This window comes from Carcharodon carcharias, chromosome 1 (assembly GCF_017639515.1).
Source record: "Carcharodon carcharias isolate sCarCar2 chromosome 1, sCarCar2.pri, whole genome shotgun sequence".
Taxonomy (NCBI): Eukaryota; Metazoa; Chordata; class Chondrichthyes; order Lamniformes; family Lamnidae; genus Carcharodon; species Carcharodon carcharias.
In genome coordinates, this window is record NC_054467.1 from 107,477,350 (window position 1) to 107,549,438 (window position 72,089).

General features: G+C 44.4%; 1 protein-coding gene across 4 annotated transcripts; it reads right to left on the reverse strand.

Moving 5' to 3' along the window:
* Positions 1-996: 996 nt before the first annotated feature.
* Positions 997-56,487, reverse strand: etnppl (ethanolamine-phosphate phospho-lyase). Of its 4 annotated transcripts, XM_041196631.1 has the most exons (14): positions 56,227-56,487; positions 44,159-44,242; positions 42,560-42,678; positions 41,652-41,811; positions 36,814-36,888; positions 35,150-35,243; positions 33,807-33,923; positions 31,252-31,334; positions 27,362-27,587; positions 14,403-14,557; positions 11,310-11,399; positions 10,518-10,648; positions 5,870-5,964; positions 997-1,391 (listed from the first exon to the last, which is right to left on the reverse strand). In XM_041196631.1, exons 3-14 carry the CDS (start codon positions 42,612-42,614, stop codon positions 1,203-1,205), a joined length of 1,470 nt encoding a protein of 489 aa, XP_041052565.1. In that variant the 5' UTR covers positions 42,615-42,678; positions 44,159-44,242; positions 56,227-56,487; the 3' UTR covers positions 997-1,202. The 4 variants fall into 4 exon arrangements, with proteins under 4 accessions (XP_041052565.1, XP_041052560.1, XP_041052572.1 ...); XM_041196626.1 differs by lacking the exon at positions 44,159-44,242; XM_041196638.1 differs by lacking the exons at positions 42,560-42,678; positions 44,159-44,242.
* Positions 56,488-72,089: the final 15,602 nt, after the last annotated feature.

Below are 72,089 nucleotides of genomic sequence, written 5' to 3' on the forward strand. Positions count from 1 at the left end.
AATTCTCCCCCTGAGGTTTTAATATCATGATTTTTTTAGTTGCAGAATTGAGCTTCAACTAGTGCTTATCCCATTGAATAATAAGTGGGGAGTCCGTGATAAAGCTGTGACTATAACATAATCTATGTAATATAGGCCCCATATATTTTTAAATTAGAAAATAGAAACTTTATTTTCATAATTAAAGTGTTTTCAAGTGCTGTGCCTTCTGATTTACAGTGAAGACATGATTGTGAGCCTTTATTCTGATAGTGTATCTGCCGAGCTTTCAAAAGCTTTCATCTTAGTGAGTTGCATAGCTGCATATAGTGGAGCCTCCGGGAACATGTATAAAGTCTGAATTCATGTTTCAACGTTTGCATACATGTTACATTGTTGGTACTAACCGATCTATTTACGCTGATTTACCCACAATTCAAGCAGCTGCCCCAAATGCGTGCTGTTTAAATCCCACAAAGGTCAGGAGCAATTAAATGATACTGCACCAGTGGCACAGGGCTTCATCAGGAATTCAGTGTGGAGGTCAACAGTGCCCATACAGAACTTTCTAACCATTGTGGGTGAATTCATAAAATCCACCCATGTAAGTACAATAGAGGATCGCAATGCCTGTAAATTGAGGCTGCAGGTTAAAAAACTTGGTGCACTCATGATGCTTACTGGCCTTGGGGGGACGTGGGGTGGGGGGTGGGAGCATGGAGGAAAAGAGCTGTCTGAGACTTGCAACAAATTCACAGAACTTAGGACAGCCAGTCTTGCACAGGAACAATGATTTCAGCACATTTACCAGCAGCATTACTAATAGTCTCGACAAAATGGTTCTGTAAACAGACAAATTTCTTTCGAGAAAAGATAAAATCTGTTCAAATTCAAAATATACACCAGGATTTTCCTGGGGGGGTTGGAGGGTTGTTGGGGGGCTGGCGGGGGAGGGATGGTTGGGATTGCTGTCCCCTCCTGAATGGGTGCTATGGCTTCAGTACAAACCGAGGATACACCACCTAAATGGCTTCTGAGCAGGACAACCCAGAAGGAGATTCTCAGCAATAGATAATAGTCAGTGTGCAAACCTGTTAAAATAGAAAAATTCTGTTAAAACTCAGTCTGAATGATGCATGTAACAAAGTACTATAGACCCTTTCATATTGCAACCAGAATGCAACAAGCAAGGAAGATCACATAAAAATAACTGGACATGCACTTCACGTCCTAATCCTTTTGCAAGACACAGCACCATGCTCACTGCAATAGGAACTTTGTTGTTGTCCACAAGCAATTGCGTTGTAATGGCTACTGTTTCCATCTGGATTCTCTTCACTCTGTAAAGCCTCAGTAATGTGGAGCTCATTTATGCTGCTGTTGTTCAGTTCAGAAATGCTGGCTTGAAGAGGCTGTTTTAAAACACAATCAGAAAATCAATGAACAAACAGGTTTTTCTCCTTCACCACTCACTCATGGCAAAAAATATGTTCAACAGTGACACAAAGAAAAGAAAATTTGCCACACCCTCAACTTTTCTGACTTTTTAATGCCTTGGGTGAATGACTCCATTGGCCAACCAAACTCTAACTACATGCCTTCCTATGTTCTCACCTACTGTACAGCTAACAAACTTAAAACCCATTAACTATTTACATAATAACTATTTACAGGTCAAGTCTCTCAGGAGGCATCATTTGACAGGTTCAGTGCCGTAGCCCAACAACCTCGGCTGGTGTTTCCGAGACCTCCTTTTCAGGGGCAGTTGTCCACTATGACCCTCAGTGGATGATTTCACTATCTTCCGGGTGCAGACACTTTCACTCCTGTTGCCTCTCCTCTCCAAGCTGAAATAGATAGAGGGCAACAAGCACAAAGTAATACAGCGATGAGCTACATGATGTGAGGAGAGAGAGGAAAAGGAAAAAAAAATCTTTGTTTTCCTTCCTGAGGACTGTCAATAATTTATCTTTTTCTTCGTGTGTGTCTTTTTCTTGGGAGCATATCTCTGTCTTCTCTTTAATTTCGCTGTTGACTGGACTAGACTCAGGCACGAGCTGAACGTGAATGTGCTCAGTAATTGGGTTTTCTGACAGCTCTTCTGAAATTCAGGGCTTTCTGCTTTAAAACTTCAGGCTTTTATGCAGCTGCTGCTTCAGCTCTTCCAATTCTTTCCTGTTCTCATTAATAGTTTCCTGGAGAATCGCATATCATTGCCCCTTCTCAGCTAATTTGTTCCTTAACTCAGCCAGAGACAGGCTTAACTTCCTTTTCTTCTCCATATCTTCCCTGTGGCAAAATTGGGAGTTGATTGAATTTTGTAATGCACGAAAGTCCTTTGATAGGTTTTCCATTTTCTTTCGAAGGATGCTGACATCAATTTGAACTCTGTCCCGGTGTAACACTTCTACAGGCTTCTCCCGTTGGGTCTTTGCATATTCATTTTTTCTTGCACCACTTCTGGTTTCGAATTGGGAACTTAGCGGGCCCTCAAGTTTTATCCCTCCCAGCCAGTTCCTTCCGAGGAGACTCAATCCCCTGCCTGACTCCCCTGCCTAAGGGCAATTTTGCAGACTGTTCCTCATAATGCACTTTGACTTGACATACCCCTTTCACATTTATTTCTTTGCCTGGGTATGCCCTTTGTGTCTGAAAATTCTAACTTCAAAGAATGGGTTCCTTTACTCTAATAGCTAAATGTACGCTCTCAAATAACGGACATCAATGCTCCAGTATCAACTTCCATCTTAATGGGTTGTCCATTAACTGTAACAACTACTTGGATTGAATCTACCTCTTTGGCTTGGAAAAGACATTTTTCTTACTTTGATCGCACCCCCACTTGGGAGAAACATTTCAGCATCTCCTCTAAATTAGTTACGTGTTCTTCGTCAGTTTGTCCATTGACTAAGATAGAATCCCGGTAAACAATGACATGGGGCAGTCCGTGAAACAGATTTTCCATGGTATGCTGGAAAATAGCACATGCCAATGAGACCCCAAAGGGTAGTTGAGTATGTTGATACAATCCTGATGTGTATTGATGGTCATGAATTTCCTGGAGCCTTCTTCCAACTTTACCTGTTTGTAGGCATGGCCCATGTTGCGTTTTGGATATGTGATGCCCCCTGCCAATTTCGAATATAATTTTTTAATCTTTGGTATTGGGTGTCTATCAAGTTTCGCCACTTTGTTTACAGTTAACTTATAGTCACCGCATAAGCGAACACTTTGGTCTGGCTTCAGTAGGTGGACTATGGGTGCTGCCCACTTGGAAAATTGCACCAGTTGTAAGATACCCAACTTTTCCAGCCTGTTTATCTTGGTCTCGATCTTATCCTGTAGAGCATAAGGGACTGGTCTGGCTCTGATAAATCTGGGGGTTGCGTTAAGGTCCATGTGGATTTTGGCTTGTAGCCCATGAATCCTTCCTAGCTTGTCCCTGAAAATGGAAGCGTACTTTTGTAACAATTCCTGTAAGTTTCTCATTCTGATTTGAAAAATCTCAGCCCATTGCAATTTAAACCTTTTTGAGCCAGCGCGACCAATTAAGCTGGGACCCACCCAACTATTACCATAAGGGGTAAATTTGCAGACTGATCCCCATACTCAATATATCCTTTCCATTCTTATTTCTTTGTGCATATGTTTTTAATTTAGTGTCCGATTATTCCAAACTTAAAGGGATGGACTCCTTTATTCAAGTGTCTGAGCGTTTGTTCTCCTATGACAAGCATTGATGCCCCATTATTGACCTCCATCTTGATGGGCTGTTCACTGACTCTAATGACTACCTGGATTGGCTCAGTTCTACCCACTTTCAGACTGTATAATGAATAGATGTCAGATTCTGTTTCCTCTGGTTCTTCAATGAGACAGATTTTGTGATTTCTACCTTTGTTTTTAAAATGCTGTCTCAGCCTATCTTGACAGTGCCACATTATATGACCATTGTGGTGGCAGAAAAAGCATTCAATATTTCTGAACTGTCGATCACCTGCAGGCTGCCTAGATGCATTTCTCTCATTAATGTCATGGGATTTTACTGTAGTACTGTTGGTCTTCAATGGTCTGTACATAGAGGGCATTCCCCGCCTTTCTGCCTTTTGTTATCGGCCCTTCCCACCCGACAAAATGGACGGTGCCATTTTGTGCATCTTTAATTGCCTCTGAGTCTCTAACAGCGCTCTCCATGGCTGTTACCAATTCTAATGCCTTACTGAAGTCTAGATTAGTTTCAGATAGCAATCGCTTTTGAATAGCATCGTCCCTAAATCCACACATCAATCAGTCTCTCAACATGTCATTAATTGAAACTCTGAACTCACAATATTCCATTAATTCCCTTAAAGCAGCTACATAGCCAGCGATTGTCTCTCCTGGAAGCCTATTCCTTGAACTGAATTTAAAACGCTGCATAGTGATTGAGGGTTTTGGCTTCAGGTGGTTTCTTTACAATGTTTACTAACTCATTGAAAGTCTGTATCGGGGTGTTAGGTGACGTGAGGCTGTGGATCAGCCCATATGTTTTGCTCCCGCTTGTGGACAAAAGAATCACCCTCTTCTTGTCCTACCCCATGATGTTGTTAGCGGTAAAGAAGAACGCTGGGTGTTCAACGTAATGAGACCAGTCATCGGAAATGGGGTTGAATGGTTCAAGATGCCCAAACTGTGGCATACTCGATGACTAAGGAGACTGCGCTTTCAAACAGATTTCAAGATAGTGGTGAGGTAACGTAGCTGGCTTACCGCAGCTTTCTTGATTGCTGTCAATTGATTTGATTTATCTTCATCACCATTTTCATATTTTTGGTTATCAGGTTTGCTTTGTCCGGTGAATGTTAGCTGTGCCCTTGATATTAGCACTTTAGTTAGTGCTTGAAACAATACAGGCAGAGAGACCGATTAACTGAACAAACACTGGTAGTTTATTGGAACTAAGAACAGAGCACTAACGCCAATGCGCTTCTTCAATCACCTCCAGCTTTAGATTTCCAGTTACCCAAGAGGCTGCTGCTGTGTAGCAATTGGTCAATACAGTCACATGGTCAACTAACTACATTCTCTTTTAAGGTACATAGCACTCCACTTTACCACACTGACCCTGGACAATGAGATATCATTCAGAATCATAACTGACCCTGGACAGTGAGATATCACTGAGAATCATAACTGACCCTGGACAGTGAGATATCACCGAGAATCATAACTGACCCTGGACACAGATCTCACCGAGAATGATAACTGACCCCGGACAGTGAGATATCACCAAGAATCGTAACTGACCCTGGACCATCAGATATCACCGAGAATCATAATTGACCCTGCACAGTGAGTGTTGTGTTCTCACCGGCCATCCACAAGTGCTCAATCTTGTTGCCGGGGTGGATGGGTGGCTGTAATTGCTTGTGGGAGATGTTGTTTGAGTCTAAACGGATGTAGCTGATTTAACTCTTACCAAGCTCAGAGGTGCAGAAGCCAATTTCAGTTCCCTCACCAGTGTCCTGACTGACATCACAGAGCAATGACTGAACTGGGAAGGCTTCTTGGTTTTCAATGGCTCAGCATCAGACCACGTGATCTACAATATGTATGATAGGATTTAATTTTATGCATGCACATATTTGGTGTACCACACATACTTATGTTAAATTCCTAACTGTGTTAGGACTTTAAACCCTTGTAATTGGGATAATCCAAATCCGTGCACAGAATACATGGGATTCTAAACTTCACTTGGCTTATGCGGTTGTGTTTTGTTTTTTGGAAGCAAGGTTGAAAGTGATTAACCTGGACCCAGTCTCAACTCTAATGCTATCCTTGTCCTTAAATTCTCATTGTATGTGAATACCCAAGAAGATTTTCTTAATGAAAATAGGAACTCGCGTGCCTTTCTCTTACTGCCACTGAGTGTTAAGGGTACTTCATTGTCCACTGGCTTCGATTCCTCATTTGGAACTCCCACCCCAGTTCCTTTTTCGAGATCTATAAACGTAAACAAAAAAAAAGTTGCTAATTTACAAATGTACCACAAAAGGACAGGGAGATGAGTTGCGCTATTAAGCCTGGTTCATCCTAATATGGTGCATTCCACTCATTTCCTGGCAGAGGCAAAACAAAGAAGAAATAAATGTAGATCAATCTAGGAAACAGCTATGGGAACTTTCTCTCTGACTGAGGCCAACGAAATGAACTTCCAGAGTATGTGCAGACTGATAACACCAGTATCAGTTAATCTACCTTCCTTCTGTAACACAAGAAGATTTCTTGTTGCCAGGGCTGGAAAATTGCAGTTATGAAGAAAGATTGGATAAGCTAGGGTTGTTTCCCTTATTAACAGAGAAGGCCCAGCGGTGACCTAATTGAGGTGTACAAAATTATGAGGGGCCTAGATAGGGTAGACAGGGAGGACCAGGGGACATAGATTTAAGGTGTATGGTAGAAAGATTAGAGGGAATGTGACGAAAAACTTTTTCACCCAGAGGGTAGTGGGTGTCTTGAATTCACTGCCTGAATTGTTGGTTGAGGCTGAAACACAACTCATTTAAAAAGGTACCTGGATATTCATCTGAATTGTTGTAACCTGCAAGGCTACAGACCAGGTGCTGGGAAGTGGGATTAAAAACGAATGGCTAGTTTCTTTTTTCGGCCAATGCAGACAGGATGCAATGAATGGCCACTTTCTGCACTGTAACCTTTCTATGGTTCTTCCACTCAGAGACTTGTAACACTCTTCTGAAGGCCTTTAGTGCAGTGAGTCCACACTCCTAATACTCAAAGTGTTGCAGAGATTGATGACTTTCTGTTAAAAGAAGTATTTCCTGGTACCTAACCAAACCATGTTTTTGCAAATTTTACTAATAACCTTTGGTCCTCCCTTGCCTAACTATCTGAAATAACCTCTCCACTTTGTTAAAATAATGAAGGAATTGAATTTCATCAATCTCTTTCACATCTCTTTGAGCTCTACACTTTTCCAATGCAAGAAGTTTCAGGTCACCAAGTCTATTCTGGTAACTAAGGACACTTTAACTACTACTTGGTCCTCCTCTGAACATCTTCCAGGGCCTCTGTGGCCACACCGTGTGGGGACCATAACTGGACACAGTTGGCTGGATTTTTCCAGCCCTTTGGTGGTGGATTGGGAGGAGGGAGGGCTCATAATATGGTGGAGGAAGGCATTGGGATGGGAGCCTGATGTCTGCCCTCTGCCATGGTATATTGTCAGTGGCAGGAACCTCAGTGGTGTGGCTGCCACTGGACGGTCAATTGAGACAATTTACTGGCGTCAGGAGTGGTCACCACAGTGTGGGGAGACACTGAGTAATCCTCAATTGGATGACACTGCCAGTAAAATTTCCCTCTCCCCAGGACCCGCAACCTGTCAACACAAGGTTGGCTCCCACTTTTGGTCCCAGCGATGGACTTCTCAGCTCCTGACAAAATTCAGTCCAGTATTTTAAATGTAGCTGGACCAAGCCTCATAGCTGATCAGAAATATACTACCAGTTTTATATTTATTTGTTCTAGTTACGCATCCCATTAATACTTTTGCAATAGTCTTATGGCATTGATCATGGAGACTAAGATTCTAATTTTCCATGAAGGAATTCCCACATATATATCTTACCCTGACAGTCTCATCCAAATTCTTAAATAGAGATGGTGAAGAGCAATGAACATTATTTAGGTCCAGTGGTGACTTCTCAAGTAGAACCATTACTGTTCTAACTAACCTCTATCTACACAAATGTAAACAATTGCTATCCAACCGAATATGTGTCTGCCAATCCTATTGACACAACCTTACTTGGTATCCTTTCGTGTTGCACTTTATCAAAGCCTTTTGAAAAATCCAGGTACACATTCTGCTTACACATTAGAAAGCTGTTATTTATTTCAGGATTTCTTCCATTACAGTTTAAGCATTTTCCTTTATCTCATGTTGCAACTTTGAACGTCGGCTTTTATTAATTCAAACTTTTATGCATGACTTCTATGAATCGGTGATCGTGTGCTCCACAGGACTGCAGAATAAAACCAGGAATGCTGTTTTGAAGTAATACCCATAATAATGCATGCTTAAGTAGTTTTTATTATCACTTTTGCTGTATTTTTGTGCTGATGATGGAACATAATGCTGGAAATGGAACATCTTCCCTTTGGGGTATTCAGCATCAACTAGGTCAAGTAGGGCAAAAGTTAAATGAATGAACCTCCTCTGCCTCGAAAATGTGTTTTAACACCCAATGTCACAACATCACCCCAGTGTATTCAAAAAGGGAGGGAGACAGAAAAAAAAACAGGTAAATAATATTCAGCTCCTCTATTCTTTCTGCCAAAGTGCCAAAAACTATAGGCCAGTTAGCTTAACATCTGTCTTTGGGAAAATGTTGAAGTCTATTATAAAGGATGTAATAGCAGAGCATCTAGAAATACATAACCTAATCAAGCAGAGTCAGCATGGCTTCATGAAGGGGAAATCATGCCTAACAAATTTACTAGAATTCTTTGAGGAGGTAACAAGCAGGATAGATAAAGGTGAACCAGTAGATGTAATATATTTGGATTTCCAAAATACGTTTGATAAGATACCACACATAAGGCTACTTAATAAGATAAGAGCCCATGGTGTTGGGGGGAGTATATTAGCATGGATAGAGGATTGGCTAACTAATAGAAGACAGAGAGTTGGGATAAGGGAGGCATTTTCGGGATGGCAGCCTGTAACTAGTGGATTGCCACAGGGATTCAGTGCTGGGGCCTCAATTATTTACAGTATATATTAATGACTTAGGTGAGGGAAGTGAATGTACTATTGCCAATTTTGCGGATGACACAAAAATAGGTGGGAAGACAAGTGGTGAGGATGACACAAGGAGTCTACAGAGAGAGATAGACAGGTTGAGTGAGTGGGCAAATATTTGGCAGATGAAATATAATGTGGGAAAATGTAACATTATGCACTTTGGCAGAAAGAATAGAGGAGCTGAATATTATTTAAATGGAGAAAAACTGCAGAAGGGTGCAGCAGAGAGAGATTTGGGAGTCCTTGTGCATGAATCCCAAAAAGCTAATAAACAAGTTCAACAGGTAATAGGGAAGACAAATGGAATGTTGGCCTTTATTTCAAAGGGAATGGAGTATAAAAATAGGGAAGTCTTGCTAAAACTATCCAAGGCACTAGTTAGACCACACTAGAAGGAAAGATATACTGGCATTGGAGGCAGTCCAGAGAAGGTTCACTAGGTTGATCATGGGTATGGAGGGATTTTCTTATGAGGAGAGGTTGAGTAGGTTGTGCCTGCACTCATTGGAGTTTAGAAGAATGAGAGGTGACCTTATTGAAACAAATAAGATTCTTAGGGGGCTTGACAGGGTAGATGCTGAGAGGTTGTTTCCCCTTGTGGGAGAGTCTAGGACCAGAGGGCATAATCTCAGAGTAAGGGGGTGCCCATTTAAAACAGAGACAAGGAGGAACTTCTTCTCAGAGGGTAGTCAATCTGTGGAATTCTTTACCGCAGAGGGCTGTAGAGGCTGGGTCATTAAGTATATTCAAGGCTGAGATAGACAGATTTTTAATCAGTAAGGGGATCAAGGGTTATGGGGAAAAGGCAGGAAAGTGGAGTTGAGGATTATCAGGTCAGCCATGATCTCATTGAACCACAGTGCAGACTCGATGGGCCGAATGGCCTACTTCTGCTCCTATGTCTTATGGTCTTATGTGGCGTTATCATTTCCCACAATAACTATCCTTATGGTCTCCCTGAGTGAGACCCCCAGTTCAGTGTTTCTTTGGGCCCACATCCACCAGGGATTGAATTGACCACTGCCCAAACTTATTTTACATTTGGTACTTACAGTCTGAAATGGGAGATTTGCATCCCATCATTTGCACTAGATTTAGATACAGATGTCAGATTATATTAGGCCAGTATCTTAACCCCACTAAATCACCTAGTCCTTTCTTGGTAAGGTTTTTAAAATACTTAGAAATATTTAGAACCAAGGGTGTTATGGAGCACAGTCCTCCACAAGAATGAAATGGGTACACCTGTCATAATGTGGAAAAGGGTAGAGTTTGCATCAAAGTCAGGTAGGCATACAATACTCAAGGATGAGCAGTCACCATCAATAGGAAGAGGGGAGAACTCAGTTATTAGCTTGTATCCCATTTCCCATCCTGGTCTTAGAGCAAAGGGAAGTTAGGCAGACATGAGCTGGAACAGAGGGCATCGCGCTGGAATACGAGTACTACCCTTTGTGAGACCGAAATTATACATGGTGGATTGGATATCGATCTGGGCTTACGTACACTCCTGATGGTATTTTTGGTGTTTGCAGTTCAATCTGGAACAAAGAAAATGTTGCTCATAAAAATGGGATCAAAACCAACTGGAACAGTTTTCAAAATATGATGACCCTGAATTTCATCAAACAGAATGCATCAGTGTGGGTGGGAGCCGTCAGTAGTTGATCTGCCCCTTTACAGTGTATTAGTTAACGACAGTGGTTCATTTTCCTATAGTGTAGCATACCTGAGAGAATTCCATCTATTTTCTCTACCACAAACTTAGCATTCTCCATAGTAAAACACATTGGTGGTTTGAATTTCAGAATGTTTCGATGGGGCCCGTCAGCACTCAACAATACATTTTGTTCCTTAAGCCTGTGGGAGTGAAAAAAAAAGGATTACTGCATTGACCAAGGAGCGACTTTCTCTTTGTAGCCTTGTTTCCATCTGTAATAGCCTTGTCCCTAGCAAAACCTTCACTCTCTTTGATCTTAGCCATACTGTCCTCCCTTGTACATCCAATTTCCTTCTCTCAAATCCAAGGAACACCCAACAGGTCTAGCCATCTGATTCCCCCATCCCGGCACAAGCAGTGAGTTACAGCGGGGCTCCCTTTTGGCACCTGAAACTTGCTGGTGTCACTGAAACAGGGAGTAGAACCTGAATTTGGTTTGGGCCTTACTCCAGCACAAGTGGACATGTGGAATAGCATCTCCATTAACTTTGCACCCAGAATGGTGGGAAAATATTCCCAGGACCCAGACTCCAAGACACCCATTGACTGTTTCAAAATATCAGCTCAATCTATTGGCAAACAACATTCTGGATTGAGAGCCAAAGCATGAATTGAAATTATCGATCGGTGCTGCTGACATCTGAAACAAGAATCTATCTTTCAAGTGCACACTGACCTTCTGTGCCTTTCAAATCTTTGCTGTTTAATTTCACACTTTCAGGCCTTGTGACTTTGTCACCTCTGGTTTTTCAATTAACAGTCACAAAAACAAAGGGTTTTGGATGCCTGCTCACTCTTTACCTGTAGATTATATATTGTGCTTCTGCCATGGCTGGTGTTCTCTTCTTACGATCTTTAACCAGGTCAATTCCAATAAACAATCCTACGCCTCTGCAGTGAAAGAAATATTAAGCTTATTAAAGAAACAAAATGTTTAACCGCATCCTCAAGACCAGGGCCTGAATTTTTTGCTCATGGGATGCGTGTGATCAGCGGGCCCAAGAGTGGCTGGGAACGGGACCCCCAACTGCAATTGGGCCCGGACCACGATTTCATACTGGCTGGCCAATTAACGCTCAGCGTTGCCAGGGTGGGGGCTGGAAGAGGGCGGGCGATGACGTCACCGCGGATGTGGGTAAGCGCTGTGGGAGAGCGCCCTGAAGGCAGACAGCTGCAGACCTGCAAATAATGAAATAAAGCATAAAAAAAAATGTCCATGCAGCACAATCAGGCACCTGAAAGCATACCTCAAAAATGCTGTCCACAGGTATTTATTTTCATTTTATTTCCTAACGGAGATTTCATCTGTCCCTTGGATGAGGTTTCATGAAAAATGTAAAGGCCACCTGGCCAATTTGCCCGTCCGCCAACCAAAAGGATGGACGGGCCATGAATTGCAGACAATCGCACCGTTAATGGGCTTAACTGCCCACTTAATTGTTGGCAGGCACGCTTCCGACTTTTGCGTGTGGTTGCCAAGCAAAATGTCGCTCAAGTGCGCGATGATATTGGGATGCTTGCCCAACATCATTTCATGCGATTTTATGTCCGATCGGGTCAGGTGTGCACCTGCCTGTGGGATGTAAAATTCTGTCCTAGGTCCATCAATCATTTACAGTCTTCGGGAATTGTATAGAATCTCCCCCCTTGGGACAGCGAAGCCCGTAAGGTGATGGTGATAGCTGGAAACTTTTCACCCCAGTCCCAGGACATAGCTGTAGAAGTTCCTCAGGGCACTCTAGCCCCAGCCACCCTCAACTTCCTCACTGATCTTCCCTCAGTTAGAAAGCCAGGAGTGGGGTTGCACACTATCGATTCCAGTGCTCAGATGCATTCACAACTCCTCGGATGAAGCAGTCCAGGTTTGCCCCACAAAAGGCTAACATCCAGACTTGGTATTGTAAATGCCAAATAACAGCTATGCCACTTAAAACCACCTCCTACCAAAGAAGCCCAGCCACTTCTCCCTTGCCTTCAGCAGCACCACCTTCACTTCAATCAATGCAGCAATGGCTTAGGCATCCCACTGACCTGAAGTCTAATTGAATATCCCATCAAGAATGTAGCTACAAGAACAGAGCAGAAGCTAGGTACTTTGCAATAAGTGATTTCTTGATTCCTTAAAGCTACCATCTGCAAGGATCTAATCAGAAGATTTGATGGAATAGTTGGCTGGTCTGGATGAGCTCGGTTCCACTTAAGTAGCTGGACAGCATCCAGGACAGAGCTAAAAATACCTGGAAAAATGCAGCAGGTCTGACAGCATCTGCGGAGAGGGACACAGTTGATGTTTCGAGTCCGTGTGACCCTTCATCAGAACTAAGACATTTGAAATGAGATAAAATATAAGCTGGTAGAGGGGGGTGGGTGGGACAGGTAGAGCTCAATAGGGGTCACTGATAGGTGGAGGCCAAGAAAAGACTGCCAAAGATGTCATAGACAGAAGGATAAAGGGGTGTTGAAGGTGGTGATATTATCTAAGGAATGTGCTAATGGGGACATAAAGGGTAGCAAGCAGGACAAACTAGCGGCAGATGGCCCTAGTGGGAGTGGGTAGGGGGAAGGGATCGACATGGGCTAAAAGGTGGAGATAAAACAAAGGATCGAAATAAATTTAAAAATAGGTGGGAAAAGAAATATACTTTTTTTAAAATTGTAAATGATTGGAAAATTCCCCAGCCCCACCAGGGCCATCTGCCACTTGCTTGTCCTGCTTGCTACCCTTTATGTCCTTAGATAATATCACCACCGTCAACACCCCTTTGTCCTTTTGTCTATGACATCTCTGGCAGTCTCTTCTTGGCCACCACATATCACTGGCCCCCTATCGAGCTCTACCTGTCCCACCCACCCCACTCTACCAGCTTATATTTCATCTCATTTCTATAAGTCTTAGTTCTGATGAAGGGTCATACGGACTCAAAACGTCAACTATATCCCTCTCTGCAGATGCTGTCCGACCTGCTGAGTTTTCCTAGGATTTTTGTTTTTGTTCTAGATTTCCAGCATCCGCAGTATTTTGCTTTTATCCAGGACAGAGCAGTTCACTTCATTGGCATGGCTGCTACTAGACTCAATATCATTCACGGTCCAGTACATCACTTAGCGATGTGATTTGTTACATATGAAAAGAGTAGCTCAGTAACCAGCAACAATGGCCTCAGTGTTTATGGGGAGGTGGAGAACAAACAGGGGGAAGAGGGGCTGTGCAAGGGCAAGGGTGCAGTTTTGTAATTGGGAACCAGGAAGAATGGATTCCCTCAGGTACAGGAAAATTTAATTGTTGGACGTGATTAACATTTTTTGTCTCAGTTTCCTGGGTGCGTGCAGCCTGATTAGTAGACAGCCTGTGAGGCGGGTAGGTCTTTAGCACCACACTGCAGATGGGGAGGAAGTGAGAGATCGGAAAGACTGACTGGTGGGAGATTGTGGTAGGGAAGTGATTGGAAGGTGACCAATTGCAATAGTAGTTTGGGCTGAGACTCGGGAAGCAAAGGTTGGGGAGGGGAAACAGACTGGCCAAACTAAAATTTAAAATGGAGGTGAAATCTGAATTAAAATATTCATATGAGCTAATCTCCTACTGGCAGTGGGTTGGTTGCCTCTCCCCATACTGCCCATTAAAACAAAAAGTGGGCAGGGCTGAAGCAGGTTAGGGATGGGGTTTGGGATTTTTAACATTTTAGCATTCCACCTAACTCAAACCCTATTTTCTGGGCAGGTTAAAATCACCTGCTCGTTTCCATGAAACTATATGAAGAACGCTGCCACCAGTCACTGGCTGGATTATGTTAAGATTGCACCACAGTAATCTTCCATCTCTTATTTATCCTCTCTAATGGTGTTTAGATTTATTGACATACAGCTAACAATCTCGATTGGCTAAAACATTACCTGATATCTCCAATAAGCTGATGTTTGGCTTGTTGTTCTTTCAGTAAATCCATCAGATAATTTCCTACTTTGGTTGCATTACCACGGAGATCCTCCTTCTCGATGACGTTCAGTACTGCCAGACCAATAGCGCATGAGACTGGATTACCTCCGAACTGAGATATGTACAGGTAGGTTAGGGTGTAGAACTCTCCCCCTCAAAACCAAAATGGAATTTCAAATATACAAAAGCTTTTTCAAAATATTGACGTTAACAAATGCAAGTGATACCTACTTACAAATCTATAGCATTCCCATAAAGCAGATAATTTAACTGCATGAGTACCTGTCGTAGCAAAAGCAACAAAAAGTACCTAACTGCTGGATTACTATGCTAAGCTTCATCTTTTAAAAGTCTTTCAGGGGTGTGAGCATCGCTGGCTGAGCCAGCATTTATTGCCCATCCCTAGTTGCCCTTGAGAAGGTGGTGGTGAGCCACCTGCTTGAACCGCTGCAGTCCATGTGGTGTAGGTACACCCACAGAGCTGTTAGGGAGTGAGTTCCAGGATTTTGCCTCAGTGATGGTGAAGAAACGATGATATATTTCCAAGTCAGGATGCTGAATGGCTTAGAGGGGAACTTGCAGGGAGTGGTGTTCCCATCTATCTGCTGCCCTTGTCCTTTGAGGTGGTAGAGGTTGCAGGCGCGGAAAGTGCTGCCTAAGGAGCCTTGGTGAGTTGCTGCAGGGAAGCTTGTAGATAGTACACAGTTTTCGTTGGTGGTTAAGGGAGTGAATGTTGAAGGAGGTGGAATCAAGCGGCTGCTTTGTCCTGGATGGTGCCAAGCTTCTTGAGTGTTGTTGGAGCTGCACTCATCCAGGCAACTGGGGAGTATTCCATCTTACTCCCTGCTTGTGCCTTGTAGATGGTGGACAGGCTTTGGGGAGTCAGGAGGTGAGTTATTTGCCGTAGAATTCCCGGTCCCTGACCTGCTTTGTAGCCACAGTAATTATAAGGCTCAGTTTCCGGTCAATGGAAACCCCAGGAGGTTGATAGTGGAAGATTCAGCGATAGTAATGCCATTGAATGTCAAAGGGAGATGGTTAGGTTCTCTCTTGTTGGAAATGGTCATTGCCTGGCACTTGTGTGGTGCAAATATTACTTGCCACTTATCATACCAAGCCTGGATATTGTCCAGGCTATGCTGCATATGGACACGCTCTGCTTCAGTATCTGAGGAGTCACAAGTGGTGCTGAATATTTTGCAATGATTAGTAAACATCTCCTCTGACCTTATGATGGAGGGAAGGTCATTGATGAAGCAGCTAAAGATGGTTGGGTCTAGGACACTACCCTGAGGGACTCCTGTAGTGATGTCCCAGGACTGAGATGATTGATCTCCAACAACCACAACCATCTTCCTTTGTGCTAGGTATGACTGCAACCAGTGGTGAGTTTTCTCCCTGATTCCCATTGACCCCAGTCTTGCTAGGGCTCCTTGATGCTACACTTGCTTTTTTAAAATTCATTCATGGGATGCGGGCATTGCTGGCTAGGCCAGTATTTATTGCCCATCCTTAACTGCCCTTAAGAAGATGGTGATGAACTGTTTTCTTGAACTGCTGCAGTCCCTGTGCTGTATGTACAATCACAGTGCTGTTAGGGAGGGTGTTCCAGGATTTTGACCCAGCAACAGTGAAGGAACAACAATGTATTTCCAAGTCAGGATGGCATGTGGCTTGGAGGGGAACTTCCAGGCAGTGTTGTTCCCATGTGTCTGCTGCCCTTGTCGTTCTAGATGATAGTGGCTGTGGGTTTGGAAGGTGCTGTTTAAGGAGGCATGGTGAGTTCTTGCAGTGCATCTTGTAGATGGTACACACAGCTACCACTTTGCATTGGTGGTGGAGGGAATGAATGTTTGTGGATGGGGTGCCAGTCAAGCAGGCTGTTTTGTCCTGGACGGTGCCAAACTTCGAGTGTTGTTGGAGCTGCACTCTTCCAGGCAAGGTGAGAGTATTCCATCGCACTCCTGACTTGTGCCTTGCAGATGGTGGACAGGCTTTGGGGAGTTAGGTGGTGAGTTACTCACTGCAGGTTTCCTAGCCTCTGACCTACTCTTGTAGCCACAAGTATTTATATGGCTAGTCCAGTTCAGTGTCTGGTTAATAGTAACCCTAGGATGTTGATCATGGGGGATTCAGCAATGGTAATGACATTGATTGTCAAGGAATGATGGTCAGAGTCCCTCTTGATGGAGATGGTCATTGCCTGGCACTTGTGTGCCGCGAATGTTACTGCCTTGATGTCAAGAGCAGTCACTCATCTCACCTCGAGTCCAGCTATTTTGTCCATGCTTGGACCAAGTTTGTAATAAGGTCAGCCGAGTGGCCCGTCTGGACCCAAACTGAGCATCAGTAAGGTTATTGTGCTTGTTAGCACTGTCGATGACACCTTCCATCACTTTGCTGATGATCGAGGGTGACTGAAGGGGCAGTAATTGGCTTGGTTAAGTTTGTTCTGCTTTGTGTACAGGACATACCTGGGCAATTTTTCACATTGCTGGGTAGATGCCATTGTTGCAGCTGTCCAGGAACACCCTGGCAAGGGGCATGGTTAGTTCTAGAGCACAAGTCTTTAGTACTATTGTCAGAATGTGGCCAAGCCCATAACCTTTGTGGTATCCAGTGCCTTCAGCTGCTTCTTGATATCACATGGAGTGCATCGAATTGGATGAAGACTGAGTGACTGGCATCTGAGATGCTGGAAACTTCCGGAGGAGGCTGAGATGGATCATCCACCTGGTACTTCTGGCTGAAGATGGTTGCAAATGCTTAAGCCTTGCCTTTTGCACTGAGGTGTTGGGCTCCCCCATTGGTGAGAATGGGGGTATTTGTGGAGCCTCCTCCTCCAGTGAGTTGTTTAATTGTCCACTACAATTCACGACTGGGTGTGGCAGGACTGCAGAGCTTAGATCTGATCCATTGTGGTTGTGGGATCACTTAGCTCTGTCTATCACTTGCTGCTTATGCTGTCTGGCATGCAAGTAGTCCTGTGTTATAGCTTCACCAGGTTGACATCTCATTTTCAGGTATGCCTGGTGCTGCTCCTGGCATGCCTTCCTGCAGTCTTCATTAAACCAGGGTTGATCCCCCAGCTTAATGGTAATGGTAGAGTGGGGAATATGCCAGGCCATGAGATTACACATTGTGGCTGGATACAAACCTGCTGCTATTGATGGCCCACAGCACCTCACGGATGCCCAGTCTTGAGTTGCTGGATCTGTTCGAAATCTATCCCATTTAGCCTGGTGGTAGTGCCACACAACATGATGGAGGGTATCCTAATGTGAAGACAGGGCTTTGTCTCCACAGGGACTGTGCAGTGGTCACTCCTACTGGTACTGTCATGGACAGATGCATCCGCAACAGGTAGATTGCTGAGGCCAAGGTCAAGTAGGTTTTCCCCTCTAGTTGGTTCCCTCACCACCCACCGTAGACCCAGTCTAGCAGCTATGTCCTTTAGGACTCAGCCAGATTGGCTCAGTAGCAGCACTATTAAACACTCTTGGTGATGGACATTGAAGTCCCTCGCCCAGGGTATATTCTGAGCCCTTTCCACCCTCAGTGTCTCTTCCAAGTGATGTTCCACATGGAGGAGTACTAATTCATCAGCTGAGGGGGGGGGAGGTGTAGCAGTATGTGGTAATTAGCAAGAGGTTTCCTGGCCCATGTTTGACCTGATACCATGAGACTTCCTGGAGTCCAGAGTAAGCGTTGAGGACTCTCCTTAGCAACTCCCTCCTGACTGTATACCACTATGCCTTCCCTCTGGTAGGTCTTTCTTGCTAGGACAGGACATACCCAGAGATGGTGATGGTGGTGACTGGGACATTGTCTGCAAGGTATGATTCTGTGAGTATGCCTATGTCAGACTGTTGCTTAATTAGTCTGTGAGACAGCTCTCCCAATTTTGGCACAAGTCCCCAGATATTAGTAAGAAGGACTTTGCAGGGTCAACAGGACTGGGCGTGTTGTCATTTCTGGTGCCTGGGTCGATGCTGGGTGGTCTGTCTGCTTTCATTCCTCATTGACTTTTCTGTAGTGGTTTGATACAAGTGAGTGGCTTGTTAGATCATTTAAGAGTCAATGACATTGATGTGGGTCTGGAGTCATACGTAGGCCAAGCCAGGCAAGGGCAGCAGATTTCCTTCCCTAAAGGATATTAGTGAACCAGATGGGCTTTTACAACAATCGACAATATTTATGGTCACTATTACCAAGACTGGCTTTTATTACAAGATTTATTAATTGAATTTAAATTCCATCAGCTGGGATTTGAACTTGTGTACCCAGGGAATTAGCCTGGGCCTCTGGATTACTAGCCCAGTGACATTACCACTAAACCACCTCGAGAAACACAACATTTACGGCACAGAAGGAGGCCATTCAGTCCATCAAGTCTGTCGGTCAAGGAAGAGCTATTCAGCCTAAACCCAGTTTCCAGTTATTTGTCCATAGGTTATGGCACTTGAAGTGTGTATCTAAGCATATTTTAAGTGTGATGAGGTTTTCTGTTCACAACCCTTTTAGGCAGTGAGTTACAGTCTGTATACCACCCTCTGGGTGAAAATATTTCTCCACAACTCCTCTCCAATCCTTCTATCAATTACTTTAAATTTATGTCTCTAATTATTGACCTCTCAGCCAAGAGAATTAAGTCATCCCTATGCACCCTTTCTAGGTTTCGCATAATTTTAAGCATGTCAATTAAATCTCCCTTCAGCCTCTTCTGTTTCAATGAAACCACACCCACCCTATCCAACCAAACCCAATCAATTAGTATTTGTTAATCATGGTTGTGGGGACACAGTGGTGGGGAGACTACAATAAAGTGTATTGTGGTTTGTAAAATTGTAGTCACTGAGCTTAAGACCGCGGACTATTGTGGTACTGAACTTTGACTTAAAGCTTTTAACTACCAACCAAATTTACGAAACAGCAAAATAACAGGGTCTCAAAAACCTGTATGCTTCCCCCCACCCCCAAGAGTAAAAGTTGGGATTTGTCTGTTGGTGACCTCCAGCACTGCCTTTGCTAAAGTGTGCAGGGTCAAGGACAATGACCTCATTTAAATTTTAATGGTGGCACTTGTACCATGGGGAGAGCATCTTAGACACCTGCCAGACTGGAGAGACCAGGAATCATAGCAGAAACTGGTTGCTTCTGGGGTGGTGACTGTGGGGAGCTGTGCAAAAGAAGTGTCAACGAAAGGTCCCATCTCCCCTGGCTAATGGACTTGTACACTTGCCTTCAATTGAATTGAATAGCTTGGGCCCTCCCTCATACACAAATCTCACAAAAATGAATTATTTTGGACAACAATTGTATTAAGTTAAGTTCATTTAACTTTCTGTGAAACCGCAATTATGCTGGAACTAAGACAAAAATGCTTCATTTTTGCCAACACAATATAGATGTATTTTTTTAAGCACATGACCAAGAGATGAGCTTCCAATTACATATCTGCATCATCACAAAGACCTAATTCTCTGCCTGACTCCAACTTTGACCCTAGCTCCCTACACTGTTCTAATGAAGCTCAGCGTAAGTTCAAGGAACAATACCTCATCTTTCAATTAAGCACTTTACAGCCTTCCAGTCTTGACAATGAGTCCAACAATTTCAGATCACAACCTCTGCCCACTTTTTATTTCTGCATTTTTATTTAGTTTTTGGATAGCAGCCATTGGTGATGATTCTGCTTTCCAATTTGCATCTCCTCTAGACCTATCATTTGCTTCTTTACACTACCATCTGCAATTGCCTTGCACCATCATACCTCTTGTCACCTAATCACTCCTGACTTCCAACTTACCACAGTCCTTACAAAAGTACCACACATTGCAGATGCTGGAAATATAAAATAGAAACAGAAAATATTAGAAATACTCAAAAAATTGGGAATGCTGATCGGTGAAAAGCCATTGGCCTAAAACGTTAACTTCATTTCTTTCTCCAGATGCTGCCTGACCTGCTGAGTATTTCCAAAATTTTCTGTTTTTATTTCTACCAGAGCTTCACTTTTGTTCTTTACCCTCTCCAATCTTTCACTGCCTCTGTATTTGCTTGAAACCTGTTACATCTCTAACTGTTAAGCCGGGTACATCTCTAACATTTTTCAGCTCTGATGAAACTGTTAGCTGTTTTTCTCTCCATAGGTGTTACCTGATCTGCTGAGTATTTCCATCATTCTCTGCTTTCATTTCAGATAGCAGTTTAGAAAGTATTTTTTTATTTTTGTGTTTCCATCACAAAGATCACCTATTTCCACCTCCATGACTTTGTCTAAATCCACCTCTGCCTCAGCTCATCTGCTGCTGAAACCCTCATCAATGCTTTTACTACCCCTAGACTTGTCTATTCCAACACGCTCAGGATCAGCCTCCCATATTCCACCTTCTGTACAACTTGAGGTCATCCAAAACTCTGCTGCTCGTGTCCTAACTTCCACCAAATCCTGTTCATGCATCAACTCTGTGCTTGCTGACCTAGACTAGCTCCCAGTTAAGCAATGCCTCGGTTTTAAATTCTGATCCTTGTTTTCAAATCCCTCCAGAGCCCCATCTCTCCTATCACTCTAATCTCCTCCAGCGCTACAACCGTCAGATATTTGCACTTCTTTAATTGTGGCCTCTTCAGCATCCCCAATTTGAATTGTTCCACCATTGGTGACCATGCCATTAGCTGCCAAGGACTGATACTCTGGAATTACTTGCCTAAATGTCTTCACCTGTTTTTTCATTTAAGACACTCCTTAAAACCTACCTCTTTGACTAAGCTCCACCCTAATAGCTCCTAAAGTGTCTTGGTGTCAAACTGTGTTTGATATTACTCCTGAGAAGCACCTCACAACACTTTACTATGTTAAAGGTGCTAAATAAATGCAATTATTATTGTTGACTTAACAGCAAACACTGTTGGAATTAACTCAGCTGCACAACCAAGTACTGGGTCTTGGACATCTAATATAAGTTGGCTTGAGAACAATATTGAAAGAAGAATTGGACCAGAATTGTTCAGTCCCACTGGCGGTGGGTGTCATGGCAGGCATGAGCGGACAATATGGCAAGGCCAAAAAAAAAGAAAAACAAAAAATACAAAAAGAAAAAAAAAAAATCAGTTTCACACCATCATGAAGCCAGTCTGCCTTCGTCCGCTCTGCCCGTCAATGCCAGGCCACAATTCCCTCCATCCAATGTCAAGAACTTAATTTTAATGCATTTGCATCTCATTATTGTGCCCTCATGCCAGAATCATGTCAAATTTATCGCACACGTCAGTGAGACTTCAGAACAGCGTGATTCACAGCTGCCTTTAAGAGGCATGCACCTGGCGAGCTGAACTCAGAAATGAGTGATACAACCTTGTTCATGAGCATCGCCCATAGGACATCAAGGAAGAGGTGTTGTGTATTCAGAGAGGGCTCAGGTGAGTCACTTTTTCCCAGCTGGCTTTCAGTGTGGTGCTGGGGCAAGGGTTCCAAAGCGGTTGAGGCCAGGGGGTGGAGGGCAAGGCAGTACAGACAGAAGCAAGTACACAAACACATGCTGGGAAATTGGCCGGGGGGGGGGGGGGGGGCGTGGTGCTGGTGGTGGTGGTGTTGGTGGTGGTTAGGGAAGCAGCCATGCACTTAAATACTTGTTAAAAGTGAGCATTCTCCCACAGCTGACTCCGTTCAGCAGCAGTTCCATTGACATGCTTGGATTTTTGGATTTGGGCCTCAAGTTTTTCTGCCCACTCAAGCAACACAAAGGCACAAGCAGGCCACCAAATGCTCCAGAACTTTCCACCCCTTGAGCGCAGACTGCAAATTAATGGGTGTTTTAGGGAATAGCAGAGCAATTGGCCAACTGGGCAAGTTGTACAATCCCCTTGTGAAAGGTGGACATGGCGCAGTCACTGGTGGAGGTGTTCACCGCCCTTGTAATGTCTTTATTAAGGTTTGGACAAGTATCTCTCATGGTTCAAGCTAACAGTGCAGCCTTGCAGTGCAGGTTAGGAGAATGCCTGTGCCTGAGCTGAGAACACAGCATGTAGTCCAATGGCCGAAACTGCTGCCAATTGGTCAAGTGAGTGGGGTTTCCGACAGCCATGAAGTGCACAACTCACTAGCCATCCAAGTAGTGGCCAGCACTCTCCAGCATGCATGAAGGGGCCTTCAGACTTAACCAAGAGAGGTTCTTAGTACACCTTTGCTAAACCACACATCTCTCGCTTTGATCCTGCAGGAGAACATCAGGATCATGGAGCCTGGTGATTTATCAGTGTACCTCATGGCTTACAGGGAGCAGAGAAGAAGATTGCAATGGAGGTGCCTGGCTTGGCTAAAGAAGGAGCACCTCCCTCAAGATGAGGGGCGGCAGGGCCTGCTGTGCATACAGCTGAAGACCACAGAGAGCAGTCACTTGTAGGCACCTCGCTAGACCCAGGGTCTATAGAAGCGTTTATCATTCCTGCAGATGACTGAGAACCAGTGTCACCAAAGACTGCGCATGTCTAGGGAACTGGTTGGTCACATGTGCCACCAGTTGCAAGATTTGGTGCCACAGGAACCAGTGGCCATGAAAGTGACAGCAGCGCTCAAGTTTTACACCAGTGACTGTTTCCAGGGCTCCACAGGTGACCTGTGTGGGATCTTGCAAGCCTCCATGCACAAGCATATCCAGGAGATCACGGACACCATCTACAAGGCGCAGAACTTCGTGCATTTTGCCCGGCATCAGGAAAGCCAGGAAGCAAGAGGGCTGGGATTTGAGAAAATCTCTGGTTTTCCATCGCTGTAGGGTGCCATTGACAGCACTCACATGATGCTTAAATCTCTGTGGCAACAAGCAGTCAACTATGTCAATTGCAAAGGCTTCCACTCACTGAATGTTCAGCTGGTCTGCAACTCCTACATCCTGAAATCTTCCAGGGTCCAGAGAGGCTGCAGAATTGGCACCTTTGGGACAAGGGCTACCCACAGAGGATGTGGCTAATAACACCCATGCTGCAACCTCAGGATGGTATAAACGAGGCTGATGCCACGACACGGACTTTGGTGGAGCAAACAATAGGCATTTTGAGAATGAGGCTCTGGTGCCTCGACAGGTCTGTTGGAGCACTGCAATACAATCACCCAGAGGGTGTCGCGCATCATCGTCGCTTGCTGCAAGCTCCACAACCTGGCGCTGCAATGGAGGGAGGACCTGGCTGAGGAGGAGATGGAAGAGCTCCAATAAGGAGGCCGTTGAAGAGGATGACAGTAATGGGGTCCTCGAGGGTAAGGATGCCGGCAAAGAGGTTATCCCACTGGCCGGATGGGGCAAGTGTGCTCGGGAGGCCCTCATGGCCGCATGATTCATGGAGGATGATGACGAGATGCAGTGAGGATAGTCCTGGCATCCTCACCTTGCATGTGTGAAAGTTGGACTCTGGTGTGGCTGAGGGCAGTGCACATACTCTCAGTGCTCAGGCTCATATCATGGATGCCCTAATAGTCGCTAGATTCCAGGAAAATGATGACATGCAGTGAGGACACTCCAGATCTTCACATAGTCTCTGTGAATGTCTGACCCGTCTGGTTGAGGGCAGCTCACTTGCACTCAGTGATCAGGGTCATATCATGGAGATGCAGCAATGAAACTTTAGATGCATCTGATCTTTTGTCAGCCTTCAGCACCTGACACCTTCAGAAGCACAGTGTCACTGGACACAGATGCTGAAGAGGGGCCAGCCCCACCACAAAAAAGGTGCTGAGAGCACACAGAGAGAATGACGGAACACTGACGCCTGCCCACGACATTCTGGCAGCAATGACAAGCACCATCGAGGTGCAGGCATCACTGATGGGTCCAGTGGGCGTGAAGTCGGACCATCACTTTGGTCTGAAGGTTACACACAGGGAAGAGGCCCTGGACTGAGACACTTGCCTTTTTCTTGTGCAGGAGCCAAAGTTTCACTTCTGAATGACATGAACACTGTTCATCAGAACAATTGGTCATAGGCCGGGAGACATTCTTGGTGTTTATTGACAATAGTGAACATTATGTACAAGTGATTAACACCTGTGCTTATGCTGAGCAACTTCATCCCCTTAACCATCCTAACCCAGTCTTGATGCTTTCCCAACATCCACAGCAGAGGTGGAGGCAGCCTGCTGAATGCTATGCTCCTTCTATGATCTTGGTGCGTGTCCTCTGGAGGGCTGAGACCTGGAGGACCCTGGCCTGCTTTGGGTGTCCTGTTGTGGGCCAGCTTCATCCTCCTTGGCCTGTGGAGCTGGAGCTGGGGGGTCACAGGAAGAGGGGTTTTGGGTTGGCTAGACATTCCCAGAGTCACTTGGGTGGATGGCCCTGGGGAGTTGACTGCTGGTCCTCTTCCCAATTGGTGCTGGAGGGCCCTTGGCTGACTCTTTGAGGAGAAGGGGAAGCTGGAGTGAGATTGAGCTGCCTCGTACATTTCTCGCATTGACACTGTTGGAGGCCAACTATGGTGTCAGTGATGGAGCTCAGCCCATGCAGCAGTACAGGACCAACACCCTGGACCAAGGTCTCCATGGCAGGGACCATCCTGCCAGTGTTGACCTCGGTGCGTGGCATGCCCGCGCTATCACCTCAGACTAAAGGCAGACGGACTCCTTTATTGTCCCTTGCAGTCTGAGTGCACCAGACATCCCTTCCTGATGTCCCCGTGATTGTCTTTGTAGCTCCACCAATTGATTGGGGACCAAGTCCAGAGACTTGTCATGACTCAAACTCAGCAGATTCCTTGCCTCCAGCAGCCCTCCAAGTACTGGTGACCAAGGCTGTCCCGGCCTCTACCTGCTGTGGAACAGACTGTGTGCTGTGCTCACCAGATTGTGATCCCGAGGCTACTCTACATCTAGGTCCCACCGAGGTGTGAGTCACTGCGCTGGTGAAGGGTGTGGGTGAGCGCCATGACGGGTCTTCAACAGTGCTGCCCTCAGGGCCCTCATCTGAAGTGCTTTCGGCACTGGGTTGGGGTCTAGGTTGCCTGAGGGCGACATGCCAGGTATGCCTTGGACAGAAAGTGGCGATTATTAGTACGTGGCAGCTGCGTTGAACACAGAGCAATGGATTCAGAGTAGTAGTGAGAGAGGGATCCTCACGTGGGTGTTTGCCACTGATATCACCATCGCCGCAGCAATGGTCCATGTCCTCTGCGGCCAGCTCCAAAATGCACCTCTTGAGAGGAGTGAGGACTTGATGTCCGGCACTGCAACGCCGGTCTGGGAGCCCTCCTGGTGATTGTGCATGATCTTGTCCTGCATAAAGACAGATGGAGAGTGTGAGCAAGGCGTATGTCAGACCAAATGAGAATAACACCAGGCGAGCATGTGTGCTGAGTATAGCCATGGACGGAATGAAGAGGTGATCTCCAGAGAAGATGAGGCTAGACGGAGATGTGGGGGTGTGAGTGAGAGAGTGAATGATGTCCAATGTGCTGGCAGTGAGTGAGATACCAGTGAATACGTGATGGCCTTGTGAGTGGGTGAGTTGAGATTGATGAGATGGTTGCCTTACCCTAGTGGCATGGATGAGATCATTCATCCGTTTTCTGTACTGGACAGCTGACCTCTTATGTGTAGTGTTGGCACCGACCACCTCTTGTTGCCACCTCCCAAGCCAGACTGGTTAGACTGATGGGTCTCTGCGGCCAGGGAGGGGATAGAGGACATCATGGTGGGCCTCCAAAAGGTGTCCAAGGGAAGTGTCACTAAATCGAGGGGGCTGCACTCTTGACTTTTGGGGCCTTGTCTTCACTGGAGCCGTCCTGGGTTGCAAGCATTGAGAACTGTGCATGCAGGTGCAGTTTAAATATGGCGCCTGATGTGAGGAAGCGGCGAGGTAACAGCAAGGCAGGCAAATCAGAAGCCGGCCGCTAGCAATCTGGCATTTTCCTGCGACTGCATAATTTGTGAGGTGGGCACACTGGAAGGGGACAATACGGCATGAAAGCCCACCATTGTGGCCAGCAGGTGAAATGTCTTTTTTCATGCCCACTATCGCATTTAGTACAAATCTGGCATGATTCCACCCTTGGGCTAGATGACCTCTCTTCTTTGTCCATCCATATCTATATTCTCAAACCACATGGGAAAAAAGAGAAAAATCTTAAAAATACCACCAGAGAATCCTATGAGCATGGGGGAGGTTTTCAAAGGGTGATAGGGGACAGCGAAAGAATTGGTTTGATAGAGATACAATTGACATTCCAAAAGGTTTAACAGCAACTGTTATTTTGGCTACAACTACTTGAGTTCCTTGCGCTGTCAGCGACAGTTGCTCCTGTGAACCAGTTTTTTGTGGTAATTGAAACTCCCTCCAGAATAGTATGTTTAATTTTTTTCAAAAAGTCTACAGAAAAGAAAATGCATGATCAGGCATTAGTTACTTTACAATTTAAGACTCAAAAATTATTTAAAGTTTCCTTTACACAAGTGAAAGCTTTGTATAGCATTGACCGACACCCTGCCAACACTCAGCAACCCTACCACCCCGACCTCCAACTCAACACAGCCCCTGATTTTTCCTCCTTTCACTGGAGCACAAAATCTCACCGGGTTTGGTATTACAAAGAGCAGCAGCTTCTACAACTTCACCCATTCTAAATTTGAGCCTGGAAGTGAGTATTGGATGGTTATTCAAGAAGATTATGACAGCAGTAAATACCCATAAACATGTACTTTCCATTGGGGTGGGAGATAGCAATCTGGATAGCGATCAAAAACAGGAACTCTAAGCTAGTTTTTCTACTCCCTAGTTCAGGATATTTGGTCAACAATGGTGGACCTTTCACCAGCCAAGCTAAGATCAGCTAACGCAGCCCTAACCGAGGATCCAGGACCTTCGAGCACTGGATGGTTCAATTTTACACTTGGAATTCTCGAAAATCTTAAATGGACTAGAAAGTAACTTACCGTGTTAAAATATTCAAGCCCAGATGCTCCAAACGCTTCTGCAATTTCCTTGGTTGTAACCACGCAGGACATGGGATGGCCGTTTCCGATGGGTTTGCCCATAGTGACAATGTCTGGAACAAAGTCCTCTCCTTGTAACTGGAAGGCCCAGAAATATTTTCCGACACGGCCAAAGCCCACCTGGACTTCATCGGCTATAAACACGCCCCCCACGTTATGCAAGTATCTGAAAACAAATGTAGCAATCCAGTTCTACACGAGGTAACAAGCCCACAATCCAGTTCTACATGAGGTAACAAGCCCACAAGCAGCACCACAGATCCTTTAGAAATTAGGGTTTATAGAAAGTGTACCTTCCACCCTAGTTATAGATTGGTAGATTTCTTCAGATCATCAATTCATAAGGAACATTTTGCCTGTAAACTGTGATTTACAATTAAACCTATGAGAATCATGGAGGTGGATTTAGAACTCAAGTTTAATGGCTGGATTTCTGCAGAGTTGGGAAGATCCCGTGGACCTTTAAAAATGGCGGGCAGGACATGGATGTGGAAGGCCTGTCCCCATTTCCGAAATGTCCAATTTTTGCCAGTAGGTGAAAGGCAGCAGGGTGTGATTCATACAGGCAGGGAACCAGAACTTAGCAGGGCCGTTTGAACATTTAATCATATCCCATTCTGGCTGTTGCAAGGATCTTAACCCACAGTGTAGGAGTCACAAATTGAGGGATTAGATGTAAACATTCTTAAAAAGGAGGATTAGGTCTGTATAACAGTCATGATATTAAGTTTTTCAAATGACGTGCTCTTCAACCTTAAACAAAAAAAAACAGGTTGCATCTGTCAAAGAGTTATATAAAAAACCCTCTGCTGAACTACTTTGATTGACACAGATTGGAAAAAAAATAGGAGCATCTGGCCAGGTACTTTCAATTGATTTATATGTTGACATTTCCAAAAGCCATCACTGTGTCATCATGAAAGTTTGGCAAGCTTCAAAAGCTACAATTATCTCAGCAGGTTCAGTTTGATTGACAGCTTAAAGAAGCTATTAAAGAATTAGTTGTCTTTGATATAGGATCTTAATTGAAGTTTGTTTTCATAACATATTCATCACTTGAGGAGATTAAAAAAAAACTTAGAATGGATTTTATGAATGCAAGTTTTTTCACTATCAAGTGTCTTGGAACGAGAGCTTTATTAGGTTGTTAGAAGTTTATTCTTTTCAAATTCACATTGCCCCTGAGGTCTGCCCATGGTGGATACTGAGTAAGTATGGAAGTGGCATGGAGGGTATGAGGGGCCATGGGGGAGGGTGGATGGCGGGGCATGAGTTGACATTAAGGGCATGAGGGGCCATAGAGAGGGTGGGGGGGGGGGTAGAGGTGAGACAGAATTAGGGGTGAGAGCCATAGGGCTTAACAACTGCTAAAACAACTGGGAACAAGGCCCAGAGAGCTGTGGTGGACTTTCTAACCAGGCTGCCTCGGCACTCGCCCATCCCCGTGGCCAGCTATGGTCTGCTTCTGGGGTCAGTAAGCCCAACTCCATCCTGCACTCACCCCATCCAACCGGAGCAGAAATCGTGTATTTCAGGTACTGATTACCGAGGTGGGTCTGCGAGTTGGGAGATTTCCCTACTTGAGCTCCCACCCTCGGTAGCCAAGATCTAAAATCCAAGTCTGAGCATTCTAATGTTAAGTTGAAATGTGAGAGATTTCTAATTTGGTTCTTCGGAGCCCATGCAAGAACTAAGAACACTCCGCTGGATTTCCAATCTTGGGGGTGCAGTCGGAAATCAGAGGCCTGAAGGATTGGAGGCTTGGGTGGTGGGGAGAGGTCGGAGGCAGATGGGAAGTGTGAGGCCAAAGGCCTGAGAAACCTGTCCAGCCAATGCTCAATTCAAAATGGTGGATAAATATGAGGCATGCAGTCTCATTACATTATTTAAATTGCCAACTTTCATCCTAAATGCAGCTTGGCTGCCTGTCCCCTTGTTCTGCCTCCAAAAACTAAGGGTTGGATTTCAGATTTTTAAACACTTTATCTGCCCACCCAACACAAAACCTCTTATTTGTACTATTAAAATTCCGCCCACGTGCTAAAAGTGCTTTACAAATGGAAATCTCTTGCTTTGACTGTAATGTAATGTCCTCGAGCAATAAAAGTCAGTTTTTATTGTACACCAAACACACACCCAGAGAAATCAAATGCTGCTAAACAGCTTTCTTTTATAAGCCCAGTAAAGGAATGACAATCATGTTCCTCCCCATGATTTGTGGTTTCCTTCAGGATGCCCCTGATAAATACTCAAAAAGGTTTACTAAGAATTTGGCTTTCAATATGAGTTATAAAGTGGAATTTTGAAATTATTATGTTAAGACAAAAAAGGATGTGGGAAAAAGAGGGTTATTATTTTGTAAAATGAACTGAAAATGTGGAAGTAAAAGGGTTTATGGCCTGGATTTTCACAAAGCCGGAATAACTATGGCAGACAGGACCAAATTCTGGGATTCCCGCCCCCTTTCCTGTCGTCCTCAATTTTCATAGGCATAGGATAAGTGTGTGGGTAACAAGCCCTGCGTACTACACTCTAGACCTGGTCATCCGCTGCAGCAATAGGTATCTCCAAACCTCATCAATTTTTGTGGAGTTGGGCCAGATTCTCCATGACACATGGTTCATAGCCCCTCAAAGGATCTGTGAACCACAGTCTGGATGAGGGAACATTTTGAAAGGTGAGGTCAAAATGCCCCCTTTACCCCTGCCGCTCCATTAAACTCGGTGCCAACTCAGAGACCTCATTATGCATCCTTGGCTGAGAGCCCAGATTGAAAAGTGCTTTAACAGCTGAAGAGAACTGTTGACTTTGCTTGATTGACTTTTTCAAGTGGTTCCAATAAGTGCTTCTTTCTGTGATCTCTTTTGTCAATGTCCCAATATTTATATGCACTGGATTAAGCGGTATGATGTGTTTAAGCCTCTGTTATTGATGCTTTAATGGTCTGTCTGATTGACACTTCAGAGTTTTAGGAACAGTAGTTTGTTTTCCAAAGAAGGTTGTGAATGGGTTTTTTTTCCTGAACAATTCCCCATATGCCATTATTACTATAGGGCTCATTAGTTCTATACATAGGGTTCACTGTTGAATGGGCATGAGCCTATAAGGAGCCATTGGAAGATGGGGGCATGAGTTGGCATCAAGGAGGCATGGTGAATGGGTAGTGGGGGGGATGTGAGCGGTGAGGGCTTCAAGGCCCAAAATGTTAGAATGCAACTGGGATAAAGTCCCAGAGAACCGAGGCAGCCCTTTAAACAGCCGCCTCCACAGCCGCCTGCCTCAGTGGCTACCTATGCTCTGCTTCCGGAAGAGGTGGGTCCAACTCTATCCTGCACTCTGTCTCCCCCACCCCGGATCACGCCATTCAAAAGCCTTTCTATCGATGCCGCATTATCAGACCGAGGCAGAGTAGAAACCAGGAAATACCTGGGAGGGGTGGAAGAAAGAAAATGCATAAAGAAGCATTTAAATTGTTCTTGAGATCTTCTTAGCAGGTGGATCAGAAGAGGCTGTGACAGAGGCCTGAGTACAGATTATTTACCATGTCTCTTCTTCAGGAGATAAATATGTAGAATAGGGAAATACAACATGTCAAGGCAGCAAACAAAGACAGATCTTCCATAAAATAATTTAAAGAATATATAAATAGTATTCACAAATTTCAAATGATCACACCCCAAAACACAAATTAGAGGCCAGTTCAGTGCATTTTAAAAGCCCCATCTACTCTTATTCTGGAGAAAGAAACATAGAAGATTTTAATGACAAAGTAAGTTAAAAGCTATATCAGGTCTTATTTCCTTAAAGAGAAACACAAACTGTGTACATACTGTGCCACTTTCTGGAAGTAGCCAGGTGGTGGGATTATTTGGCCTCCGCAACTCTGCATGGATTCAGCAATAAACGCAGCCATCTATACAAAAGAAGATGACATCAATACTACACGTCTCCAGCTTGCACTGTGCCAAAAGGAATTAAATAGGCAGTGCTTGCATTGAAAGCCAGGGGACAGAACAGTTAAATCATTCCACAGTCACTTAAACAACCAAGCAAGGACATTTGAAATCACTGTACATCTTCAGCACACTCTGCAAACCAGAATAATCCATTGTTTCTTCAAGGTTGCATTGCCATTTGTAAAAATATGTCATAAAGAATGTTTTTGTAGCTAGGGCTGAAAATCCACTGACTCCTGCTATCTTGAGTGCATTGGTTAATGTCCCAGAGTAAAATTTCTTTAGGCGCTGCTTCAACAAAATTGTTAACTGTTTTGGTTAGTTTCAGTGGAGTTTCAACCCTGACTGGTTTTTGCACGTGTTGCTATGAAGAGAAAGTCTGTTAGCAATAGTGCAAACGTTTCACAGGAAATATCAAAGGCACAATATGCAATGTGCTTCATTCAAGGCTCCTTGATAGACAAGGAATCCATTTTAGTACATTTTACTTGCTCACTTGCCTAAATCATAAAAGACAAGTTCTCTGTCTGAATTTGCAAAGTTATCAAATATTAGATAAAAAGTTAAGAGCCCTCCCTGGATACAGTTCCACAGTAGATGGTCCTCCTGGAAATAAACCACGTCTCTGGCCTTGGTGAAGTAGTAAGAGAGTAACTGAGCAAGCTGGTGCTTCAAATATTTTACTGTACAAATGCCATTTGCACACTTGGCACTAGCTTTTACTCTCTCTGCGACTGACCAACATCATGGGTACCTGCAAAAATATCCAACGAAAGGGGAAAAAAGAAAAAAAAAACTATCCATTAGTAAAGAAATGTATAAGGTCATGACCTACCTAACCTTTTGGGCTGATGGTTAGGACAAGTAATTTGGTAAGACACAATGCAGTCTGAATTTTCACATTTTGCATAAAAAGTGCTGGAGGAAGTGGAACCACTGGGGTCTGAGAGAACGAATTGGTAAAATGCAAACTGCAACAAATCAGTTGCCCTGCTGATGGTTGACTCTATTTACAGTACAATCAGCGTGTCAGGACACAGGCAGGGAATTTCCTCAGAGTTCCTCTCACTCCCTCATCATAACTTTGCCAGAAGTGGGACGGGATTTCCATTGCAGGTCTGGCGAAGTTGTAAAGGTGTGAGAGAATGGGAGTAGCTCTGAGATAATCCCCAGCTAGTAAGTTATTAGCATCACTCTGTAACACAAGGGTTGTGGACAGTTATAATGTCAGGACCAATTCTTTCATTGACATTTCAAAGCCCATGTCACAAATCAATCAGAATTTTTGAATGCCAGCATTCCAGTTTGAGTTTGACATTACAGCACTGTGAAGAAATAAGTTTACGTGTTATGGTGCAATTGGGTTGACAATTTGTCATATTTCACCCAAAGAATCTGAGGATGTATTGACATAGAGATTGCGGTTTTTCAGGGTTTCACAGATTTTCTACTGAGTGACAATCAGAGAACTCCCTATCCCCAGCTATGGAAATCCATTTCTTGTGTTTTCCATCCAACTCTCTTCTTACAACTCTCCAAGCTTCAGTGGAACTTAGAAACTTCCCAATTCTGTTACCTCATGTAAACATAAACACTCTCAGTGAGGTACAGTACAGATAAAGAGTTAAAGTCCCTTGACTACCAACAATGTGTTTTAACCCCCCAAAACTCAGAAAAACACTTTTCCACTCCAACAATGTTTTTATTCCGTTTCCACATCAGCCAGAGTTGGGTCTGCCCAAGTGATTTTGCCAATTAGTGCAAAATTGGAAAGAGTTTATGTTGGACTAAGACTGCCCCAACTCATTTTAAATTGCACCCTTCCAGCAAACAGAGTGAGGAGACTTCCATCAGGCTGCATTGCTTTTGCTCCCAGCTTTCAGGATTGAAAGAACCAGATTTTCATGGAAAGCTTGAGGTACATGTACTAAATACAGCAAACTACCATCTCTGTTACATTACAGTATAACTGTACATCATTGTTACAGCTTTACCACGCTTTCCTTCCAAAACAACTTTTATCAAGGGGTTGGGATAATTACTGAAATTTAAAACCTTCAACCTATTTCACATCATGGCCTCTTTGGCAGATGAACACTAAGTCCCACCAAAAAAAGTGCAGGGAAAGTCTTTTTGCAAAAATTATACTTCAAAGAAATAAAGCTTATCACAAAAGGTCAGAACTACATTTTTGTCATTCTGTGAGTAAACATATGCACAGTACGATACAGCAAATTACATATCAATACTGTCACAAGTTTAGTAACATAAAATAATGGTGTTCCTGCTTCATGTCAGATAGCTATGAGAAAAGAGACATGTTTTTAATCTCATTTACTCCTAGGTAATTTTGAATTCTGATGTAAAATCTGATGTAGGCAATATTAATCCACCATGGCATCGCCATTATTGTTCAACTCTCTACAAACCTTGCGGCCTTTCTTTTGCGCCTCCTGAATCAGCAAGTTTACTTCATTTGCATAGGCTGAGGCTGGATCAGGGTGGTCCTCTCTGTACTTTCCTCTGTAGATGTCTGGGGATGGTGCCTAAAAGAGGATAAAGTAAAATGTAGAATTCCATTTACAAACCCACTTTGAACAGAATAGCAAAACTATACAAGTTTCAGGCGCTCATAACCCTAGGCAGTCCAAACTAGATTGCATCCAATTTCTTAGGTTTTGAAAGTGCTGGGTCCTTTTCCGGTGGCTCAGTAAGGCAAAAGTAGAGAAACCTTCCTGTAAAATATGACTAAAATGGCCAAGCATTCAGGCTACTCTGAGCTGATAAGGCACACTATTTTTACTCCTTCAGTTCTCTTCAGAAGATGCCGATTGGGTGCAGATTCACAGGCAGCAGCCACTGCCAGATAACTCACCCAAGTGGCCATTCTTCATGCATGAGCTTACACAGCTTCACAAACAAGCCTGATTCTGTCAACACTTGCATTTCTTCACAACTCAATGGTTGAAAATTAGCAGCAGGAAACTTGGTTGATTTTTCCCCTGCCCTGCCTAGGCACACTAATTGAGATCAGCTACTTAGCAGACCAGTGGTAGAAGAGAGGTCCCAGCTGATGCATATAGCTCAGTTCCAGACTCTGTACTGCTTTTACAATGGAATGATGAAAAGTTTTAAGAATCTTGGCAGCTATTCTGTATGTTACAGTAGGCTAAATCTTCTGGTCTCGGGATCGTCGGGAGTCAGATGTCTGACCGTAAGGTGCGGGTCGGGGCCCTGCGGAGGTCCTGATGCATGAATTTATGTGGGAATTGCCTGATAAGTTTAAACTTCTGATGAGAACTTTCCCTGTTCCCTGGGACCCTCCGCAAATGACTCTGACTGAGCGGGAGTCGGAGACTTTGAACAGTTCTCCGGTACTTACCTGAATAAATACCCAGGAAATGTTAGAAAGATTAAAAACTAGTCTAACACCTGAGTACCTACACAATTGAATGCCCCTGCAATCATCCCCCCCTGCCCCCCCCAACCCTGACTGCCCCTGACTACTACCCCACCTAACCAACTCCTCCCTAGCCATTCGACTACCCCCTACCACCCAACTACACACCACTGACCATCTGACTAACCCCCCCCATGACCCAACCAGACTACCCCCTCAACCCAGCAGCATTGGGTCAGGAAAATCTTCGTGCTGTGGCAATTCGCTCATCATTGCCGCTGCTTGGAAGATTCGGGACCGTATCTACCTAATGTTTGTTCGCTAACACCATTTGTAAAAGGCAACAAACGTTCAACTGTTACCAATACTCACAACGTGCACAAACTCCTTCTGACTTCCTGAGGGAAGCTCATGGAATTTATATGGGCTGATGTCGATCAAAGACGTTATGTGTCCGTGATAAGCACTGTATGGAAAGTGAAAGAAATCCAGGGTCAATCCAAAAACATGGAATTTGGACAGTCAGGAGAGCAACTGCATCACAAAATTCTGTCTTACACGACTGGAAGTTTTCAGTAAACCAAAGGCTTTCAGCAATTCTACACCCCCTGCCCACCCACACTCAATGTGGACAGATGGTTCCAGGCAGCTTTTACAAAACACACAGAAAGAAAAATGGATAATTTTGAAATGCTAGTGACAACAAATGACATTTACATTGTGCCTTTGATGTAAGAAATTGTCTCAAGACACTACATTAGGACGGACAATCAAAAATTTGGTAGCCTTTAAGCAGGGTCTCGGAGGAGGAGGAGAAAGAGAGAAGAGAAAGAGAGAGAGAGAGAGAGAGAGAGAGAGAGAAATTGAGAGAGAGAGAGGCTTAAAAAGGAAATTCTACAGGTTGGGGTCTGGATAGCTGAAGACACAGCCACCAATGGTGGGATGAAGGTGCAGGATGTTCAAGAAGCCAGAGTTGGAGGAACACAGAGTTGTCGTTGAGTTGTAGGGCTGGAGGTGGAAACAAAAGGATTCTAACAAGAGGATGAGAACTTTCAATTGATCGACCAGAAGCCGATGACCACAGTGGGATTCATGACCGAGACTTGGTGCGTGTTAGAGCATAGGCAGCAGAGTTCTTGGTGGGTTTATGTTCACGCTGGATGGAGGACGGAAGGTCAGTCGGGAGAGCGCTGAAATCATCAAATATGCAGATGGCAAAAGCATGGATGAGATTTCAGCAGCAGATTGGCTGAGGAAGGGGCTGAGATGAGTCATGTCATGGAGGTGAAGGTAGAAGTAATCCTTGTAAAAGAACATATGGGGCTGGAGGTTTAGCTCAGGGTTAAACAGATGCACTGACGTTGCAAACAGGAATAATTGGAGACACTAAATGAGTAGGAGGAAGTTATGACTTAACTGAAAGGTTGGGAGGCATCTGTGAGGTGAACTGAGATTTTAATGATGTGACACACCTAAATATTTAAGGTACAAGAATGGAAATCCATTGTTATTACAAGTCTTATACTTCCTGTTGCAGGGAGCAAACTGTCATAATATTAGAAGACTTCCTGTTCCCATCTCATGCTGTAAACAATCAACACATATTTTCTGGTTGAAACAGAGGAAAGAAATCTGTCCATTCACCTTGGTAATGAAGACTTGAACTCTGCAAGTATCTGATGTTGTAGCACACCACAACTCGGATTATTTTCTGAACCTCCTGCCCTTTACTCTTATGGTCCAACAGCAAGAACACTAAGGTAGAATTCTATTCCTCAACTTTAACCTTGATACAAACAAATAGTTTGGCAATTTCCTAGTAGCTAGGATAAGAGAAATGCTTTACTCTGGCGCAAAATGAAGGAACTCACTCAAAGCTGAGTCTTTCACTCAGTCCAAACTAAACAAGCACCAATATAAATGCAAAATAGTCTGCATTTGAACTCAGGTCCCAGAGCCTTAGTTTAAAACTAGTTGACTTCTGGTCTTGCTTTCAGGACTAAAAATGACAATTTCAACAAATTTCTACTACTTACTGGTCAAGGGTGATGATATCATGGTGACCTGTATACTGGCGAGCCAATCGAAGGGCAAGATCATTAGCTTCGGAGCTGTTACAAGAAAATACAAGATCACAAGAATGGACTTAACAAATGCAACAAGATGATAACATGCAGGTGCATGTGTTGCCAGGTTCACAGTCAGTACAAGGTTTATGGTGCAGGAGACTCCTGTAAATATTCAAGTTACAACATTACGCAGAGAGAATCAAATGGGCAAGTTTCTCATGCTTCACTTAACGTGACTGAACACCCTCAAATGCCTGACTGCAAATAATGCTGTTTGTAAGAGGGAGAAAAACGTGAAACTTGAGTGAACAAAAATGAACATCTTATACTAAAACTATAGTGTATGCCTTTCAATATATAGCATGAAGTGCGAATGTTGGCAGAAATCGAGGAGCACAGTTAGCTACTTCATACAGTGGAGGTCAAGTTGAACAAACCTGACAATTCTAGTCATCAATTTGGTTTTCTTTTCATTTCAACTTTAGTACAAACTCAAGCATAGCAACACTGAGGCCATGTCATTCAATATACTCTCTTACATTTAATAATGCAGATGTGCAATCACATACAAAGGCAAAATTGTCCATGCCTGCTGGCGTCGGATGTGTTCAGTGGTGTCAGTGGACAATATGGAGGGAAGGCCAAAAATCGGTTTCACGATGTTGTGAAATCAGTTTGCAATCGTCCACTCTGCCCGCAGGCTGTGTTTCCCGCCATCGGACATTGGGAACCTCATAATAAATCTGCATATCATTATAAGGCCAGAATCATCCCCCGCCCAGCTGAATCATCCACTCACGTTGGCGTGATTGCATGCCGATGTGTTTCACAACAGCATATAAACAGGTGTGCATTTGGCAGGCTGCACTTGGAGGGGGAACATGGAGGTGAGTGCACAGTAACATTGCGCAGTGCTTGCCTGGGGCGCCTGTTGGATTTCTAGGTTGAGGAACGTTGGAGGCATTGGGGCAAGGGCAGCCCTGTGGTTGAAGGTAGTGCACAAACACATGCGGGTGGGCGAGGGAAGCAGCCATGCTTTAGGGAAACCTTGTACAAAGTGACCATTCCTCTGCAGCTGAAACAGGTCCGGTACAGTCACATTGATAATATTGGAATCGTGCCTCTAGCTGATCTGCCCACTCAAGCAATGTAGAGGAATGAAAAGTGCCACCAAGTGCTCCAGAGCTTTTCGCTCGGGCACAGACTGCAAACTAATGAGCCTTTTAGTCATCAATTTGATTTTCTTTTCATTTCAACTTTAGCACAAACTCAAGCATAGCAACACTGAGGCCATGTCATTCCATATACTCTCTTACATTTAATAATGCAGATGTGCAATCACATACAAAGGGCGAAATTGTCCAGCAGAACAGTTGGACAACTGGGCATTTTTTTTAAATATAATCTTTAGAATTGTCTACCTAAACGGAGTTGGTGTATTTGGTGACCGCTTTGGTGCCTTCGGAGACAGCATGTTTGGCCAATTCCCCTGGCAGCATGAGGCAGACGGCGCTCTGGAACTCCCGGGCCGAGATGGTGTGGCACTTGTTTAATGAATGAGGTGCGAAGCCTCGGAGATGACGCGCTCGAAAATGTCGACAACGAAGGAATTCATAACACTCATGGCCTTGGATGAGATCCTGGTGGAAGGGTGGACCTGGGTCAGCACCTTGAACACGTAAATGGAATAGCTCCGCTTGCGAGATTTTCTCTGCTTCTTAGACGGCTTCTTGGTGACTTTAATCAGCGACTGTTTCGACACCTTGCGGGACGCACCGCCCTTCGTCACAGCCGCCACGTCAGGCATTGCACTCAACTCGGACCAACACAAATCACATCGGTCGACTGGGCACGTTGTACAATCTCCTTGCTAAAGCTGGCCATGGAGCAGTCACTGGTGGAGGCGCTCACAGCCCCTTGCAATGTCATCATCCCGGTTTGGACCAGTCTCCCCCATGGTTCAAGTTAACAGTGCAGCCTCGCAGTGTGGGTTAGGAGAATGCCTGAGCTTGAGCTGAGAGCACAGCATGCAGTCCAGTGGGCAAAGCTGATGCCAATCAGTCAGGTGGAGTGGGGCGAAGGTGGGTGGGGTTTCAGGCAGCCATGCAGCGCACTAATCCCTGACTATCCAAGTGGTGGCCAGCACTCTCTGGAAAGCATTAAGCGGCTTTCAGACTTAAAGAAGAGAGGTTCTTAGTATACCCAAGCATCTCTCTTTCATCCTGCAGGATTAGTACATCAGGAGCATGGAGCCTGGTGAACAAGCTGTATGCCTCATTACATACAGAGAGTGAAGATGACAGAGAAGAGAGTGACGGAGACGCCTGGCTGCTCAGAGGGAGGAGCAGTACCCTCAGGAAGAAGGGGAGGCTGTGGCTCCTGTACATGCTGCTGAAGAGCCACTGTGAGCTGTTGCAAGCTGGCACCTAGCTAGACCCAGGGTCTATAGACATTGCCTTTCATTCCTGCAGATGACCGAGAACCAGTGTCGCCGAAGGCTATGCATATCTAGGGAACTGGTCATCTGCCAGCCACTGCAGGATTTGGTGCCACAGGGACATGGAGGGCATCCACTGCCAGTGGTCGTGAAAGTGACAGTGGAACTCAATTTTTGCACCAGTTGCTCCTTTCAGGGCTCCACAGGTGATCTCTATGGGAGATCACAAGCCTCCATCTGCAAAAGCATCCATGACGTCACGGATGCCGTCTTCACAAAGGCACACAACTTTGTGCATTTCGCCAGAGACCAAAAGAGCCAGGATGCAAGAGTGATTGGATTTGCCCAGATTTCAGGTTTCCCCACAGGTGCAGGGTTCGATCAACTGTGCTCATGTGGCGCTCAGATCTCTGTTGCAACAAGGGGTCAACTATATCAACCACAAGGGATTCCACTCACTGAACGTGCAGCTGGTGTGCGACTACCAGAAACACACATGTGCATTGTTTCCAACGATTGTCCATGACTCCTACATCCTCAGTCAGTCATAGATGCCTGAGGTCTTCCAGAGTCCACAGAGGCTGCAGAGATGGCTCCTCGGGGACAAGGGCTACCTACAGAGGCCGTGGCTGATGACACCCGTGCGGTAGCCTCAGACTGCAGAAGAGTGAAAGTATAATGAGGCTATGCTGCAACTCGCAACTTGGTGGAGCAAACCATCGGGATGCTGAAAATGATGATCCGGTGCCTGGACCGGCCTGGTGGAGCCCTGCAACACAGTCTGCAGAGGGTGTCACGCATTGTTGTCATCTGCTGTGCCCTTTACAACCTGGCACTGCAACAGGGATAGGAGCTGGCTGAGGAGGAGGTACAGGAGCAGGAGATCTCCTCCAATGAGGAGGACGTGGATGTTGATGAGGGTGAGGAAGTCCTTGAAGGCGATGATGACGGCGATGAGGCCCTTGCACTTGCAGACGAGGCAGGCTCGGGAGGACCTCATGCTGCTAGCTTTGTGGGGGATGATGACGACATGCATTGAGAAGACACCATAGATCCTCACATTGTATCTGTGAACGTTTGACCCCAGTCTGGCTTATGGCAGTGCACATACGCTCTGTGAGGATGATCCTGTCATGGAGACGAAGTGGAGGCCTTAATAATTGCCCGATTGCAGGAGGATGATGATGACAACAACATGCAGTGAGAACACTCCATAAATCTCCACATAGCTTCTGAGAATGTCTGACTCCTGCCTGGCTGAGGGCAGCTCACATGCACTCTGATCAGGGTCATACCATAGAGTCACAGCCATGAAACTTTAGAAGCACCTGATCCTTTGTTCACCTTCAACACCCGAGCCCTTCAGGAGCACAGCTTCACTGGTCACAGATGCTGAAGAGATGGGGGGCTAGTCCCACCTTAAAACGTATTGAGAGCACACAGAGAGAATGACGGAACTCTGTGACGCCTGCCCACGACATTCTGGCAGCAATGACCAGCACCATTAAAGTGCAAACATCAGTAATGTGTCCAGGGAGTGTGAGGCCGGACCATCACTTTGGTCTAAAGGTTGCACAGAGCACATGGGAGATGCCCTGGACTGATACACCTGCCTTTATCTTGCACAGAAAGGTTTCACACCTGAGTGACACAAACACTGCTCATCAGAACAAGGAGCCACAGGCAGGAAGACATTCCTCTGCTGCATGGAAGACATCATGGTGGGCCTCCACTGTGTCCAAAAGGCACTCAAGGGATGCATCATTGAACCTGGGGGCTGCAGCCTTCTTGCCTTTCAGGGCCATGTCTTCCATGAAGCAGTCCTGGGCTGGAAGCACTGAGAGGTGTGCGCACGGCTGCACTTTAAATATGGCACCCAGCATGATGAAGCGGCAAGGTGATGGCGTGGCGAGCGAAAGCGTTTCCCAGGAATGCATAATTAACGTGGCGGGTTTGGGACGATACTGTGTGAAAAACTGCCATTGCGGCTGGCGGGTAAAGCAAAGCATTTTGTACAAATCTTGGTCGATTCCGCCCAAAGTTTGGGAGAGGACACACCAAAAGCAAATCAAGGGTTTTGCATGGAGTGAAGTGAGGGGGACATAATTCATGTGCAGATTTGAGGGAGCAGGGACCCCAAATCCCAATGGTTGCACCAATGTACGTGAAGGGTAAAGTCATTATTGCCTGTTCTAAAATAAAATTGTACTTAAAGATAAACCAATGTCTTCACCACACTGGGTCCTAAAGGTCACATATTGCAACCCTCCCCACAAATGCTTTCAAAAAAATGCATAAACGTACTTCCCCTTATTTCCCATTCCTCTCAAAAACATGCAAACAGTATCAAATGTGAGCCCAACATTACCCTGAGTTGACAAAGTAGCAAACTGAAAGTTTTGGGTGGAGAGTGGCAGTGAGCTGATTAGCATACTGGACGAGATTATCATGCAGGAAACGCGAGTTTGTGTTCAGCAGTTCCATCTGCTTGACAGCAGCTTGCACCACGTCCGGGTGGCTATGTCCCACTAAAAAAAAAAGGGGAAAAAGAAATAAGGATATTCAAATACAAATGAAATCTTAATCAGAAATTCCCCTTTGAGCAAAAATAAACAGAGAATGCTTGATTGTTGCCACGATTGACGAGCCACTATCAAAATCACAGGAATGCAATACCTTGAATGGAGTACTGTCAGGTTATCATTAATGACAGTGCAATATAGACATTCATCCTTTTTTTTTGCATCCTTTGAGACTATGCTTTTAATAAAACCTGAATTCTTGCCATGGTCAACAATCTCACTCTACTTAACCTCAAAAAAGGTGCACCCAGCCACACCTTGGCAACACTGTTGCTTTCTATACCAGACATTTCTGATAAAAGCAAGCCAATTCATTACAACACTGAGGTCAACAGTTTTCACCCTTTAGAAATCAGGCTAGGAGGTGGCTAGCCACACTTCATTTACAATGCGGTTGACTCTTAAAATGCCCTCTGAACAAGGGCAATTAGGGATGGGAAATGAATGCTGGCCTAGCCAGTGACGCCCACATCTCATGAATGAATATTTTTAAAAATCCCTTACAATTACTGCAGCTTGGGCTTTCATCCCTCTGGCCTCTGCTGGATTCAAAAGCAAAATTACAGAGCTGAAAAAATATTCAACCTATATCATTCAGCTTCTTTGAATTTTAAGACTTCAGTGCTAAGCTGGAAATGTAGCCGCCAAATTACAGGTGTTGCAATGGAAGGAGTTATAAGCAGCAGCTCCTTACCATGAGCTACATTGTTAATGCAGTCCAAGAACTCGGTGTCGTTCTCATCATACATGTACTGACCCTGGGCACGGATTACCTTGAGTGGGTCCTTTGAAAAGAACACCTTGCATGAAGGCCTGAATAGAAAGAAGTGATAGAGGTCAAAAGCTGAACTGTATTCAGTAGTTTAATGCAAGGAAAAAATAGATCTGAACGTTTACAGGTTATATGACCCAAAAGAGTCTTTTCCCAGTAGCCAAGCGACTATCAACACCTAAGGAAACAAATCAGCTACTCAAGTAACGTTTTGAAGTATTAACAATGGTTGTGTTAAAGGAATCAGCCACGTCTGTAATCACTACTCCTGCAGAATTTATTAGTCTAAAAAAAACTTACGAGTTGTTAGCACCAAACACTTTGCAAAACTGTAAAGTTCATCATTTTATCAGCATAGGTGCCTTATTTTGAATAGTCTGATGGTAATAAGATAATTGACAATTGCCCAATCTGTCTCGACCTAGGTGTAGCTGGTGACAGATGTCATAGAGCAGTTGCAGACGAGTTACAGTGGATGTGTAAGGATGACGCAAGACACACGAGCGTGACACACCATGACAGCAGATCTCCTGTCAGGAGTAGCTACAAGCAGCAGTAACAGCAGCAACAGCAGCCCAACATAACAAGACACAAGGATGCCTGAACGATGAGGCCCACAACAACTCTGGTATTGGGCCTCAGGCCTCATTTCAATAGAGTGAGCGAAGAGCAAACCAAGATTGGGATGCAGTCAGTGTCGCCACAGCCCAATGAGTAACTGAAGAAGTTATGAGGCCAGGAGTGGGGGAATTGCAGGCCAAATAGGGAAAAGGGTATTGGAGGTTGATTCATTGGGAGAACGGTGGTGATCAAAGGATTTATGTTTTAAAATCACCTTTTTTTAGCTAAGATATTAAAACTGAGGGAATAAGAGGCCATGTTAATAGAATCTGACCGCTGAGGCCTGGATATTAAAAGTGGCAGATTACGTAGGCAGGAGGTGTGGAATTTCCACTGGCAAACCTCAAAGTCTGCATTTTCTGCTTTACAGTTTTAAAAAGCTTGCCTCTCTTTCTCTTAACACGTTCCCCAACTAGAAGTTAGCCTGACTGACAGGCTTGGCTTCTAGTCCAGAGGGGCATACTCAGTAGCTGGTTACACAAGCAGGTAGGTCAAATCCACAACTTTGGGGCCCGGTCTTCAATTACAGTTGTAGGGCGTGGTGGTGGGGGGTGTTAAGTCTGATCCCTGACCTCTGAGGTCACGGGGGCATGGAGCAGTGAGGGGGGGGGGTGGGGGGGGGGGGGGGGGGGGGGGCAGGGAGAGACAGTGATCATGGACCCTAGGGATATTTGTACGGGTGAGACACCTGATGGGGAGGGGCTTGGGGGATGTTGGGAAAGCACTCCAGCTCCTCCTGCCACAAGCAATGGTACAAAAGCAGTTAATTTCTTTCCAAAGCTGTCCTTGCCTTCAGTTTCCCAGATGCCTGATGCCTGGAAAAGCCAATGGACCAGTTAGAGCTGTGAAGCAGGTTAAATCAGAGGCTGCCAGCCACATCAAAAAATGTAAATGACTGACCTGCCCCTTGGGAATGTGCTGGTTGTCCGCCCCTTGCTGCTCCTTTGTTAAACCCGGAAGCGGGTGGGTGGTAGGCTGGTTGGGCTGCATTTGAGATTTAAAAAAAAAATGTAACCTCTAACCTGATCCCCACTGACCTCTGCCACCGGCAGAATCTTCTGGTCCCAGAAGGATTCCAGAACTATATAACACAATCTAAAAATTAGAGCCAGAAAAGGTGTGAAAATCAGGAAGCACATTTTCACATCAAGGGTATTGGAAATCTGAAACTCCCTTATTCCCAAAAGGCTGGATCAATTGAAATTTTCAAGACTGATTGGTAAATTTTTGATGGGTAAAGGTATCTAGCATATTGAGCAAAGGAGCATAAATAGAATTGTAGTACAAATCAGCCCTGGTCTAATTAAAAAGCAGAGCCAATTCGAGAGGCTGAATGGCTCACTCCTGTTCTTCTGTTTCTACACTCCAAGGACCCTGCTACAGTATATGGGATCAATGATCAGTGGTGGTGGTGGGGGGGGGGGGGTGGTGAGGCGTGTGGAGGGAAGGAGAGTTGGAAGGGGAGATTTATCTACTAAGTGTAGAGGTGGCAGGCACCCATACCATTATGGGCACATCTCGCGTGATCATCATGTTGCATAAGTTAGAAACCTTGGTGTCTGTTTCCATCCAGGGAAAATATTCCTGGTCTCCTACAAGGACACCACCCTCCCCCACCCACCCACAAAAATGACCTTTACTTCTGGGGTCCAAGTTACTTCCGTGGCCAGGAAAGTCCTACTTGAACCTTCTTGGAGGCTGGTTTGCCTGGTCTCACTCTATATTCCAGCTTCAACTTAATGCCAGGACCTGCAGAGATCAGGGAATGTAGGGAGAAGTCATTTCCTCTAACAGAAGGGGCTATGCTTCAGACAAAGAAGGTCCATCCCAGAAAATGCCTCCCAGAATCTACCAGCATAGATTGGGAGCTGGTGTCTGTGGGTCTTACCTAATCCTTGGGGCTTCCACTGTTAACCCACTGGAGTGAGATTGCGCTGGATACCAACATGTTTTCTTGGGAAAAAGCATTCATGAGAAACTGGATTTATTGTAGATGTTCATGTCTCTTCATATCCAAACAAAATGAAATGTACAGTTTTATAAATACAAGTGAAGCCTTTGTACATTTTGGACGTTAAGAAAAATAATTTGTACTGTTGAGGATTGACTCATAACTTGTGGAAGGCTGAAGATGTGGAAACATCACCAGTCAATTTGTGCAAGGGTCATCACAGTAAATACCAACACAAGTTTTGGTATAATGCCCTGGGATCTTTCCCAAGGAATGGCCTCCACTCTAGACTGGAAATCATTGCCGGTGCTTTAGTAGTTCACGTCTGTCCATCATTCTAATTGAGGTGTTGACCTATTTAAGATCCAATGAATTTCAGTTTTGTAACATTGGCAATATTAATTCTGAACATTCCACCAGGGAGACTGAAAGCAGTTTGGGAAACTGAGGAATAATTGTGCTTAATCTGACTTTTGTTGAATACATCGGAGTCATCAATGAAAAAAAAAATTCCTGACTTCCCAAGGTTAAATTTCAGCACAAAAATAAAAATACCTGGAAAAACTCAGCAGGTCTGGCAGCATCTGCGGAGAGGAACACAGTTAACGTTTCGAGTCTGTATGACTCTTCAACAGAACTAAGTAAAAATAGAAGAGAGGTGAATTTTTACTTAGTTCTGTTGAAGAGTCATACGGACCTGCTGAGTTTATCCAGGTATTTTTATTTTTGTTTTGGATTTCCAGCATCTGCAGTTTTTTGCTTTTGATCTTAAATTTCAGCACTCCTGATGTAGCGCTTTCTTTGTTGAGAGTACATTTTGAGAATTGAGGCATTCCCTCTTGCCATGTTTCGAAGGTCACATCCAATGTATGCAACTTGTGTGCAAAGCTCTGCAAAAGACAAAATTTACCCCTTGCTGCTTTGAACATCAACTCTCCCTCTCATTCTCCTTTTAACTTCCCACACTGTTTCGGCCAAGTTTAATACAAACAGTCCCTCAATTTCCCCTCAGTCGCTCTTCAGCCCTCTGGCTCGAATATTGTTTCCAACAAATCTCTTTGACTTTCCTGCTGATTTCTCTCATTTATATTCCACTGCTTTTCTGCCTATTCTTGAGCTATTTAATTGACCTTTTGTTCCTGTTTGAATGAGTTTTCACAGCTAACTGAAATGATTTTTGTATCACATACAGCGGTCTACCTCACTCTTTTGCCTGTTAAGATCTATTTAAAGCCATTAACAGTCCATATGGAAGCACTTGGAATATCCTGTACCTTTTGATCAAGACTGCCTTGGGTACTGTATACCAGAAAGACTTCAGACTCCCTTTCCATTGCAACTGCACGTTGCCTCTTGAAACATCATGGGAGAGAAATCCAACTAGTGTTGGTTACCAACATGAAATAGGCAGCACAACCTAAATGTGTTTTCCAGGTATTTTTATTTTTGTTTTGGATTCCCAGCATCTGCAGTTTTTTGCTTTTAATCTAAATGTGTGTCTGAAGCTAATGCTGAGAGGCCCAAGTTATCGGGTAAATTTGGCATTGGGCCCTCAACTGGATTAAACTGGTTAACTGCAGATGTAAGTTGGGCAGCCAGATGCACAGTATACCAAGGGGCTGGAAAGCATATAAAACCCCTCGAGCTGTTCGCTTCAGAGAATGCTTGACATGAAAGATGAATATACATTGTGAATGTAACCCGTAATGACAAGGGTAATCAGGTACCTCATGTACTGTGTTGAAAGAAACTGGTTTATATTGCACTGTATGAAATGCCAAATTTGATCTGTTATGTAAAGAACTTTTACACATTTTATGAATAGGATATATTTTTGGGAAAATAAATTGGATGACTAGATGCAGCTTGCCAGTTGGGACTTTTGGAGTTTTCATTTACTCTGATGCCAGGGCAGCATGTAGGTATGTCATAGGTGTGGTATGGGGTCAAATTGGGTTTGCGCTCACAGCCCAGAGCAGCCTGTAATATTTCTATGGAGCCAGGAGGAGCAATTTAATTACTGGTTAGGCCACTGATGAATGGGATGAAATGGTTGGAGCATGAGCAGCATAAATTCTGCTTACTTGATGAACATTGGCCCTAGGACCCCAATTCACATATGAAAGGCATCCAACAGATACCCTGAACATGAACTTCCAATTTGGCAGCTGGCACATTTTCATGGGAAGATAGCATTCCAAATGTTGCCCCTTTGGTGTTATTTTTTCACATTAAAATCAAATTCTTCCCTTTTGTCCTTATTCAGTGCACTCCTTAAAGGCACACCATGCATATTGTATATATTACTGTTCTTCACAGAATGGGTACTTAGTGAACCAGCAAAACACATCTTTGTGGAACAGGATACAAGGCTCCTTTGTGAAACTTTAATCTGGTTCAGTTTTGTACTCAAGTTCCTGGAGAGAGACTTGAACACACAGCCTTCTGATTCAGAGTACTATCAACTCAACCTCACCTGATCTCTTTGTAACAGCACAAAAATCTAGGCTGACGCTGCAGTGCTGCACTGTGGGTGTAGCCGTCTTTCAGGAGAGTTGCTAAACCAGGCATCACCTGCTCTTTCAAGTGAATGTACAAGATCCCATGGCACTGTTTCCACAGAGTGGAATTACTTCAAATTTGAGGAAAAGGGAGTGAAATTTTAAACTTTAAAGGTTATTCTTTTATGAAATCTAGGACTGCTTGCTTGCAATTTAGCATTTAAATTTGCTGTTTTTAAGTTTTAAGTTTCTTAGTGGCTTGGGCAGGGCTAATCAAGCCTAGCGAGCAGATGAGATCAGCAAATTAGGTAACTGGTCTAATCTGGTTCTGTAACCGCAAGATTCATCTGAATGTCAGTAATATAAATAAGAGAGGCTAAGTGTCTTGTCGTAGAGTGCACTGGTACAGAGTGGAATTACTGTGAGTTTGGTGAGGAGGGAGGGGAGGGATGTGCTTTTTTCTTTTCCTGTCTTTGTCAGCCTGCAGCAGACCAGGAGTTGAAAGCTGCACGAGAGGGCTAAGTTTTGAAAACATTCAAGAATGACATCACAGGAGAAACACAAGTTCTTTTTGGTTGGTGAGAAACTGCAGCTAGGGAGGGTCTTCAGGCAGCTGAAAATTGGAAAAACACATCCTTTTTAAAAGAAGGAGCTCCTTAGATTTAAGTAAGAAAAGCAAGCAATTGGGAAGTAAAGTCAAGGTCAGGTAAAATAAAGTAGTATAAGCAAACCAAAGTAAAATAAAGTTAACTTAAAGGAAGTAAATTGAAGCCATGGCAGGACAGCTTGGTTGTGTGGAATGTGTATCCTGTAATATGTGGGAAATCATGGACGCTACTGCTGTCCTAGGTGACCACATGTGCAGGAAGTGTCACCAGCTGCAGAACCTAGAGCTCTGGGTTTTGGAGCTTGAGCAACGGCTGCAGTCACTGTGGCACGTCTGCGAGGCTCAGAGCTGTGTGGATAGCACATTCAGAGAGGTGGTTACACCACAGCTTAAGAGCCTGGAGGCAGAAAGGGAAAGTGTGGCCACCAGGCAATCCAAGAGAATTAGGCTGATAGTGGAGGAGTCCCGCATGCCAATCAGTTTTCTGTTTTGGATACTGGTAAGGAGATGTGCAGTCAGATCCAGGTTTATGGCACCACAGATGGCTCTGATATACAGGAAGGGAGGAAGTTGAGGGGAAGAGCAGTAGTGATAGGGCATTCGATAGTTAGGGGAACAGACAGGTGTTTCTGTGGCTGTAGATGTGACTCCAGGATGGTATGTTTCCTCCCTGGTGCCAAGGTCACGGATGTCACAGAGTGGCTGCAGGACATTCTTCTAGTGGAGGGTTACCAGCTTGAGGTTGTGCTCCATGTTGGTACCAATGGCTTAGGTAGGAAAGGGGATGGGGTCCTAAAAGCAGATTTCAGGGTGCTTGGAAGGAGATTGAAAAGCAGGACCTCTAATGCAGTAATCTCTGGATTACTCCCAGTCCTGCATGCAAATGAGTATAGATATAGGAGAATTGAGCGATTGAACACTGGCTGGAAAGCTGGGGGAGAATTTTCCCCTGTAAGTGGGGTTGTGCAGGGGCACACAGGGGCAGCCGATCGGGTCCGTGCTGCCATTATACGTGGGCGGGCCAATTAAAGTCCACCCAGTGTGACCTGTGCCTGGAAGCGCTGAGCGCTCCCTGTGTGGGCAGTGGGGGAGGGGCGGCGTTCCTGAGTCAGGGCCTGCGCTCTTAAAAATCTCCCAGGCACAGAGCTGCCTCAGGGAGATTAGTTTAAGTTCCCAAAATTTTAATAAAGAAAAAAAAAATTAAGACATGTCCCCTCATCTGACAGTGTCACATGAGCTGGGCCATGTCAATGAATTTTTATAAAAAATTTTATTCAATTTATAAACACTACATGAAACCTCATCCTGCCTGTGGATGAGGTTCCATGAAAATTGTGAAGGCTGCCTGGGCTCTTTGCCTGCCCACCAATTAAGGTTGGGCGGGCAGCTCAGTTTATTAGTTTAATTGATACTTAAATGGCCTTAATAGGCCTTGACAGTTTGGCAGGCGTGCAGCCAACTCAGGTGCACGCCCGCCGAACTGAAAATCTGAATGATGCACAGTGACATCAGGACGCATGCCCGACGTCACCACGCGTCATTTTATGCCTCGGTGAGCGGGGGCAGACCCTGCCCACTGAGCCAAAGGTTTAGGCCCTACTGTAGGAAGGATGGCATCAAATTTCTGATGTATTGGGACTGGTTCTGGGGATCTGGAATCTGTACAAGCCAGATGGTCTATGCCTGAACAGGACTGGGATGAATATCCTCGCAAGGAGATTTGCTGGTGCTGTTGGGTGGGGATTTAAACTAGATTGGCAGAGGGCTGGAAACCTGAGGGCAAATTCAGGGCAGGGAATGGGAGATGGAGAACTGGTGTCATCCTGAAAGATAGAAGACAAACAGGTTAAAAAGTGTACAGCATGGGAATTTGGCAGTTTCACAAGGTGTACATGTGAATGCAAGGTTTATAGCAAATAAAGCCAATGAGCTGAGGGCACACATACATACATGGCAGCATGATACCATCGCTATAATGGAAACTTGGCTTAAAGAGGGGCAACAATAACAGCACAGCATCCATGGATATAGAGTTTTCAGGCAGGATAGGGAGGGGGATAAAAAAAGTGGGGTGTAGCATTATTGGTTAAAGAAACAATTACAGCTGTGAGGAGGGATGGTATGCTAAATGAAACATGAAACAAGGCCATATGGGTTGAGCTCAGAAATGAAAAAGGGGCAGCCACATTGCTAGGAGTGTACTATAGACCCCCAAATGGTGAAAGGGAGTTAGAAGAGTAAATACATAGGCAATTTTCTGAGTGTAAAAACAATAGGGCAGTAATAGTTGGAGACTTCAATGACCCTAATATCATTTGGGATATGAACAGTGTGAAGGGCATCAAGTGCACAAAATTCTTGAGCTGCATTCAAGAGAACTTTTTCAGCCAGCACGTAACAAGCCCAACGAGAGGGGCCGCAATTCTAGGTTTATTCTTGGGGAGTGAAGCTGGGCAAGTGGATGAAGTAGTAGTGGGGCACCATTTTGGAGATAGTGACAATAATACAAGTTAGATTTAGCATCATTATAGGAAAGGACAAAGGTAGAACAGGAGTAAAAGTTCTAAATTGGTGGAAAATTAACTTTATAAAGCTGAGAGGTGAACTGGCAAAAGTGGACTGGAAACAGCTACTAGAAGGGAAAACAGTGTCAAATCAGTGGGAGGTATTCAAAAGTGAGATTCTACAGGCACAGTGTAGACATATCCCCATAAAGAAAAAGAATGGTACTGCCAAATCTAGAACCCCCCCCCAAGTTATCCAGAAGCATACAGGGTGAAATAAAGCAGAAAAAGCTTATGACAGTCACAAAAAGCTTAATACTACAGAAAGCCTAGAGGAGTATAGAAAGTACAGGGGTGAAGTAAAAAAGGAAATCAGGAAAATGAAGAGAAGATACAAAAAAAAATTTGCAGGTAAAATCTAAGAAAATCCAAAGATGTTTTACCAGTACATTAAAAGCAAGAGGATAACTCAGGAAAGGGTAGGGCCTAACAAAGATGTACAAGGTAACATATGGGCAGAATTTTCTGCCTGTCAGGTGGGTGGAGCGGGAGCGTGCCACCATTTTACGTGGGCAGGTTAATTAAGGCCCGCCCAGTGTGACGCGCACCCAGAAGCGGGTTGCCCGAGTTGGGAGCGCACTCTTTCACAAACGCGCAAAAGAGCGCAGAAATCTCCCTGAGGCAAAGAGGTGTCCTCAAGATTAGTTTTCAGTACAAAAAGTTTAATAAAGTGGCGAGAAAATTTTTATGACATGTCTCCTCATATGAAACTGTCACATGAGCTGGGACATGTGCATTAATTTCAATAAAACTTTTTCCAACACTTTAAAAATGTTCTTGAAACCTCATCCTGCCCGTGGATGAGGTTCCATGAAAAATACGAAGGCCACCTGGGCTCTTCGCCTACCCGACAACCTTAAGGTTGGATGGACAGCTCAGTTAATTATTTTCATTGAGTGTTAAATGGCCTTAATAGGCCTTGACAGTTCAGTGGGTGCAGCCAACTTGGGTGCGCGCCCTACTGAACTGAAAGTCTGAATGACGCGCGGTGATGTTGGGATGCATGCTCAATGTCACCACGCCCCATTTTACGTCTCAGCGAGCAGGCACCCGCCCCTGCTTACTGAGCTGAAGGTTCAGCCCCATATGTTGATGCTGAAAATGTGGGCGGAGTTCTCAATGAGTACTTTGTCTCTGTCTTCACTAAAGAGAGGGTGATGCAGACATCCTAGTTAAGGAGTTTTTTCAGGTAATTCTGTTTTTGTTCTAGTTAAGGAAGAGGAGTGTGAAATATTAGATACAATAAGCATAAGGAGAGAGGAAGCACTGGAGGGACTAGCATTCCTGAAGGCGGATAAATCACCCGGGCTGGCTGGATTGTATACCAGGATGTTGAAGGGAATCAGGGAGGAAATAGCAGATGTTCTAAGGATCATTTGCCAATCCTCACTAGATAATGGCGAGGTCCCAGGGGATTGGAGGTCTGTAAACGTTGTACCAATACTTAAAGAGAGTACGAAGGATAGGCCAGAAAATTATAGGCTGGTCAGTCTGACTTCAGTGGTGAGTAAATTATTGGAATCCATTCTGAGAGAGGATAAACTGTCACTTAGAAAGGCAAAGATTGATCAGGGATGGTCAGCATGGTTTTGTTAGGGGAGGATCATGTCTTGCTAACTTAATCGAATTTTTTGAGGAAGTAACCAGGAGGATTGATGAAGGCAGTGTAGTGGATGTTGTCTACATGGATTTTAGTAGGGCATTTGACAAGGTCCCACATGGTAGATACAGGGGAAGGTGGCAAGTTGGATCCAAAATTTCCAACAGGAAACATAGGAACAGGGGAAGGCCATTCAGCCTGTTGAGCCTGCTCCACCATTCAATACGATTATGGCTGATCGAACACTTCAATGCCTTTTACCCACACTATCCCCATAACCCTTTAGGTTAATGTTAATCAGAAATCTATCAATCTCTACCTTAAAACATACTCAGTGACTGAGCTTCCACTCTGGGGTAGAGAATTCTAAAGATTCACAACCCTTTGAGTAAAGAAATTTCTCTTCATCTCAGTGCTAAGTGACTTCACCCTTATTTTGAAATAGTGTCCCATAGTTCTAGACTCCCCAACCAGGGAAAACATCTTACCTGCATCTACCCCTGTCTATTCCTTAAGTATTTTGTAGGTTTCAATGAGATCACCTTTCATTCTTCGAAACTCTAGAGAATACAGACCCAGTTTCCCCGATCTCTCTTCACAGGATAGTCCCGCCATCCCCAGTACAAGTCTGGTGAAACTTTGTTGCACTGCCTCTATGGCAATAATATCCTTTCTGAGGTAAGTGGACCAAAACTGCACACAGTACTCCAGGTGCGGTCTAACCAAGCTTCTATACAACTGAAGCAAGACTTCACCATTCCTGTCCTCAAATCCTCTTGTGATAAAGAGCAACATACCATTCGCCTTCCTAATTCCCTGCTGCACCTGCATATTAGCTTTCAGTGACTTATGGACAAGGATACCCAGGTCCCTTTGTACATCCACATTTTCTAATCTCTTACCATTTAGGAAATACTTTGCACATCTGTTCCTTCTACCAAAGTGGATAACCTCATATTTTTCCAAATTATATTCCATCTGCCATGTTCTTGCCCACTCACTAAGTCTGTCCAAATCCTCCTGTAGCCACTTTACATCTTCCTCACAACCCACATTTCCACCTAGCTTTGTATCATCTGCGAACTTGGAAATATTACATTTGGTCCCCACATCTAAATCATTGATAGATATTGTGAACAGCTGGGGCCCAAGTACTGATCCTTGTGGTACCCCACTAGTCACAGCCTGCCAACGCGAGAATGACCCGTTTATTCCTACTTTCTGTTTTCTGCCTGTTAACCAATCCTTAATCCATGCCAGTATATTGCCTCCTATCCTCTATACTTTTATTTTATTAATCAACCTCCTGTGGGGTGCTTTATCAAAAGCCTTCTGAAAATTCATCCATCGACTCTTTGTCAATTTTATTTGTAACATCATCAAAAAAACTCCAACAAGTTAATCAAACATGATTTCTCATTCGCAAATCCATGCTATGTCCAATCAGATCATGGTTATCCAAGTATCCATTTATCACATCCCTCATAATAGATTCTAGCATTTTCCCTACTACTGATGTAAGGCTAACAGGTCTGTAGTTCCGTTTTCCCTCTCCCTCCCTTCTTAAACAGTGAGGTGACATTTGTTACCTTCCAATCTTCAGGAACCGTTCCAGAATCTATAGAATTTTGGAAAATGATCACCAATGCATCCACTACCTCTATAGCAACCTCTTTCAACACTCTGGGATGCAGAATATCCGCAGGGACTTAACAACTTTCAGTCCCATTAATTTCTCCAATACAACCTTCTTACTGACACTAATTTCCTTCAACTCCTCATTCTCCCGAGTCCCTTGGATCTCTAAATCTGGGAGATTTCCTGTATCTTCTCAATGAAAATAGACAGAAAGTAATCATTTAACGTCTCTACTATTTCTCCATTCCCCATTATGAATTCTCCTGACTCTTGCCTATAATGGGCCCACATTTGTCTTAGCAAAACACCTTTTACATACCTATGGAAGCTTTTACAGTCCTTTTTATGTTTTTTGCTAGATTGCATTCATTTTCTATTTCTCCCTTTCTTTGCCAGTTTCTTAGTCTTCCTATGCTGTATTCTAAAAACCTCCCAATCCTCAAGTTTACTACTACTACTGGCAACTTTACAAGCCTTTTCTTTTAATCTTTTACAAACTTTAACTTTCTTGTCAGCCACAGTTGACTGACTTTTTTGGGTTTTTGCACCTTGAAGGAATGTAGAGGTGCTGTAAGTTATGTAATAGTTATTTGAAGACTATCCATTGCCTATGTACAGTCATACCCTTTAATGTATTTTCCCAATCCACCTCAGCCAATTTGTCCCTCATGCCATCATAATCTCCTTTATTCAACTTTAGCACCCTTGCTTCAGAGTGCATCACCTCACATTCAAACAGAGCAAAATTCTATCACATTGTGGTCACTCATCCCTAAAGGTTCTTTTACAACAAGCTTATTAATTTTCCCTTTTTCATTTCATAATACTAGATCTAAAATAACCTGTACTCTAGTTGGCTCCTCAACATACTGCTTTAGAAAAATATCCCTAACACACTCCAGAAACTCTTCTTCCACAAGCATTAGTGCTCAATAGGTTTACCCAGTCTATATGCAGATTGAAGTCACCTATGATTACTGTATTGCCCATGCTACATGCTTTTCTCCTCTCCTGATTAATACCATGCCCCACATTACCACTGCTGTTTGGTGGCCTATAAACAACTTTGACCAATGTCTGCTGACCTTTGCTGTTTCTGAGCTCCACCCAAGCAGATTCCATACATTAAAAAGGGTAATGATCAATGGATGTTTTTGTGAATGGTTTCCAGTGGTGTTCCACAGGGCTCAATGTTGGGGCCTTTGCTGTTTGTTGTGTATATATATTAATGATTTGGACTTAAATGTGGGAGGCATGATTGGGACATTTGCAGATAACACAAAAGTTAGCCATGTGGTTGATAGTGAAGAGGATAGCTATTGTATCCAGAAAGATATCAATGGTTTGGTTGAGTGAGCGGAAAAGTAGCAAATGTAATTCAATTCAGAGAAGTGTGAGGTAATGCATTTGGGGAGGGCAAACAAACAAGGGAATACACAATAAATGGAAGGATATTGAGAGGGGCTGAGGAAGTGACAGGTCTTGGAGAGCGTGTTCACAGGTCCCTGAAGGTGGCAAGACAGGGTGATAAGGTGGTGAAGGAAGCACATGGAATGCTTTCCTTTATTGGGTGAGGTATTGAATACAGAAGCAGGGATGTAATGATGGAACTGTAAAAAAGCTGGTCAGGCCACAGCTGGAATTTTGTGTACAGTTCTGGTCACCACATTACAGGCCCCTCATAATTTTGTACACCTCAGTTAGGTCACCTCTCAGCCTCCTCTGTTCTAAGGAAAACAACCCTAGTTTATCCAATCTTTCAACATAGCTGCAATTTTCTAGCCCTGTCAATATTTTTGTAAATCTCCTCTGTACTCTCTCCAGAGCAATTATGCCCTTCCTGTAATATGGATGAAGATGAAGGGGACAACAGTGACTCGTGTGCAGCAAAATAGAGCAATGAAGGTGAAAGCAGTGTGTGTTGCACACTCCTCTGCTCACACTTGTACTGAGCTCTAAATAGTGCAGTAACTCCCGGATGGTCACACACCAAACACGGGAGGACAACACACACACATTTTAAGTCATTCCCTGCGTCGGGGGTGGGACAGAACGAGTAGAGTTTAAAGGAAAGTAGAGGCTATAAAGTGGTCACGGATGCACTCACCCGATGTGCCTTTGCCGGAGTTGAATGGTTTGCTGTTTGCTGAAGAGTTCAGTGGCCATTCCGCCAGGTTTCTGGAGCCCGGGAACTGTCAGCTTCAACAGTGCTTCAGGCGCTACCCCCTCCAAACCTGTCCCGAAATCTTGCCACCAGCTGATGCTGACGTTTTTCCCCTCCGATTAATACCTAATGAAGTCACAAATTGAAAGACACTTTAAGCCCTCGCACACCACTCGCTCTGTTCGCGATAGCTTTGTTCCCTTTTATAGTGTTTGATAAACAGGTTTATCACGTGTGTTGGACTCCAGCCTGTTGCTGCTTTCAATTCTTATCCTCCTCCTAGTCCCGAGTTGTTTTACTCCCAAAGCTTCCTCCTCCTATTCCCCCTCGCCTTGGCTCAGAGGTCCCTGTGCCGGGGGGTTGCGGGGGCTTCCTGCTAATATTAGCGTGCACAAGACTGTTCAGCTCAGCAAAGGCACACAGAATTTTGAGAAAAACAAACTCAGAACAATAGAAGTAACTTTCTGGTAAGTCGATCAATATAACCATAGAAATTTACTGACACAGAAATCTGACCACCCCAGAGCACTTCAAAAGGTACTATAGTGGCTCTAAAGTGCTTCTTTCATCCTCTTCTGGAACTTTACACCCTTTTTGTCTCCCCCTCCTACTCTTTCATGGGATGTGGGCATCACTGGATGCCCATCCCTAATTGCCCTTGTTCAGGGGACATTTAAGAGTCAACCACATTGCTGTTGGTCTGGACAGCAATTTTCCTTTCCTAAAGGGCATTAGTGAACCAGTTTAAAATCAGCAATGGCTTTATGGTCATCATTAGATTTTCTAATCCCAAATTTTTATTGGATTCAAACTTCACCATCTGCTATGGTTGGATTTGAACCTGGGTCCCACAGCATTACTCTGGGTTGCTACTCTAATGACAGTACCACTATACCACCACCCCCTCCTTTTGCATGGGAGAGAACCCACTGCTGATAAATTTGCTTCATATATGAAAGTCACAGAAAACATGATTCAAACATTAAAAAAATATTTAGAGCCTTGTGTTATTTAGAGCCTAGCAAGCATGGCGCCTCTTGTCCGAAGAAATAAAACAACATTTTTGTGGCAGAGATAATTTCCCAAAGAATCATACTTTTAAATTGCAAGTTAATTTTTAAAAGGTGCTTGTTTCATAAGATGTTTGTCTAAATTTCCTCCTAAACTTTGGATGTACCACATATTACAGCTAGGATACAGGTGAGTCTCCGTACTGTTGCTGAGATAGAAGATGACTTCTACATGAAACTCATTTCATTCGGATGGCGCATCTCATATTTTTCTACATACAAAATAGACCTTTCTGTGTACAAAATACTCAATTTTTCACACCACTGCTCTGAGACTAGTATGACACACCTATCATGTGTATTTATTAAATTAAGTGGGTTTTTGCCCATATTCTTTGAAGACACATTTGGATAAGTTTTAATCTGGGCAATAATTTGACAATTTGAAATCTATAAAGGACAGTAAATCCACTCTACCAGATTATTTCTGAGCAGTGAAGACAATAAAAAAATCTACCACATTGTACAAAATATATTAAAAAAGGAGATTAGGGCATATTTTATATTCAGATACTATTTGTCTAGCTTCCGTAAAAGTCGAGAAGTCCTCTATTTGTATATTTACAGGATTCATCTCAAAATTGAGAGTGTGAAGGATCTTGAATAAGGATCTGTAAAAAATCATATTTATGTATGTATCTTTTAGCACCAAGGGAATATTATTGAGCACAAAGGGGTTAATTATTTCCTTTCCTCTTTAAGCATTCACTAAGAAGCTCAATTTCTTCTCCAAGTCACAAAAAAAGTGTAAACACTAAATCATGAATTTTAAAGGACAATTTGTTTCCATGCCCATAGATTAGTGGGGGGATTGCCGTCTTCAAGAATTCATGCTCCTGATTAATGTTCAATAATCCTAGCTGGTAGTATTAGGGAGGGGAGAGGATCAAGCTCAGCTCTAATTTCTCTCCAACCCTGCACCAAAATAAATGGCCTGCTAATATTTATCCAGCAAAGCACAAGTGAAGGCTGGCAGATTGAGAGAGGTAGCAAAAGGCTGCTGCCACTCATGAAGTCATGTCTAATATGATCCATGACCTAAAAGAAAGAAAGGCTAAATGAAGAAAATTCAGGAGGAAATGCCCAAAAATAAAGTGACTCCTATGTTAACAATATGATTCTACAATTTCAGCATTTTAAACTCATAACAAGTACCAAGTAATCAAACCAGTATGAAATAGTCTATACAACCTTTGAGTAGCGCCTTTGTAATGATAGCACAGTGCCATAGTCATTGCAGCACAGAAGGAGCCATTCGGCCCACCAAGTCCATGCCAGCTTTCTGTCAAGCGATCCAGTCAGTCCTATTTCCCCGCTCTATGCCTCTAGCCCTGCAAGTTTATTTCCCTCAAGTGCACATTCAATTTCCTTTTGAAATCATTGATCATGTTTGCTTCCATCACTCTTGTAGGCAGAGAGTTCCAGGTTATTACCACTTTCTGTGTAAAAAGATTCTTCCTCATACCTCACCATACCCCTCTCCCAAAACCTTAAATCTACATCCTCTAGTCCTTGTCCAATCAACTAATGGAACAGCTTTTTCTTTGTTTCCCTAATCTAAATCTTTCATAATCTTGTACACCGATGTTCATTCTTACCCAGCTGTTCCCCACAGACATTTGGCCCACTTGGTCCACCTCATACCCCAGCACCAGATCCAGCAATCCCTGCTTCCTCGTTGGACCGAGGGGAACATTCTGGTCAAGAAATTCCTCCCCTTCTTTCCCTTTACTCTAACGTGAGCCTGATCAATATTTTGTTAATTCTCTGTGAATTCTGAGCAGATTTGCTCCTTTATCTCTGTCTTACTATTTGAGTGGTGTACTGCCCCAGAGTGCTAATAGGATTGTGTGAATTCACATGCTTTTCCACCCTTGATCTCTATTAAGAATGCCTGGAAAAGTCAAAGGATGGAGTGAAACTGCTTCCTTACAAGTCTGATGAGGAAACTCATGCCTTAACATGGGTTTTCTAATTGGGTATAAGCCCTCAAGCATAGCAGGCTGGTGTGAGAATCAGGCCTGCTCAGTTTGCTGACCACGTATGTATTCCTGGGATCATCCTCACTGTGGTATTGTGGGTGGGCACCATGTATGGAGAATGCCAGTCACTAGGAGCCCACCCATTGGTGGCAGCAAAATTACCCATTCCTGCAGCAGCTTAAAGGAACAGGTATGTTGCTTCGTCACATTTGAAACTCCTTTGACGTTGTGTGAATTCCCCCAAATTTCCTCAATGCTTGTGGTGCACTCCCAGCATAAGTCAGGGAACAAGGATCTGAGGAGGTCTGCGGAAGGCCCCACACATCCTCCAGTGGGATCAGGAGCAGGGGTCTACAGTTCCTACTCCACCACATGAAAGAATGCTCAGGATGCTCGATGTATCTCTTGGATGTGGCCACAGAGATGGAAGAAATGAAACTTCTTCATCAGTGAATGCCACCACTAAAGTTCTGCTGCTAGGACATAGCTATAATGGTCAGGACCCTTTGGTTAATCCTCCTGATGCCAGCACAGATGCTGTAAACCCCACAAACCAGCCTGCCCACACAGCAGGGGATATGTCACAAACTGCAGCAGATTCTTCTCAGAACTCAGCTGCTGGATAGCCACCTAGTCCAAAGAGGCTCATACACAGAGCAGGCAGCCACCTCACATATTCCTATTACTGAGGTAGTAATGGACAAATCACCAAACACCAGCATAGACTAGACGCTCATACATCTTTGTTCAGTAGAAATGATTGACAGAATTTAATGGTCACTGTGATGGGCCTGACCACTGGCTGGAGAGCTGCCGCACTCATTTCCGGGAGCCCTGATGGGATTAAATTCCAATCAGCCAATCTGCTGGCTGCAGTCAGGGATCCCATTCCAGCAGGGGGATTTTCCTGCAGGAATTTCTCCTGCAGAGTGGATGTCTTGCCTCTGAGAGCTGCCGGCCAATTACAGACTGGCAGCTTTCCACTACTGGCAGCACCACTGCAAATGGAGAAGGAAGAACCCTTCACCAGGCTGCAAGCATGACCACCACCCCCATGGCATGGCTCTTGCCCACTGCTGGTTGAATACCAGTGGAAGTGGGATGAGGCCCTTAAGTGGCCCTCAGCTGGCTCTTCCTGCCAGGTCTTAACTGGGGGGTTGCTAGGATGGTGACAGTCTGTCCCCACTGAGCCTTCCCGTCCCATTATACAGTCACCTGCTTTGCCTCCTAGCCCGCTCCAGGGAGAGCATTACATTCCACCCAATGTGTGTGCAGAATGTGTCCCATCATAGGTTTGTTTGTATGTTCCATCGGGTGCTGTAAATGGAAGTTTTCAGTTGCATGGAAAATATAGGCCTTTTAAAAAAAATTTATTTGTTCATTGATGTGGACGTTCTAGACTAGCATTTATTTTCCTTCCCTAATTGCCTTTGAGAAGGTGGTGGAGAGCTGCTTTTTTGAACCACTGGAGTCCATGTGGTGTAGGTACACCCAAAGTGCTGTTAGGAAGGGAGTTCCAGGATTTTGACCCAGCGACGGTGAAGGAACGGCGATATATTTCCAAGTCAGGATGGTGAGTGACTTGGAGGTGAACTTAGAAATGGTGGTGTTCCCAGGCACCTGCTGCCCTTGTGCATCTAGGTGGTAGAGGTCGTAGATTTGGAAGGTGCTGTCAAAGGAGCCTTGGTGAGTTGTTGCAGTGCATCTTGTAGATGGTATACACTGCTGCTACTGTGCGTTGTTGGTGGAGGGAGTGAATGTTAATGGTGGTGAATGGGGTGCCAATAGCTACTTTGTCCTGGGTGGTGTCAAGTTTCTTGAGTGTTGTTGGAGCTGTACTCATCCAGGCAAGTGGGGAGTATTCCATCACATTCCTGACTTGTGCCTTGTAGATGGTGGACAGGCTTTGGGGAGTCAGGAGGTGAGTTACTTGTCACACGACTCCTAGCCTCTGACCTGCTCTTGTAGCTACAGTTTTTATTTGGCTAGTCCAGTTCATGTCTGATCAATGGTAACCCCCAGGATGTTGATTGTGGGGGTTTCAGTGATGGTAATGCCTTTGAATGTCAAGGGGAGATGTTAACATTCTCTCTCATTGGAGATGGTCATTGCCTGGCAATAGTGTGGCACGAATGTTACTTGCCACTTATTAGCCCAAGCCTGGATATTGCCCAAGGGCTGAATTTTAGCTTGTCAGCCGGGCATGCGCTCAACCCGACCGAGTGTAAAATGATGTGTGACGATGTCGGGTGAACGTCCCGATGTCATCGCGCACACGCACAAAATTTCAGTCGGCAGTGCCCGCCGACAATTAAAAGGCCTATTAAGGCCACCAAAAAGGTAATTAAAAGAAATTTTTTGCTGCCTGTTCAACCTTACGGTTGGCGGGCAGGTGAAAAGGAGAAGTGGCCTTTGCATTTTTTTGGAGACCTGCCCTTCGCATTTCACGCTGGGTGGACCTTAATTGGGCCTCCTGTGTGAAATTGCAGTCCAGCCCCAATCACGGGTGGCAGTTGGCTTCCCGTCCGCCCCCGCCGATCCCACCCGACAAGGGCAAAATTATGCCACAGGTCTCCCTGCATGTGGACATGGACTGCTTCAGTATCTGAGGAGTCACGAATGGTGCTGAACATTGTGCAATCATCAGCGAACATCCCCACTCCTGACCTTATGATGGAAGGAAGGTCATTGATGAAGCAGCTGAAGTGGTTGGGCCGAGGATACTACCCTGAGGAACTCCTGCAGTGATGTCCTGGAGCTGAGTGATTGACCTCCAACAACCACAACCATCTTCCTTTGTGCTAGGTATGGCTCCAACTAGCAGAGAGTTTTCCTCCTGATTCCCATTGACTCCAGTTTTGCTAGGGCTACTTGATGCTACACTCTGTCAAATGCTGCCTTGATGTCAAGGGAGACAGTCTCACCTCACCTCGGGAGTTTAGCTCTTTTGTCCATGTTTGAACCAAGGCTGTAATGAGGTCAGGAGTTGAGTGTCCCTGGCAGAACCCTTGAGCCTTAAGCACTATTGCAGGAATGTTGTCAGGGACCATTACCTTTGCAGTATCCAGTGCCTTCAGCCATTTCTTAATATCACGTGGAGTGAATTGAATTAGGTGAAGACTGGCATCTATGATGCTAGGGACCTCAGAAGGAGACTGAGATGGATCATTCACTTGGGAATTCTGGCTGAGGATGGTTGTAAATGCTTCAGCCTTGTCTTTTGCACTAATGTGCTGGCCTCCACCATCACTGAAGATGAGGATATTTATGGAGCCTCCTCCTCCAGTGAGTTGTTTAATTGCCCAGCATCATTCACGAATGGATGTGGCCAGACTGCAGAGCTTAGATCTGATCTGTTGGTTGTGGGATTGCTTAGCTCTGTCTAACACATGTTGCTTCCGCTGTTTGGCACGCAAGTCCTGTGCTGTTGCTTCACCAGGTTGTCACATCATTTTTAGGTATGCCCGGTGCTGCTCCTGACATGCTCTGCTGCACTTTTCATTGTATTGCTGAAAAAAGAGACATGTTGAAGCTTTTTGTCTTGCAGTCAGCAGGACACTTTGCAAGAATACCAATATAAGGGAAAAACAACAATTTTACTGTATGAGAGTGCTGATTGGTTCGCAAGTGGACTCTGACTGGTAAAGGCGTTGGCATGGAGAATGCACCAATTAATGGTGACTGGCAGTTAACTGTCAAGCATTGCTTGAAATTTAAACCAGACAGCCTGACCCTGATTTGTCAAGGCATTTCCCTGAGAAATGAGTCAGTGAATGTCTGTCGTTTATTGTATTTAGCTGAAACATAATTTGTGTACATGTTCTTTCTGTTTGCAAGATCAGGGCCCTGTGTATTAATATATGTAACTTCCAGTACCTGCAAATGCACCACACTGCGAGCCCAACTGACAGTGTTAAATTGTAATTCTTAGCACACCAAGAATTACTTAAGTAAATGTTGTCCAATCGTGGAATCACACCTAATGTTGGACAATGTGTTTTGAGTTTTGCAAGCACGGCTGGGTGGGTACGGTCTGTACCTTGCCTGTTGTGAACAGTGGCTGGGACGTGCTGTTTAATATGATCCACCAGCCTTTGGGACATACGACCTACATACCTACATCACACTGGCACTGAAATTCATATACCATTTGTGTGATAGGCAGAGCATCTTTTTGGCTTGATGGCAGCATCCTGTTAGTGATGAATACCACTCATGTTGCTACTGCATAGTAACAGTGTGAAACAGCTACCTATTGCTCAGGAAAAGGCACGTCAAAAATTTGAGATTTTTTTGGTTGTAGTTGGCTGGTTGTAGTTGGTTGACCAGTGCCATATTGCTCTGGCAAGGACCCAACATACATCCATTGTGGAGCAAACATTTTTTACTTAGTTCTGTTGAAGAGTCATACGGACTCAAAACGTTAACTGTGTTCCTCTCCGCAGATGCTACCAGACCTGCTGAGTTTTTCCAGGTATTTTTATTTTTGTTTTGTTATTAATTTAGAACGTGTGGCTTATAATATATGAGAGTCCTCTACTGGATATTATGAGTATAACAATTAAAATTTCACAAGAAATAGTCCCTCTTTTCATATCAAACACCTCAAAACATTGGTTGCACTTTAAAAGTAATTAATTAGCTGTAAAAGCATGTTTGCTAGTTATATCACTTTCCACTGATATCATGGTTGAGAGACCTCCTGTGGAAATCTTCCTTTCATACAATGTAGGTGATGTATTATAACCAACGTAAAACACTCTGGGGCCAGGAACCTGCAACCCAAGCGATGCACCTTTGACAAGTGGCTGCTCTGAGTGCAGTGACTAGGGAAACCCAGTGCCACTCTAAAAATAAAGCTTATTTTTGTCCCTTTATGCTAACATAACTGTGTTTACACAGAAACAAAACAGAAAATGCTGAAAAAACTCAGCAGGTCTGACAGCATCTGTGGGGAGAAAAACAGAGTTGACGTTTCAAGTCCGTATGACCCTTGGTCAGAGCTCTTAGCAAGGGTCATACTTATCTGTCACTGGGTCATTCCAGCCGGTTTTGTTTTTGTTTCAGATTTCCAGCATCCACAGTATTTTGCTTTTATCTTTATGTTTGTGCAGACCTATCTAGCACCTCTGGGTTTCCTACTGGGGACCTCTTTCTATTATTGTTGTCAGTGGTGCTTCATGCAACCTCACCCTACTGGATTGTGTCGAGTTCCAGGATTTTGAATTAGTAACAGTGAAGGAACTGTGATATATTTGCAATTCAGGATGTTGAGTGGCTTAGAGGGGAACTTCGAGGTGGTGGTGTTCCCATGCCTCTGATGCCCTTATCCTTCTAGGTAGTAGCGGTCGTGGGTTTGGAAGGTGCTGTGTAAGGAGTCACGGTGAGTTCCTGCAGTGCATCTTATAGATGGTACACACTGCTGCTACTGTGCATTGATGGTGGAGCGTTCTTATCCCTCAGGGTCCTAGGATTCCTTGAGTGCTGCCAACACAGGCAATGCTTTCTTTTTCTGTCTCTCAAGTGATGACATCACAGAATCACACAGTGCAGAAGAAGCCCTTTGGCCCATCGAGTCTGCACCAACATGTGACAAAAACCTGGCCTACCTACCTAACCCCATTTACCAGCACTTGGCCCATAGCCTTGAATGTTATGACGTGCCAAGTGTTCATCCAGGTACTTTTTAAATGATGTGAGACAACCCGCCTCCACCACCCTCGCCGGCAGCGCATTCCAGACCGTCACCACCCTCTGGGTGAAAAATGTTTTCCTCAGATCCCCCCCAAACCTCCTGCCCCTCACCTTGAACTTATGTCCCCTTGTGACTGACCATTCAACTAAGGGGAACAGCTGCTCCCTATCCATCCTGTCCATGCCCCTCACAATCCTGTACATCTCAAACAGGTTGCCCCTCAGTCTTCTCTGCTCCAACGAAAACAATCCAAGTCTATCCAACCTCTCCTCATAACTTAAATGTTTCATCCCAAGTAACATCCTGGTGAATCTCCTCTGCACCCCCTCCAGTACAATCACATCCTTCCTATAATGTGGCGACCAGAACTGCACACAGTACTCCAGCTGTGGCCTCACCAAGGTTCTATACAACTCCAACATGACCTCCCTACTTTTATAATGTATGCCTCGATTGATAAAGGCAAGTGTCCCATATGCCTTTTTCACTACCCCACTAACATGTCCCTCTGCCTTCAGAGATCTATGGACATACATGCCAAGGTCCCTTTGTTCCTCAGAACTTCCTAGTGTCATGCCATTCATTGAATACTTCCTTGTCAAATTACTCCTTCCAAAGTGTATCACCTCACAATTTTCAAGGTTAAATTCCATCTGCCAATTATCTGCCTATTTGACCATCCTGTCTATATCTTCCTGTAGTTCAAGACACTCAACCTCACTGTTAACCACCCGGCTAATCTTTGCGTCATCCTCAAACTTATTAATCCTACCCCCCACATAGTCATCTATGTCGTTTATATAACTGACAAATAATAGGGGAACTGTGTCTCAGAAGAACCATACCACCATGGTAAAACTGCACCAACAAAGACTTTGATCTTCCAACTTTTATCTCTACTTCTCACTGTTCCTCATTACTTATTTGGAAATAGTACAAATTTCCCTCTTTTATTGGTTTATGGTGAGGGTCATCTGGTGTTACCCCACCTCTGTAACTAGAGTCATGTAGACTGAAGACAAATGTTCATCCTTTACATCCCCAGAGGTACATCCATTTTGAACAAATGGCACACATCCTTATAGATACAGAGCAGTTGTACAAACAATGTTACACCCTCTTGTCAATAATACAATCTATCATAAACATTCACATCAACATATTTTAACCCATTCCTATGGATACCAAAGCCATTAAGAACAAATGTTAATAACACTTCCTACCATAATATCAGGAAAGGAAGGTTTTCCTTTAATACAGATATTCTACCCGACAGCTATGATTAATCAATTAAACCTAATAATATGTGGCAAAACTCAGCAGGTCTGGCAGCATCGGCGGAGAAGAAAAGAGTTGACGTTTCGAGCATGAGGACTCGAAACGTCAACTCTTTTCTTCTCCGCCGATGCTGCCAGACCTGCTGAGTTTTTCCAGGTAATTCTGTTTTTGTTGTGGATTTCCAGCATCCGCAGTTTTTTTGTTTTTATCTAATAATATGTGGTCTTGCTTAAAGATAAGGTGTCACACTTAGTTCAAGCTGCTGAGCTCAAACCTTTTATTTATTCCTTTAAAACTGATAAAGAAGCCCTCAATTATTTGGCACTGTAATTAAAACAAAGTACAAACCCCTGAACCAAGACTTTGTGGTATCTTTAAAGTAATAAAATCCATTAACAAAAGTTCCTCGCAAACAGCTGCCTTAACTGTTAATTGTCCCATTAGCAAAAATTCAAATTGAACTGAAGAGTTGGCTAAGATAAAATCCATAGATGTTATTTTAAATCAATATAAAACCCTAAAAATTAGTAGTATTATCAAAATCCTACATCAGGGTCAAATTATCCCCAAGGTTGTAAACAGCCTAGTTCAGCCTTAGACAGTTGCTGGGAAGAAGGATGAAGATAGTGTCCAGACAGCACCTTTCAAACCCATGACCACTACCATCTAGAAGGACAAGTGTCATGAAGATATTAATGTATACAATGTTTTTGGAAATTATTTCAAATTGGACTTGTAGTAGGGTCTGTGTCTGTGGCTGTGAGTGTGTGTGTCTGAACTGGATTAAAGCCAGCTAGTCTGGGTGCTTTGATGTACAGTAGTTTTGAGATGTTAAACAGTAAGGTAGAGAGTAACGCTTCAAAATTCTCATTCCTCCTATCACTATCCAGCCTTCCCGGAACCCTTGAACCCATCATTGTCCTTGTGGATATCCCTGTTCTCCCCCTGAACCCTTTAATATTGATGTCCCCATGCCCTTTGCGGACCTGTCCTCTTCCCTTCTTGAGGCCACGTGCACCCTGACCTTTTGGGACCACGCCCATGAGACCATCCAATATTCCCCTCCATGACTTTTCAGCTCCTGACATACAGGATACAGATGCCTCCCCTGACCGTGACTGCGCCCTCTGCCTCACAGCACCACGACTCAAACCCCCAGGACCAAATTCCTTAGGTGGCTGGTCACGCCCTGCACACTATATAGTGCATAACCGTCACTGCCCGGAGAGGTCTTCATCCACCCAAGACTGGGACCAAGACATGTGTGCCATACAGAGCTCTCTAACATGGCCCGTACAGCCTCAGCAACAGTCTCTTCAATATGCCCCTGACAGTGTGGCCTCAGCTCCAGGAAAGTCTCTGACACTTCCTTGGATAGTCTTATAACTCTTGCCCCAGGACAGTCTTTCACTACTCCACTCTGTTACTTTACCATTCTCTAGTCTTGCCTCAGTCTTCCCTCTCCCCTCCCATGTTCCATACACCCCCACTTGTCCTGCCTCGGTCTCCCCTCTCCCCTCCATTGTTCCACACTCACCCAGTCCTGTCTCCTTTCCGGCCCCGCCGCCCCCCATTTGCTGCTCTTGCCTCCTGTGCCTAGCCTTGGTGCAGCTTGTGATACAAGGACCCAAAATCTCACAGCTACACTCTTCAATATAGGCAAAAGCAATGTCTATTGACCTTGAAGACGTTGATGAAGTGAAGTTCGCCAGGTACACGCCACTGAGAGAGTTGGGGAACAGACCGTTCTAATTATCCGCTGGCGGAGCACTTAATTTAGAGGGGGAGTGTAATTCCAGTGAGTTGGCCTTTTAATGAGCATTCATGAGGTGCAAATGAATGCAAATGTCGTTCCCACCAGAGATCAGCGGAAAACCCGACCCACCTGTAACTTGCCATCAAAGTCAAGAGAACAAAATTCCAAACTAATTTCCTTCTGGTGGAAAACTGACTTTTTCCATCAAACCAAATTTAGTGCCCATGCCTGACATGTTTCCCAGTGCTTAAATGTTTGTCAATGTTTGACAAACTTTTTAAAAAACATTTTTAACATCCAATACACTGAGATGAGTGGCAAATGCCGTTGGTATATTTACCTGAACTCAATAATGATGGTAGCGACCATTGGGCTGTGAGCAAAATGGCAAGGAAGGGGGTAATTCTCAACTGTTTTAGCTTGAGAAATGAATGGCTGGGAGATGAAAATCAAGGGGCTGGATTGGGAGTGGTGTAGGATATGTGAGGAAATGAGGATACAGGTCAACACCATTCCAACTATATGTACCAGATATTGAGTGTCTTAACTATCAATTCTTAAATGCACTATTGTAGGCCCCTCAAAAACACCAGGGGTAAATTGTGGCCCAGGAGAGCTCCTCCCAGAAAATATACCTACTTCCACCCTATTTGAGACCCAGCTTAATTGTCCCCTATTCTTTTCTCCTGACCTGGTGGTATGGAACTGTGGTGTTTGGCAGCACAGTTTGTCAGCCGCATTTAAATGAGACCAGACCCAAGCAGGGTTCAAGCCTCCAGACAGTGGCTTTGTACGGGAGGGGTCACAGCTGTTCCTCTGATATTTGTGCCTGTTTTGGGTGAAAGTAACAAGCAAACCTACCTTAAATAAGAAGTGGGGGAAGGGGTGGAGAAGATGGGGCATGAAAAGGGAGAGAGAAGAAGAGGACACTAGAGGCTAGGGGAAGAAGGAAAGAGGGAGAATAGAGGACAGCAATGTTGAGAAGAGGGGAGGATGGTTGAAGAGAGGAGTGTGAGAAAATATGAAAGGGGAGAACAGAAGAAAAGGAGGAGAAATAAGGGGGAGAGGATGACATGGAGAAGAAGAGTGGCAGGGGAGGGAAGGCCTGGGACATGGAGTGGGAAGAGAGTCAGAAATGGAGAGAGGAGAAGAGGGCAATGAAAGGAAAGCAGAGTGGGGAAAGAGGAGGGGAGCAGTGTGAGGAGAGGCAACTTGTGGTAGAGGGAAAAGGAGAGGGATTAGAAATAAGATGCAGAATGGAGGAATGGGACCATGTGAGGAGGGTAGCAACAGGAGAGACAGGATGAGGGCAGGGTAAGATAAGGTAGGATAGAGGGGAGCAGTGGAGAAATGGAGGAACAACAGAGCGGAGGCAGTAATGGGCAAGGGGGGGAGTGAGGAAGGAAGAATGGGGATGGACAGGGAAGAGAGGAGATTGAGAAAAGGGAGGAGGAGAAAAGTGAGGAAAGAAGAAACAGAGAACCAGACTGGGAGATTGGGGAGGGAAAGGTGGAAGAAAGAAAGGAAGAGGAGAGGAGAGAAGGTCAGAAGGGAAGAAGGAGAATGGAGAAGTGATACAGGGAACTAGGTGAAGAGCGTAGAAGGGGAGAGTTGGTGAGGAGGGATAAACAGTTCTGGTTTCAGTAGGGCCATGAGATTGTTGGTGGGTAACTTTGGCCTGAGCACAGAGGGAATGAAGTGATGCCAGCAAACACTTTGCTGTAAAAAAGTAGAAAAGGGGATGGATGATTTTTGCCTTGGAATCTTTATCCTGCGGCCCATATTTACAGGCAGCTTCTGGAAATACTCAACAGGTCATGCAGCATCTGTGGAGGGAAAAACAGAATTAAAGTTTTGGGTCAATGATCTTTCATCATACTGGGCAGAATTTTTCCAGCCGCCTGAGGCGGCTTTGGTGGCAGGAGAATTTTTGAGAATGGCATGTTAGGTGCGTTCCCACCCCACAGTGGCAGGCAGCCAATTAGTGTCAAACACTCGGCTAATTGAGGGTAGATGGGGATACCACTGGGATATGACTTGGGGTGAAGAGGCCCAACGCTGTGGGCAAAGGCCAGCAGGCCCCTGGAGGCGGCCATCCAGCGGCAGGCCAGGGGGCCACCAGACACATTTATTTATTCCCCTCACCCCTGCCCGCTTCTGCCATAGGTCCACAGCTGTGGAGGGGGGCCCCTCCACAATGCTGGCCTGGCAGCTGTGGCCACAAATAATTTAAAAAATGCAATTCCTCACTTCCACCTATTTCTTCCAGTGGGGCTGCCAGCAGAGCAACTCTGTGGGCCTTCTCATTGACTCAGTCGGGTACATGCCCCACCTACTATCCTTAAGGTGACCTTTTAATTTGTCATCTCCAGTAGGGCTATGTAGGGCTGGTGACCAGGTTTCACCAGAAGGGTTTGGCCCTGTTTTTTGGTCTTTTAATAATGATGAGGATTCAGCAAAGGCCTGTCATGTAATGTTGGGTTGACTCCACTCTTACTGTGGCCCCTTCAACTGCAGGGCCATTACAATATGGAGACCGATGAACATACGAAATTGGAGCAGAAGTAGGCCATTCGGCCCCTCGAGCCTGCTCCGCCATTCAATATGATCATGGCTGACCTGTTTGCATTTCAAGTTCCGCATTCCTATCTACCCCCGATAACCTTTGATTCACTTACCTATCAAGAATCTATCTACCTCTGCCTTAAAAATATTCAATGACCCCACCTCCACCACCTTCTGAAGCAGAGAGTTCTAAAGTTGCACAACCCTCTGAGAGAGAAAATTCACCTAATCTCTGTCCTAAAAGGGCGACCCCTAATTTTAAAACAGTGCCCCTTAGTTCTGGACTCACCCACAAGAGGAAACACCCTTTCGATGTCCACCTTGTCAAGACCATTCAGGATCTTATATACTTGAATCAAGTCAGCCCTCATTCTTCTAAACTCCAGTGGAAACAAGCCCAACCTGTCCAATGTATCCTCACCCTTATCAAGATATGTCACAAAGTGACTCTCACTAACATTAGTGAACATGGGAAATTCTATTCATTTTTCATGAGACAGCACTTTAAAAATGGAGCAAAACCTGAACTAATTACAAATGTCAGTAAACAAGGACTGATTATTCAAATTAAAATTTTTGTAAGGTCATTGAACTTAGGCCTTTTTGTTCCACCCACTCACCGTCACCTTGTTCCCCCCGCCTACTGTCACTTTGCCATGCACTGCTGCTTTTTAAAAAATAAGCAGGTTTGGTTCAGTGTCTTTCCTTTTTCTTAGATGCTGGTATATCTGCATGCACTCCCAGCTTTACCTGCATCTTTTTCAAAGACCAATGATCGGATCCTATAGGAGGCCTGTAAGTAGAAATTCACACAATACTGTGCAGCTATGGAGACACGATGAGATGTGAATATCAAACTCCAGCTGAGATGTAGTATTAATGAAAATGAAGGCGATGAATTGGGCGTGAATACTTTAGGAGTTTTCTGGCCAGGATAAAACTGTAGTGGCCTTTATAAGGCATTACTGTGAAAAATGAAAGGAATGCCGGAATGCCAGTGAGTTCAAAGAATGTTAAAGACTCAGAGACTCCAGGCAGTGATTCTACACAATAGAGTCAGTTCTTTTGGGAGAGATGAGAGGGAACGCCTGAAGATGCTCTACTTTACTGGCTGGGCACCTGCTTCACAAAGACCAGCTGGGTCAGTCTGCACTTTGCTACTACCAGCAGCATTGAAGGTCAAAGTGTCTCTCAAATTTATGTTACAGGGAATTGGTTCCAAAAACAAACTTCAGATATCCACAAAGGAGAAATGCAGCCACTTTGTCATTTTGCAGCTTCATAAAATAAGTAATTGAAGCCTTGCATCAAGTTCTTGGCGAAGGTTTCCTCACACATTTTATACCTGGACCTTTCCAGTACCGAGATTACCAGCACAGTGAGGTTTGGTTGCCAATTCAGCCCTTTCATGATGCCATTGAGATAGCTTTGCCACAAATCATGTATTTCTATTATTTTGC

Coding starts and splice junctions, on each gene's coding strand:
- etnppl (XM_041196626.1), bottom strand. CDS start 56,285: ATGGCCACTGAACTCTTCAGCAAACAGCAAACCATTCAACTCCGGCAA. Junction 36,889..41,651: donor TGCTACTTTGTCAACTCAGG/GTAATGTTGGGC, acceptor TTCTTGTAACAG/CTCCGAAGCTAATGATCTTG. Junction 31,335..33,806: donor CGCAAAAGAAAGGCCGCAAG/GTTTGTAGAGAG, acceptor TCTTTTGTATAG/ATGGCTGCGTTTATTGCTGA.